This window comes from Argopecten irradians, chromosome 3, assembly GCF_041381155.1.
Source record: "Argopecten irradians isolate NY chromosome 3, Ai_NY, whole genome shotgun sequence".
In the NCBI taxonomy this organism is placed as follows: Eukaryota; Metazoa; Mollusca; class Bivalvia; order Pectinida; family Pectinidae; genus Argopecten; species Argopecten irradians.
This window is the reverse complement of record NC_091136.1, coordinates 13160375-13232463: the sequence shown is the minus strand read 5'-3', so window position 1 is coordinate 13232463 and position 72089 is coordinate 13160375. Positions and strand designations below refer to the sequence as shown.

At 35.5% G+C, this 72089-nt stretch overlaps 3 protein-coding genes across 3 annotated transcripts in view; 1 reads left to right on the top strand and 2 right to left on the bottom strand.

Moving 5' to 3' along the window:
* The window catches only part of LOC138317595 (calmodulin), a 6611-nt gene extending 827 nt beyond the window's left edge, over positions 1–5784 (bottom strand). The window contains exons 1-4 of the mRNA XM_069259372.1: positions 5643–5784; positions 3217–3247; positions 1662–1805; positions 495–737 (exon numbers count right to left, since the gene is read on the bottom strand). Coding sequence (XP_069115473.1) covers positions 495–737; positions 1662–1805; positions 3217–3247; positions 5643–5645 — 421 coding nt within the window. The 5' untranslated portion in view covers positions 5646–5784. The remainder of the gene's footprint in view (positions 1–494; positions 738–1661; positions 1806–3216; positions 3248–5642) is intronic.
* A 9971-nt stretch (positions 5785–15755) lies between these two features.
* On the bottom strand, positions 15756–45776 carry LOC138317594 (protein O-mannosyl-transferase 2-like). The gene is made up of 20 exons (XM_069259371.1): positions 45305–45776; positions 43564–43648; positions 41984–42091; positions 41116–41224; positions 40259–40367; positions 38261–38326; positions 37878–37971; positions 36784–36890; positions 34975–35057; positions 32345–32454; positions 30424–30551; positions 29884–29962; positions 28954–29105; positions 27834–27922; positions 27173–27249; positions 26796–26867; positions 24157–24313; positions 23692–23832; positions 22061–22172; positions 15756–21693 (listed from the first exon to the last, which is right to left on the bottom strand). The coding sequence occupies exons 1-20, from the start codon at positions 45661–45663 to the stop codon at positions 21588–21590; spliced, it is 2343 nt and encodes a 780-aa protein (XP_069115472.1). The 5' UTR covers positions 45664–45776; the 3' UTR covers positions 15756–21587.
* A 4206-nt stretch (positions 45777–49982) lies between these two features.
* Positions 49983–69737, top strand: LOC138317593 (uncharacterized). The gene is made up of 9 exons (XM_069259369.1): positions 49983–50409; positions 53051–53164; positions 54138–54272; positions 58244–58441; positions 59024–59167; positions 59936–61513; positions 64706–64758; positions 65554–65608; positions 66112–69737. The coding sequence occupies exons 1-9, from the start codon at positions 50400–50402 to the stop codon at positions 66495–66497; spliced, it is 2673 nt and encodes an 890-aa protein (XP_069115470.1). The 5' UTR covers positions 49983–50399; the 3' UTR covers positions 66498–69737.
* The last annotated feature ends 2352 nt before the right edge of the window (positions 69738–72089 follow it).

Here is a 72089-nt window from a genome sequence, read left to right as displayed (position 1 = left end):
TTTACTAAATCTAAAAATAAAAGAAGTTGTTTTACAGTACTTTTTCGTCAAAATGAAGATTCAAATCCCCCTATATTTCGTCAAACTTTTCCCCCTATTTTGAAAAAAGGGTAGTTTCCCCCAAACCTAGATTGATCCCTGCTGGCCAAATTTGGTTACAATCCATGAGGATCACTACGACTAGTTGTGATTTAAGGAAATGTTGACGGACGGACGAAGGATGCTGAGCCATGACATAAGCTCACGGCCCCTTTGTGCCAGGTAGGCAGAGCTAAAAACCACAAAATCTTCAAATGACTCTTCGTGAAGTTGTTGAAGGCCTAGAGACCAAATATTAGGCCTGTAGGATGCGGACATAAATGGCTACTAAGTTTGTTATAACGAATGACCTTGTGAGTATGAAAATTAAAGCACATATAAAGTCTACTCTTGGATCTGGCGTGCAAAAAAATATAATTTTTCTTTATGATTGAAATATCATTTAGTAGGCATACCTTCATAATTGACTTGTCCATCACCATCAATGTCAGCCTCTCGGATCATTTCATCAACTTCCTCGTCTGTAAGTTTTTCTCCTAAATTTGTCATCACATGTCGTAATTCAGCTGCACTGATAAAGCCGTTACCATCTTTATCAAATACACGGAATGCCTCACGGATTTCTTCTTCACTGTCTGTATCCTTCATTTTCCGTGCCATCATTGTGAGGAATTCTGGGAAGTCTATTGTCCCATTACCTGTAAAAGATCAAAGTACTAAAAGCATTAAAGTAGGCATTATTGAAATAAATGAAAAATACATGAAATTGCAATTTCAAAACATTATAATTTTTTTAAACCTTACTTAGGCTGCTGCAATGGTTATATGGCTCTCACTGCAGCGTTTAATAAAATCTAGTGAAATAATTATGAATAATACAAGCTAAGAGACCCAAGGGCCTCAATGTTCACTTGTTGATCTGATATCAGGGCCCGGCACCATAAAACTTTCTCAGACAGATTTTTTACTCAAGCCTATGTAAAATCATATACTTGAGTAAAAAATCTGTCTGAGAATAGTTTTATGGTGCCGGGCCCTGGTCAAATTAATATAAGTTATTCTTAAGAAGTTATTTAAAGATTTCAGCAGATTTAATTCATGAGACCATGAATGGCTCACTTGCTTACCATTCCATAAAATCTATAGATCACAATCGCGGCGGTTACCATCAATTATGACTAATAGTATCTTTAACTCATAACATGGGTTGTAAAATCAAAGTCCCCAGTATCGGCATGGTCAGAAATTCAACCTGATGTGATCTGTATACCTACCAGGCTTAGACACTAACTTTATTTGCTTAGGAGACCTCCGGGCTCCTTTGATAATAAAAGTGGGGGCTGATGTGATCTGTATACCTACAGGTTTTTGATTTTTTTTCGCTTTTCATTCTAATCACAAGATCATCACCTGTTCTTACGAGTTTGATCCTAGGATAATTGATCAATATATTCTAAGATCCATCATACCCCTGCCCTCCCAAAATTTTCTGGCTGGATTGGAATCTTCAAATCTGTGGATTTGTGTGTTTTTGTGTAAGAATCTAATGCCGTGTAATTAGTGATCAAAACATGAGATAATGCCTTGCAGACAATATCAGATTTAACTTCAAGCATAATTACCATCAGCATCAACTTCATTGATCATGTCTTGTAATTCAGCCTCTGTTGGATTTTGACCTAGAGATCTCATTACTGTTCCCAACTCTTTTGTTGTGATAGTACCATCTCCATCCTTGTCAAATAAGCTGAAAGCTTCTTTGAATTCTGAATAGAAAAGATGTAATGCATAATAAATTGAAAACAAGAACTTTACATTATCAAAATAGTTTTGTTTTTTTCTTCATTTTTTTTTTAAACTAGAGATCCTGGAGAAAATTTGACAGTCATAATTGACAGATCTACATCTGTCAGTCAAATAAAGATCACTTTTCTGCTTTTATTTAAGGGGGTAACAATACATCTGAGTATCAATATATTGCAATTGTATGCCTCTCAACTCTATCAATCGATGGCAATTTCAAAAAGTTGATAACAATCGCCGATAGTAAGCCAAACTATCAATAATTTCAATAGTCAGATATATTTTTCTGTAACTTATAAGTCTAAAATCATGTACTCACAGAGGTTTGTACAGTAACAGACTAACAGTCACAATAAAATGTCCCTTTTCTATGCTTTTCAATCAAAACGCAAACATCAACAATGTTCTCAATCACAATCTTCATTGCGTTTGAGTTGGTACTGACGCTAGCAGGTAAAGGGAAGTAACTCTAAACCAATACTGCACTAGATGTACGTCATGGCAGTCAATTCATGATTGACTGGATTGTAATCCAATTCAGGTCAATACTATCATAATAATAATATTACAACTGTAGTCTACAATATTAAAACTATCGCAATAGTGTTTCCCTCGATAGCAATAGTATTGCAATAGTTAAAATTGAAGGCGATAGTCATCCCTACTTTTATTCACCCCACTATTTTTACTTTTTCATTAACAAGAGCCAAGACGGCTTGTATATCAAACCTAGTCCTAGGCTTAATCATGGTCAGTGCAGTATATATATTTGAAAGTACGTATATTCAGAGAGGTTAGCTGCGCATGTGCATATAGCACTATGACCAATGCATAAATATATGGCATCCAGCTGCAGAAACACTTTCGTTTTCACTTTTCGGCGAGTGTATCAGTATGTCACATGCACCAGTCATAAAGTACACAGAAACAATTAAATCCGACTCAAGTTCCAATGTTTTTGAGATAACAATAAGAAATACACTATCAGGAATATACTACCTAAATCAAGATGCACTTGTAACCAAACTTGTTTGATACCACGAATGTCAATGTGATTGTCTGATGCAGTCATTTCTTAAAATATTTTTTAATTTATTTATTATGTAAACGTGTACGTCTTCCCTTCATTCAAGTTGTTGTTTACTAATCAAAAATAACATTTTTCAGGGATTTCCCTCCCGGTTTTAACTTTGGCATTACCAGGGACCCCTAGGTTTGAAGTTTTGAAGTACCCAAAAATCGATATTGAAACCCTGACCCTTTTGTTACAAAGGGTATTTATTACTGGACGTTAGAAATCAGACAGTTTGAAATAAATCATTATGAAATTGTTTTTTCAATATTAATAATTGACGTTGTTTGTGCTTAACGTACCTGCTATTTGTTCTTCTGTTAGTTGATCTGCCTGAAATACGAAAAAAAAAGCAGTTACTTCCAAGTACTTCCTGCAAATGGTTACACTGCACTTCTGCACATCACACTCACTGCAGTGCATGCACTAATTCACAAAAATTACAATTTTTTCTAATTTCTTCACTCGCCCGTTACCCAATAACGCAGACGTGTAAGAGAAACAATAGGCAAGATGTAGTAGACTATGTTTAATATTAATGACAGATCGGCAGCTAATGTAACTTACATTTGTCTGTATGTGCTTTTCAATTGTTACATTAATTTATATATTAAATACATTATTTAAGGCTTCCAAGTGATGTTTTTTCATTAAGAAATGCAACAAATGCATAATTTGCTAAAGAGGGAAAAAACACTTTTGCAACTTTTGCTAATTATAGGCAAACTGGAAAATTAGCTACAAATTTTGAAATCTTGAATAACATTATTTAATGTTGCTGAATAAAATATAATTAATTTAATCTTGTGACTTTAATGTGCAAGAATAAATTAGATTGTTATATTTACAGTCCTGCATTTGAGTAACCATTTAGTTACATATAATTACCCAAATTCAGGATTCTGTGAAATGAAAACGCACAAAGTTGTTTTAAAGCGTTAAAGACATCATAATTTTTTACATGGCACCATCACTAATACAATTTACCATGGCCTGGAAAATTTTTTAAATGTACTTGCCCGTTAAGACATTTTCACTTGCCCTCGATATTTTCCAGATAATTAAGCATATGTGACAAAATTTTATGTTGTTATAGCTGTATATATTCAGTTGAACGTCGCCAATATATTGAGCGATTAAAGAGACATACATTGAATAATATCTTTTAAGGTCCAGGTCATCAAGAATTTTTGGCTCATCTGACTGACAATTGATCATAAGCTGTCAACATTGTCCGAAGACCAATCCACGGTCTGGGTGAGCGGACGAGTAGTACATTTCATCAGCTCTGTAAATTACTAACTACCTCTCATATTACTGAAATGGGGACAAATTTCGTTGTCTAAATTTTCGTTAAAGTCACAAACAAAATCACCGCTATTGTTTACTATGCCAGGGGCTAAAAATAGAATACAGGTAAAATTCAATCAACCATGCCATTTTGACTGAATTTCCATGATGGCTATTCACTGTACTAGTAGTCATTCATTATCTTTCAGGAGAGGCGGTACAATTGCAATTTCAGGGGATACTTTTCTATACCATCTGTATGCTATCTAATGAAATTTTGCCCAAATCAGGCGGTACCACAGCCAGGTTCAACTGGCAAAAAGTACCGGGTACCACCTGATATTGAAACCCCTGTTATGATAAAGTGAGACAGAAGAATTCAGTAACTCGTACACAAAAACATACTGCTTAAATCAGTTATATGCCAATATGAAAATTATGACAATTTTTGATACAAAAATTAAAATAGTAAGTGTTACTCAAATGCAGGAATATCCTGCATATGTGTGAGTGTGCCCAACCTGAATAACAGTGATAAATCGAACAGATGTGTGAGGTCCAGGCTAGTATGATTCCATAAATAACACATGTCCAATAAAAATTTCAGAATTTTACATTGTTTTGAACAAATCAGCTGAAATTGTCCGATAGTTTTCAAAACGTAGATTTTGCACTGGTATACAACTCTAGTTTGCATATAAATAATCCCTTCCATTTAGTGGTTTTCCCCTAGTTACATGATTAACTACAATAGACTACTAGACATGCACTGTACCAAACTTATGGAAATATTAATCCTGACACTATTCTTGAGTTACCTCCCCTTCATACTTTTTTGAGATATTAATTTTTATAACGTTTTCATTTCTTTTAACCTTGTAGAAATATTACATCATTTTAGTTTAAATGTTCATAAAAATTATTGTGATATCATTTTTTATAATCCAGGAAACGACAATATCCTCATTTACATCACGAGAGTTTTAATGTATTTAAAATACTTAAATTACAGGGACTATAAATTGGCTGATTAGTAAGCATTCTCGGATAAAGCAACTAACTTTATTATTATTTCAAAGAAATGATGATTGAGCATTGTTAACTTATTATAAAAATTAAAAACATGCAACAATACAACCGTATTAGCATGATGGGATGAATGTTTCTGGATCTAAATGTAGCAAGCGAAATTATTATAACCATAGCAATGATAGCATATCGGCTATATGCTAAACCAATTTACATGTTTAGGAAAAACACTTATAATAATAACATAATTCAGAATCCATTTTAAACTCTGATCAATACTCCATCTCAAGTCTAAAGTCGATGATAACGTTACAAAATCCAAAAATACACATACAGTAAATTTAGAAATAATATTGGCTTGGGTTTAAAGTCAAAAATTTGAGTTGATGTTTGTCAAAATTGAACTTACCATTGTGGATTTTAAATAAGCTTTCGGCTGTGTTCAGCTGCTGTAAATATCCCCCGTGTTTATTACACCGGTACTAGTAGTAGCCCTGCTGTTATATTCGTCCGCTGTCTTAAATTTGTATATATCCAAATGACCTGCTTTGTCCGTATACCAAGCAAATGTGTCCACAAATAGTGTATAATTTCTTAGCAGAAAAAGTACGTTTTAACTAGGAATTGTTGTATTAAGAATGGACTATTTTCAGTTCAGCCTCCATCAACATCGCGGAAATGGCTCGTATCTCGCCCTAAATTACTACGGAAACGTTTGTAACGGTAACGCTCATTGGTTCGGTTACACCTGCAATGCGACAACGCGCACTGCGGCAGATGGATGTTTATTTTGTGAGAAGAGTTCCGGAGTGGCAGTATACTCACTTGTCGCACGGGATACTTCATAATATTTCATATTAATTTGAGGATAAAACCTAGTCTTACCAACTACAAAATATGTGAATATTTGTTTATTATTATTGTTTAACTTATAAATTACTGTCTAGTAGAATGATTGTTAGGGGAACTAGAATGAACTCCATACGACTTCAAATGTGCTGAGTAAATCAATATTAGGCCATCGCACATATGTAGGCCACGACAAGCCGGTTAAACCTATTTCGGATCTCAAAACAGTTAATTTATATTAATCCATATATGGATAAGAGTTACAGGGGGTAAATCTCGATATTCGCTTTACGGCTTAAATAACTCACTAACAGACTCAGTAAATGGTTTTATGCTAATTGTATTTTAATATTATTCTTTGTAAAAAGCAAATAAGTTGAAATACTTAATGCAAATAAAATAATTTGAATTTGAAAAATGGCTTAATTACGTCAGAGCCAAAATAAGTTACGTCGCGGATCGGCTTACGACAAAAAAATTTTCAAGGACATTTTGTAATGTTTTGCTTAGTAAGCATACTCACTGAAATAATATCTAACAACTTATTTTGCCAAAGTTCTCAAACACCTTTTGTCTGTATACATGTAAACGACACTGCACGATAGCGAGCTGCGAGTGATATATATATATATAATAAATTAAATCAAACACTTATTGTATATGGCGGAAACTGACACACTTTACTGACATATGGCCTTCATAATTTATTTATATGGATAAATTATAGATCTATTTTTTTAATTTACATATTTCTTTTTGCTTAGAAAATACATGTACGTGCATGATGTGAACCTCAAAGGTGAGCAGCACAATATTAAGTCATTAACATGAGAACGAATTTATACAAATACAAAAGTCAACTTATCAATAAATCTTTGACAAGATTAAATGTTGACAGAGGGTTGGAAAGGTTTTTTTAAGTTGTACTGCACGTGCAGATGTGGTTCGCTTTTACGGTTTCAAGAAATGACAATTTAATTTGAACTTCAGATAAGAGAATTAGGCCTATGACAATTCGTTTTCTTCAAATCAATACAGCGTCAGGATGGAATATACTGTATAACAGGGGCCAAACTTTATCCGGTGACCGCCTTATATCCCTACGGCCCAATAGTCCGAAGGCCCATTAGTCCTAAGGCCCGTTAGTCCGAAGGCCCAATAGTCCGAATGCCCAATAGTCCGAAAACAGATAATATAATTGGGTTTGTAAGCGAACAGTACTTGAAATGAAACAAACGTTTGTTACAGTTTTCGATGCAAAAGATATGTTGTAAATTTGCTAAGGTATACTTACATGTATGTGACTATAGAATTAGACGGAAAATGATATAAAACAACGAAATGTAGCGTATTTCCAAAAAAAGCATTATCTTAAAATACATAAACGTATAGGATATAAAGAGTATTATTTTTTGTGTACAATGCAATCCTGTTTAATATTTCTCCCAAAAATATCATTATGCGCACCATTTCCATCATTTTGGGTAGAATAAATAATTCAAAGAATGGGGAAGCAAAAATAAGTCGTTAAATACATGTATATATTGTACAATATAACGACGTTTACAGGTATAATAAAAGTCATTTTTCGGTAAGATTTGATTATATACATCATTTATTCATGAAGCAATGTTTATCCTAATGCAATACAGTGTACAAAAGGCTAACAATCGGACATTTTAAAGTTTGCATGTTTGTAAGATAATCCATAGAATGTATGCTTGTGACTAGCCTATAAAATGTAAGATGTTATTTTTATTATTTTTTCTTTAATTTTTATATTTTATTTTGATGTAATTTTGAACTGGCATTGCTCCATGAAGAAATGACAACTTGTTGTCCATAGAAATTGTCAGATCAGCAGTGCCGAAAAATGTTTTCGTCAAAATACGTTTATTATAACAACTCTATAACTTGCAATATTTACTAATTTTCGGACTAACGGGCCTTCGGACTATTGGACCTTCGGACTAACGGGCCTTCGGACTATTGGGCCTTCGGACTATTGGGCCTTCGGACTAACGGGCCTTCGGACTATTCGGCCGTAGGAATATAAGGGTGTCATTTTCTATCTATGACCTTGAAAACCCATACCTTTTTTAAAAAAAAAGGTTCATTCAATATATTTTCGAAAAATCAGCACTGTACATACAAATTTCGTCGATTTTTGCCAGATTTCCTATATCATCGCCATTTTGAATGATATGAACTTGAAATTTGTCATTCTGTGTGCCCGAGAGCAGAGACAAAGATTGTTATCTAAATCTCTGCTGAGAGCATGCTCTCCATATCCACTCTTCAGAACATTTGTATCAGAAATTTCACAAATTACGGTGAAATTTACGTTAAAAAATGAACGAAACCATATTCGCAGGGCTATATTTCCGCCATTTTGAAAGTTTTGACTTTGAAATTGAAACTCTTTGTAGAATGTATGTTCTAAAGTCCATATCAACGATAAATCGATACCCTACATCAAATGATAAAGGCGCTTGGAGCTCACAAGTTATGGAAAAACGAAAGAATCACCATATTATCCATATATGACCTCGAAAACCCATAACATTTGCAGACAAAATGTTCAAACAATACATGTGTAATTTCATGATTTATCATAAGTCAAAAGTCGGCAAAGCAAATATAACGATAAAATGTTTTTCACGATAATATGTCACCAACCAGTTAACTGTTAGGCTTACGAAGACTTGCTAAAGTCCGATACATTACATGAAGTTTTCTTGAAGTTAACGACTAGAGTTCTTGTGAATTTAAAAGAAATCCGAGTGATAAACGTATTGAAATAATGTACCTCTTATTTGGCAAACGTATCTGACAATGATTTATTAGTCAAAAGTCGTCAAAGCAACCCATGTTAGTTTTCTAAAAACTTCTTGATTGAATGAACGAACGAACGGACAGGAAAGAAGTAATTAACTGTCGAATGAACAAAAGATAAAAGAAAAATGAACGAACGATACAAAGAACGATCGGACGAATAAAATGATGCTTATCTGCTGTATATCCAGCTTAGTCCGCTAAACCTGCCTATACTATTAGGTTTTTTAAATTTTTTTTGCCTAATATATATTAGGCAAAAAAAAAAAATTAAAAAAAAAAAGCCTAATAATATAGGCAGGTTTAGCGGACTACATCCAGCTGCAAACGCTCTTATCTGTCCGTTTGTCAGTGCAGACGTCCTTACAGACACTGAAGCGAGACATGAACATATTTTTTATATATATAGTATATATGAAATCAATATCAACAAGCTACAATATCAAAATCTCTGGTTAAAGAATACATAAAAATGTGTTTCTCAACAACGTTACTAAATTCACCATACTGGAAAAAAATTCGCAAATCATTTGCCATTGTTGGTTGACGTTGCACATCCGGTCACGTGCGGGATCAGAACATTCTAAATGAAATGTGTACTTTAGTTGATATAAAGTGTCTATGCATCCGTCCTAACCTTACATATTACTGTTGACTTTTATATTGTTGTGTTGTTTGTAAATTTTGGCAAAATATGCAAAATTGTACATTTTAGGTCATCATGCATCATCCGTCGTCGTGCGCCGTCCGCCGTTGGTTAACTTTTCATTCAAACGACTTCTTCTCAATAACCGAAATGATATTTCGCCTGTAGCATGTTAGGATGAAGGGTTACCAAGTTTGTCCAAATGAAGGACCTTGATCTTCATTCAAGGTTAGAGGAGTCAAAAAGGCAAAATTGCTTTAAACGTCTTCTTATCAGAACCAAAAGGCCCAGGGTACTCATTTTGGGCCTGTGACATAATGGGATAAAGGGCTTCCAAGTTGGTTTAAATGAATGGCCTTGGCCTTCTTTCAAGGTGACGGGGTCAAATTTAATAGGCTTAAATCTTTATACGAATTCTTCTAAAGAACCAAAAGGCCCAGGGTACTCATATTGGCTGCGGCATGCTAGGATGAAGGGCCACCATATTTGTTCAAATTAATGACCTTGGCTTTCATTCAAGGTCTCAAGGGTCAAATAGGCTAAAAATTTTAAACGACTTCTTGTGAATACTAAGAGGCCTAGAGACCTAATACAGGGCATGTGGCATGCTGGGATAAAAGGCTAACACGTTTGGTCAAATGAAGGACCTTGGCCTTCATTCAAGTCACAGGTGTCAAATAGGCTAAAATATTTAAACGACTTCTTCTCAAGAACCAATAGACCGAGAGTACTCATATTGGGCCTGCGGCATGCTGGGATTAAGGGCTACCCAGTTTGTTCAAACGAATTACATTGACTTTTATTCAAGGTCAAAGTGGTCAAATAGGCTCAAATTTCAAAGGACTTCTCGTGAATAATTCAGAGGCTTACATACCTGATATTGGGCCTATGACATGCTCAGATGAAGGGCTACCAAGATTGTTCAAATAAAAAAACCATTCAAGGTCACATAGGTGAAATAGGCCTAAATCTTTAAACTGCTTCTTGTGAATACCCAAGATGTCTACAAACTTTATATTTGGCCTGTTAAATGCTGGGATGAAGGGCTACCAAGGTGTTACAAATTGTTTAAAGTCAAGGGGTTCAAATAGGCTAAAATCTTTAAACGACTTCCTGCTAATAACTAAGAGGCCTAGACAACTGATATTTGGCCTGTGACATGCTGGGATAAAGGGCTATCAAGTTTGTGCAAATGAAAGACCTTGACTTTCATTCAAGGTCACAGGAGTCAAATAGGCTAAAATCTTTAAACAATTTTCTCGTATAGCTAAGAGGCCTAGAGACCTGATATTGGACTTGTAGCATACTGGGATCAAGGGCTACTATATTTATTAATATGAATGGCTTCAACTTCATTCAATGTCTTATTCATCAAATATATCAGAACATGATTTGAAAGAGTTCTTTGTATTGCCCTTTTTGTTTGCCTCTACTATATTCTTTGAAATGTTGTATAGTGCCAATAGTCATATGACCGTTAAGGCCCATGGGCCTCTTGTTTTTTGTTGTTGTTGTTTTTGTTTGTTTTGTTTTGGGTTTTTTTAACGAAACGTATACGCCTTCCATTATGCTGTCGCTTTGTTTCTTATGATCACCGGAATCTATTCTTTGGGAATCCTATAGGCAATCTTCGTAATTACGGGAGATAACTTTCCACTGTGTATTAGAACATAGGTTTTGTGTTGTACAGAAATCAAGAACTGTCAGGGGTTCGCCACATTTGATGTTCTACACAAACTTATACCTGTCTTATTAATCTCCAAATCTATCAATGGCTCAAAGAAAGATTCTCAAACAATATTTGACTCGATACTATCGACTTGGAAAGAGTTATTTCATGTACAGTTGGTAGAAGCTGCAATATCGTAGCTCAAAAGACTTTTGGACAGAAAATGGTGTCGTCTTTACAGCTACAATTGGTGCCTATTACTGCTAATGGAGCAAAGAAATAATTATGCAAACCATTATAAAACGTTTGTTGGTATTTATCGTACTTGTTTGATATCGCCATCCTTTTAGGCAACCAAACTGAACCACATAAAATATCAAATTCTCATCGAAGCATTATTTTTTTTACATAGTACATATGGAGGTTTTTCTGAGGGGTATTTATACGGCAAGTCCACAAATTGTGAAATTGACTACTTGTGAACGGTACGGTAGACATTAAGAATGGTTGTTATGTTTCTTTTGGACAAAAATAATATATACATGCATGTATACGCATGAAATAATTGGAAACCTACAAAAAAGTATAGAAAACTGTGCCCGAGTGATTTTCGGAGGCAGTGCTCCACTACGACACATAGGGACCAATTCGTACCCGGCCGAAAGGTATAGTAGGCCGGGTACGTATATTCGTTCTAAGTTGGTAGTAGACCAAAAGTTACACCCTTGTGTGCTCGGAGTACACTGCGTTTAGACAAAAGGTAGACACGGAATGCACAATATTTAGACTACAGGTAGACACGGAGAGCACTACATGTGAACACGGTGTCCACTACAATCAGACCTAGACAGACAAGATGATGTATTACAGCTAGAGATGAGGGGGAGGGGGATAATGAATTATTCACTTCGAAATGATATATAATTTTGATCTTGAGTATTTATTTTTGAATTGCAACATTTGCAATTCAGTGTACATTATAATGGGGAACTATATAATATTTTTAGTAATGTTTACATCTCTGCTATATAAAGTACCAAAGATTGATGTATATATGTCTATTTTATTATATATCATTACTTTCCTATTCAAATCTAGAGTATATTACGTTTTCGAAAGTTCATATATATAGGATCTTAAATCAGTGTTCATTTTATGTTTTATGAAACTTATGAAACAAGTCAAAGAAGTATTTATATTTGCGAGCCTTATAAAATTCGAGACGAGTTTCATAAAATCTCATATGAAATGAATAAAAATTTAAGATACTTTTTATCAAATATCTACAAATACCTACATAAAGAATTTAAACGTCAAATTGTATTTCGAAAATCCAGTAGAGACCGCCATTTTGTCCCACCGTCCTCTCAATCCTGACGTCACGTCATTTTTCCTGACGTCATTTTATTGTTACTGTCTGACGTCACAATGAAAATCGCTCCAGGTCATATCAGAGTATACAGTTGTTGACTGGGATTGAGGGCACAGATGATTTGTTGGACCCGAAGACAAAACTATTGCCCGACCCGAGGCCTAAGACTTCAGCCAACAGTTTGTTTGAGGGTCCAATCATCATCTGTTGGAAAACCCAGTCGATAATGTTTTGTTATATCCATTGACTCAGAAACATGCATTGACGTCACGAATTGTAGGTGTGTCACTCCAGTTCCAGTTCAGTCCACTCTGATGAAAAAATATCAGTTATCATATATTGGGTATATAGCATAGCCATCACTTAACGTTAACGTTTTTTTATGTAAATTGACTTCTTTCTTTTATATATAATCTTTTATATTATTTTTCTTTGCTAAAGGGCCACTACCTTTCTGAAACGGCTTTTAATTTTTAAAATAGGAATGTGAAACGAGATCAATAATTTTGTAGAGTCGCAGAAGTTATTAACTATACGTTTACTAGCACACTTATCACCACCTTCAGAACTGTTTAATTAGAATAAATAAAATGTTAATTTTCATAACGCGGGTCGTTTTATGTTTCCCGCCGTCGTCCTAAATGCCGCGCGGTAGTTGACTATCACTGCGCCAGACGGCAAAACAGCGAAATGAATTTCCACTGTTATCGTACATTAGACAGGAAATCTTGCATATGTTTGGTGTTGTAACCTCATCTTAAGCCATCGATATAATATTTTATAAAATAATTATTCACCTTTGCTTTTGTTAATTATTTTTCATATTTAACTTGTTTTTAATGTGTAATGTGAGTAAATTTGTAACGAAAAATACAATGCGTCCGTTTTGATAGGAAAATCAAGCATCTTATTTAAAAACCTATAAATTTTGCTCCGGAAAGGTAGTGGCCCTTTAAAATTAAGTGCCTAACCACAGATTTTATAGTTAGTCTTTAAAGTAAATCTCAGGTTTAAAGTACCTTCGTAATAACATTGTTTACGGGTACGAGTGACGTCATAGCATATGTAATTATGCAATCTGTTGGCTCCGCCCATTCCCAGAAAAGGGACACTGTGCATCCAGGCACTTGCGAGAGGTCCAATGTCAATATTGGTCAACGCAGGATAAAGACCAATGGAGTGACACCCTTATATCCCTACGGCCTAATAGTCCGAAGGCCCTTTAGCCCGAAGGCCCTATAGTCCGAAGTCCCTTTAGTCCTAAAGCCCTATTGTCCGAAGGCTGCAAATCCGAAAATTAGTAAATATTGCAAGTTATAGAATTGTTATAATTAACGTATATTGACGAAAAAAAAATCGGCAATGCTGATCTGCCAATTTCTATGGACGGCAAGTTGTCATTTCTTCATGGAGCATTGCAAGGTCAAAATTACATCAAAATTAAAAATATAAATAAATAATAATTTAACAAATAATACCTTACATTTTATAGGATATCTCTCAAGCATACATTCTATGAATTATCTTACAAACATACAAGCTTTAAGATGTCCGATTGTTAGCCTTTTGTACACTGTATTGCATTAGGATTAACATAGCTGCATGAATAGATGATGTATATAATCAAATCTTACCGAAAAAAGACCTTTATTATACCTGTAAACATGGTTATATTGTACAATATATACATGTATTTAACGACTTATTTTTACTTCCCCTTCTTTGACTTGTTTATTCTACCCTTAATGACGGAAATGGTCCGCAAAATTATATTTTGGGGGAAATTATTAAACAGGATTGCATTGTACATATAAAAAACAATACTCTTTAATATCAGATACTACAATTATCAATGTAATATCACATACATGTAAGTATACCTTAGCAAGTTTACAACAAGAGCCCCAGAGGGCCTGTATCGCTCACCTGGTTTGTAATGCCAAGTAATGTTCTGAATATAAGTTCATTGTTTCTTTTCTGAAGGAATTCGAGTATTTACCTCTAATTCCCCTATTGGGCCCCACTTTTTCTGCTCCAGGGGGTCAAAGCCAAAATTTATACGAATTCTGTTAACCTCAAGGATGTTTCTGGCCAAATTTGGTTACAACCCATGCAGAACTCTAGGACGAGTAGCGATTTATAGGATTTACCTTTATTTCCCCTATTGGGCCCCGCCCCTCCTTTGCCCCAGGGGGGTCAGGGTCACCATTTATGCAAAATCTGATCCCCTTTCCCTAAGAAAGTTTCTGGTCAAATTTGGTTACAATCCATCCAGAACTCTAGGACAAGTAGGGATTCATAGGATTTACCTCTATTAACCCTATTGGGCCCCGCCCCTCCTGCCCCAGGGGGGTCAGGGTCACCATTTATGCAAAATCTGATCCCCTTTCCCTAAGAAAGTTTCTGGCCAAATTTGGTTGCAATCCATGCAGAACTCTAGGACAAGTAGCGATTTATAGGATTTACCTCTATTACCCCTATTGGGCCCGCCCCAGGAGGGTCAGGGTCACCATTTATGCAAAATCTGATCCCCTTCCCCTAAGGAAGTTTCTGGCCAAATTTGGTTACAATCCATGCAGAACTCTAGGACAAGTAGCGATTTATAGGATTTACCTCTATTACCCCTATTGGGCCCCGCCCCTCCTGCCCCAGGGGGGTCAGGGTCACCATTTATGCAAAATCTGATCCCCTTGCCCTAAGGAAGTTTCCGGCCAAATTTGGTTGCAATCCATGCAGAACTCTAGGACAATAGCGATTTATAGGATTTACCTCTATTACCCCTATTGGGCCCCGCCCCTCCTGCCCAGGGGGGGTCAGGGTCACCATTTATGCAAAATCTGATCCCCTTCCCCTAAGAAAGTTTCTTGCCAAATTTGGTTGCAATCCATCCAGAACTGTAGGACAAGTAGCGATTTATAGGACTTTACCTCTATTACCCCTATTGGGCCCGCCCCTCCTGTCCCAGGGGGGTCAGGGTCACCATTTATGCAAAATCTGATCCCCTTCCCCTAAGGAAGTTTCTGACCAAATTTTGTTAAAATCCATGCAGTACTTTATGACAAGTAGCGATTTAAAGGAAATGTTGACAGACTGACAGACGACGGACGGGCGACGGACAGACGGCGGACGCCACGCCAAATAGCTCACTGGCAGACGGCGGACGCCACGCCAAATTGTTTTGCTTCGAACACTGTAACATTTCAAGTGCTGTTTGCATATAAATTCCAGTTATATTATCTGTCTTTGGACAATCGGGCCTTTGGACTCTTGGGGCCTTCGGACTATAGGGCATTCGGCCTACTGGGCCTTCGGACTAACTGGCCTTAGGACTATTTGGCCTTCGGACTATTGGGCCTTCGGACTAACTGGCCTTCGGACTAATGGGCCGCAGGGATATAAGGCTGTCACCGAAAAGGGCAGAGCCAAAATTTATACAACCTCTGTTCCCTTCCCCAAAGGATGTTTCTGATCAAATTTGGTTACATTCCATGCAGAACTCTATGACTAGTAGCGTTTTAAAGGAAATGTTGATGGATGGACGGATGGACAGACATCGCGCCATGACATAAGCTCACCGGCTCTTTGGGCCAGGTGAGCTAAAGAAGTTTTCAAGTCCTTTCATTCATCGCTGATTTTATTTAAAGTAGGTCATCTCACACAACTGTTAAATAAAAATATTAAAGTTACTATTTTGCTACACTTTAGGTACAATCTCAATTATCTTCCCGTTCAGAAACAGACTTAGAAAAATTCAAAATGTCTTTAGTCTTTTCACATTTTACATCAATATATGTATTGCCAAACCCATACATGAAACATTTGAAACCGATGCAGATGAATATCGAATCAGCAGGCTCCAAAACATTCACCTCGTTATGAAAAATACCCCAAAGTACATCTCAGTATATTTCATAACTGGTAGTTTAAGAGATTTATATATATATACCTCATATCAATATAAAACATGGCATCAATACATCAAAAATTTCCATTCACCAGACTCTCATCAGACTACTTGCGTACGAAACTCTTACTGATTGGTTGAATAAATTACGCAAGACCTTAAGCGTGTGCATTGGCAGATTAACATACAGTATGAAAAGCACTTGGATACCCATGTGCAATTGGATATATATAATCCACATTTTACTATTACATTTGTTCATTTTTTCTTTTGTTCATTCGCTCTTTCGTCTGCTCTTCATTTCTATCTTTCGTGCATGCTTTTGTTCGTTCTCCTGTTGAATATCATATCTATTATTATTACCTAGGTGGATTTTTAATGTTTTGCTCACGATCAAATCTAGTTGGTGATTTCCATTTTGGATGGCAATCCCTATTTATATTGTTCTGTTCGGTGTTTTCTTATTTTTTTATATATTTTTTTCCTTATCTAAAGTCATATAGCCCTTCAAAATTCTACCGCAATAGATGAAATTTACCATAGAAATGTTTTGAAGATGGGATATGAAAGAGCATACTCTAAGGTACTCCTACACGTGTATGAGGTCTTCTTCCAACCTGATTACATTGGTTGGATAGCGACACACGACGTAATGATCAAAAGTATCTCGTCGTGATAACCTCTAACATTGTTAGAGTAGCTCTCAGCAATGATGTATACTTATAAATACTTGCTCTCAGGTACATAAAATCACCAATGTCATGGTCATTTAATTCAAAATGGATATTTTAAAAGAGATATACATTGTAGGATACCGAAATTCGCTAATTTTATTTTTTTGTCCCCATTGCAGAATTTTTCAGTGTCTTTAAAACTAGACATAGTGCTGATTTTCCCACATTTGTTAGAACTTTTGTCTACAACAGTATATTCAAGGGGAGGTAACTGATGATCTTATATTGTAAGCGTGTATTGAAACCCTCGGTGTAATATATATATAGTGACCCTCAACGATATTAGTAGGTCTCGTGCTGCATCCAAGATCTTCTCGAGAATTTTTATCTGTCTATTATTATTATCATTATTATTATTTTTATATTCAGCTGTTTTATTTCTGCATGTGTCTAGACTTTATATATCCTAATAGATATAGTGACAAATGCTTAGGTTCCTTAAAATGTGGTAAGTTTTAATTATTTGTCTGAAATGCTCCAAAGTGTTAATGATCCTCCTCATCTGTGTAACACTACACTAAATATGTCACCTTGACCTTGACCTTTTACTGATCTCCCATAATGTATCCAGTAATTAGGAGAAAAGGTTCCAGAATGGCTGCCATGACGACAGGCCTGTGTGCCTTGCATTTTAAAGTACATAGTACTAAGGTTTTTTTTTTCCAGGTTAGGTACATATACCTGTATCCCCATGTACATCAGTATGCATATATGTCTGTGACAGACTTTTATACCAATGACATTGGGTATATCCAACACAACAACTACATGTACATATACACATATGCAATAATGATATAAGTGTAATATCTACATTTACTGGTTGAAAATGAAAATAACAATTGATTTATATTTAAATGACAAAAATGATTGAATTTTCTGGGTACATGTTTGTGAAAACACAAAACACTAAAACAGATATATAATTATATATGACACTCCATATGATTAAAATGTACATGTCGTCACTTAAAGTGTTTATCTTCAAAAACATGTACACAACCTTTCCTTCATCTTATGTTTATATATATATCACCCAAAATAACTATATGTATACAATGAAGAAATATAAATACATGTATATATCAATCAAAATGTAATACAGTATTAAGATGTAATATCACAAATATGTGTAGACTTATATGTTTAAACTGAGATTAAGTCCCCGGTTTAAATATCACTAAAATGACTAGTGCATGCAAATTAGACTCATCGTTTACACTGCCCTACACAAGTTCTGTTAAATATGTTAAATTGCCTACAATTTATCTCGGAGAAAACGCTTGAAAAATTTAAATGAATGAGTTAGAGAATATAAATAAGCTGATAAATGATATATACTGATGCATGTATGAACAAGGTTTACATATCTCTATATTTTACCACTGGTATGCTTATTGTGAATGTTCATGTGTAACATAACTTTTGGAGAGCAGTGTATTTTCAAAGCGATTGTTCATACTATGTTGATTAATGCTAATCTAATTAAATCTTTTAATTTCATCAAAGTAATTAACAACAGAGAATTCAATATTGAAATCTCGAGTAAAAACTTCACTATAAATCCTACATATAAATATTGCACAAAATCTTAATAATGTATGAAAATAAAATTAGACACAGTTGATAAATTAGACTTACTGAAAAGCAATGGTTACTGTCACATTCGAATTTACAGATGGATAAATTTTATACACATTTCAAAAACTTGAATTATGCAGAGATTTACAATGCCTATAAGTATATTTGGAGAGTCAGACATGCAATTAAGAGCTGATGAAGTATCTGATAGCTAAGAAAAACAAGAGGCCCCATAGGCCTTAATGGTCATCTAACTGTTTATACAATATTATATACAATAGTATGAAATACACAGAAGTTGTATGTTTAAATTTAGTAGCATATTTGACCCAGTGACCATGAATGAAAATTAAGGTCATTCATTTGAACAAAGTTGATAGCCCTAAATCCAAGCATGCTATATAGGCCTACTATCAGCATCCTGGGTCTCTTAGTTATTCACTAGAGTTGTTTAATGATTTTAGCCTGTTGAAACCCTGTTACCTTGAATGAAAATTAAGGTCATTCATTCATACAAAATCTATAGCCCATCATACCAGCATGCCACAGGCCCATTATCAAAAGGTCAGGATCATTTCAGGCAAGTTTTAGCTAAATTGCACTGGTAAAACTTAGAAAGATCAAAATGCGTTTTCAATTTGGCGGCCATCTCACGGATCAACCTGAAATGAACCATGCCACGTAGTTGGGACTATTTCACCCAAGTTTCAGCTCAATTCCACTGGTGGAATTTAATGAAAAGTTTAAAAGTGAAAAGTTTACACAAGGCATAAATGGTGGACGACTGAGAGATGTAAACTTAAACAGCTTCATCAAATTTACACTTCTGACTAATATTAATATTTTGTTTACTCGATTCATCATCAATTAAAAATACATGTAGCTTACAAATATATACTATAAACCAATAATGGAAATCAGTATAAAGCTCTCCAAATTTAAGATGAGCAGTTGAGTAGTAGTTAAATTCTGACTTTTAAACAAGAATTTTAATAAGAGCACATTAAGTCTATGATTTAAACAAATGCTATGAAATAAATTCCAAATAAAAAATGGAATGATAAATTGATATTAATTGGAATGCAATCAGGCTCTCTTTAAATGATAAAATAATTGATAGAAAAATTAAGAATTTTCAATGGAGAGAAGTTTTCATGATCAGAATTTTAAAGATGCTCCACCACTGACAAATGGTATTTTTTTCACTATTAAAAACATGAGCAGACAAGTTAGTATTTTTCTTCAGTTGCAAAAGTTAACACCATTGAAAAGTTTGAGCTTTTCCTTCAGGTTAAAAATTAAAAAAACAATTAATTGCATCCCGAAAAATTTCTCTACCACTATATCCTATATGGAATTAAGTACTGATTGTGCATGCACCAAAGGCAAATAAATTATTTTATTTTACTTTTTGTTTGTGTTTATTAGACTTATATATGCATGATTAAACACCAACTATTGTTCAAATGATGACTATCATTTATGATCTGTCGGCAGTGGAGTATCTTTAATGACTGCAACTGAAATCAATGCAAAAATCAAATGGTCTATGTAATCTATGTGAAACCAAGGAACAAACACAATATCACCTCTTTAGCAAGTGTATTTTTAACGTGTCAATTTGGAACAAAATGGAAAAATTAATTAAAGATTCCATTGAAACAAGCAATATTATTGAACATAATTATATATTAATCTATATGATAAAGAAAGAATTTTTAGAATCTCCATGTACAAGAATAATGTAAATAAATGATGCAATTTTGTAATATTGAACATCAAATGAATAGCAAGGAATCAAAAGAAATTTGAAAATAAAGAACAAAATGCAGATTCTGTAGTATGTGAGATAAAAAAACTACTTAAAATTAAAGCAGATAATTTACTGACATGTACAAATGATATTAAAAATCATGTAATCATTGTTTTAGTAGAGGCTTAAAAATTACATATATGTATATCTTAATTAGCTACTGAAATATGGCACCTTAAATGTCAATCGTGTTTTTGAAATTTTAGACTGTTGTATGTAAATTAGAAATAATGATGTGTGTGGTTAAATAGAAACATTACTTAAGGAATGAAAGAATAATGGATTGATGAATGATATTTTTTTTTTAATTGTGTTTAATATTTGTCCATGATTAAATCAGTCAATGCTATTTCAATGAGTGAAAGGGTAAGATACCAAAATGTAATATCTATACAAATCATGATCAATAATTACATAATTATGAGAGAATGCAATAAGACTGTTGCATATCTGTTTGTATTTGCTAATTATTGAATAAAAATATATTTAGAAATAAAAAAAAAAAATGCAAAAAAAACGAAAGCACTATATGTAAAGGTAGAGTGTGAAGCTTAGCCCAGCTTTGACCAAGGGGGAGACTTGACCCAGCTAGTATATGTTTGCTCAAAGTGTGACATGACACCCAAATTAGAAGCACTTACACAATTTACCTGGCTAGCAAGATTTTCAACACTAAATTTTGTTACTTTATAAAGTTTTTACAATTCTTCAATTCCTACTTTGATTAAAATCTTTTAATAAGTTCATCGCCAATTCTGAGTGAGTGGTTCTGATGACCGTTAGCCTAGCCATCCGAAACATGTAAACGCAAAAAAAATTATTTGTACGGAATCCTTGGTGTTGATTCTCGGTTTTTTTCCATTTATAATTCTTTGTACAGTATAGGATCATGAAACTTGCTGCAGTCTGCTCACGTTATTCAATGAAATAAAATAGCACAACTAGTGTTGTTTATAAGTCCCAGGAGCTCAGCCATCGCAGCCCATGCATCTGACTGCCTTCCTCTGTGGCCATTGGACCAGACATTCCATAGACCATGGGATGAAATAGGTAAAAACTGTAACAAATGTAAAACAAAGTCAAATACTGAAATGATATACAAGAGGCCCAGAGGGCCTGTATCACTATATGTGGATTATTTTTAATTTATCAAAGAGAATTTATCAAAGAGACTTGTGAAGGGGAGATAACTCTTGAATTGATTTCATTAGGTTAGGAAATAGTATCCCAGTTTTAAGTCATTTAAAGACTTTAGTCTCCTAATCTCCTAATCCAGAGACTAGATGTGTAATGGGAATTGGGGGAACTCCTAATCCAGAAATTATACGTGTAGTGGGAGTTAGGGAACCTCCTACAATATCTAGAGACTAGATGTGTTATGGGAATTAGTGGAACTCCAAATCGAGAGACTTGGTCTAACTTGCCTATAAAGTATTGATGATAACACAAGTCCAAAACACGTGTGGAAGATGGTGACAGTCAAACTCTCTGGTACAGACACACATAACAAAGTGATCAGGAAGTCCAAAGTTACACCTGAAAGTAGAAACATAATCTACTGTTACACCTGTAAGTAGAAACAATCTTGTTTGTCAATTGAAAGTATTCCTATTTTCATGTCTTATATAGTTTGTTAATGATCATCAGCGTTCGAAATTAACGTCTGTCCGTCTGCCCGTGACCGGCAACTTTATAGTCGGGCAGACATTTTTTACCATGTAGCTGGTCCTTTGACCGGGAACTTTTAGTATTCTGGTTTTAGGTCAACTTTGTTAAAAGCCTACGATACTAATCCGGATATGCAGATATATTTTGTTAGTAAAACTATTACTTTGCTAGTAATTATATATTAAACTACAAGAATGAATTGTAACTTCGTAAGTACCAGTAACTTTCAGTCAAGACCGGTAACTTTTAGGGTCAGCCAGTCCTTAGGACCAGCAGAAAAAAATCCTTTAGGGAGAACACTGATGATCATACTTTTTCTGAAATAGGGTAGTATTGTACGATTGGCCGAGTAATAGACCTTGACACAGTATCACACAGATATAGAGAAAAATATTTATAGAGTCAAAAGCCTGTGATGCAATCGTCCATTTAGCTACTAATGAAGGAGATGAGCATGGATTGTGACCAAAGGACAAAGTCCAGTATGGGCCAACTACAGATATTACTACAAGAGGCTCATCGGCCTTAACAGTCATCTGACTATTGACACAATTCAATACTGTTAAAGAATACAGTAGTGTCAAACAATCAAGGCTATACAAGGAACTCTTTAGTAGAAGTAAGTTTTCTAAGATTCAGTTGAACAAATTTCGTAGCCCTTCATGCTAGAATGTCACAATTTTAGCCTTTTTGATTCCTATGACCTTAAATGACAGTCAAGGTCATTCATTTGAAGAAACTTGTTAGCCCTTCATGCCAGCTTTCTACTGGCCCATTTTTACAAGAAGTCGTTCAATTATTTTAGCCTATTTCACATCCATGACCTTGAATGAATGTCAAGGTCATTCATTTGAACAAACTTGGTAGCCATTCATGCATGCATGCTACAAGCCTAATATCAGGTCCCAAGGCCCCTTTGTTATTCTCAAGAAATTGTTTAAAGATTTTAACCTTTTCGACCTCATGACCTTAAATGAAGGTCAAGGTTATTTAATTAAAAAAAACTTGGTTGTCCAACATCCAAAATGCTACAGGCCCAATATCAGGTCTCTAATGGCTCTTATTTTTTCACAAGAAGTTGTTTGAAGATTTTAACCTTTTTGACCCCTGTAACCTTGAATGAAGGTCAAGGTCATTCATTTGTAAAAACATGGTAGCCCTTCACATGTATCAGGCCTTATATGAGTACCCTGCACCTTTTGGTTATTAAGATGAAAATGTGTGAAATGTTTATGGAATGTTCATGGCAGATGGCGCACAGCGGACGAAGGCAGACAAAGCATGAGGGCTACAAAGTAAAAAGGCTTTTTCTATTAAAATCTATTTTTTTTCAGTGGCAAGGTCTCAGTTAAAATGACAACTCCATCAGTAAAACCATTAGACTCACCTGTCATCATTGCAGAGAAGAGAAGTGCTGGAAAGTAATGATGGAAGTACAGGATACGTGTCATCGGCCAGAAGGGGAGATAATGCATTGCCCAACCCAACATTAACCACCAACATGCCACAAACATCCTGTCTTGGTAATCTGAAGATAAAAATGTTAGCAATGCAGTTATAGAATAGATGAATCAAAGCACTTAAAGCTTAACTCTTAATATATAATTTTTCAACAAGAGGCCCAGAGGGTAGACGGACAACCTAATTCCAGTATACATCCCTTACTATGTGGCTGAGGGTATAAATGGGAGTCAGATGATGAACAGAATCCGTCACTCATTTCCTACTTATTAGATTTAGGATATTTATATCTATTTGTTTCATTTTTTTTACATTTGCATGCCATATCATATATATAATATAAAAGGAAATGAAAAGCAGATCCTTTATGCATATTACAGTAAGCAAATACCTCTCCAGACTTCTGTGTATCTCACACCTCTCTGTCTTCTCACTGATGCTACGAGGTACACCACCAGAAAAAGTCCCGTCGCTGCCAGACAAACCCAGAATATTACTGGGTTCCCCAAGAGGTAGACGCGGTGAGTCTTTCCAGAGAAAATCTGACCCTGTCAAACAAAAACAACCAACATGGTAATTGGAGATAAAAAGACGTGTATTATTTATAAGTAAATCATACCAAAAGTACTTGTCATAGGAAATAGCTCTCCAATGGGTAGATGACTCTTTTTGTTGGTTTTGATGGTCAGAGCGAAAAGTGTATAAAAGTGTATATTAAAGTGCATACCTGGTAGATTTTATCTTTGAAAAAGCAAAAGACTAATCTACCCATCAGAAATGAAATTGAGGTCTAAAAAAGGGAAGGTGCGTCTATTGGGTCGAACAGGGTATTACTCATCTCTACCCCTATCTTTTGCTAGTGTTGTAATTAGAATAGTACCACAAAAAAGGTGATGTATAGGTATGTAAACCTGTTTTATTTGAGAATAACCATGTATTTTTTATTTTTTACATATGTACCTTAAAAAAAATTAGGTTATACTTTGTTCTCTTTGTTCTAAGATGGGTAGGCCTAGGGTTACTGAAAAATTTTTGGCCTCCTCTCAGCAGCACTATAAATTCATTTTCAGGGTAATAGATTTCTTTTGGTTTATTAAACATCTATTCATCATACTTTGATTATAATATAACTTTGAATCATTCTCATGTTCAAGAGTCATTAGTTACTATCTGTAACTTACCTTGTAGTCTATTGGCCACTGCCAAGGCTGGGAGCTGATCTGTAACTTACCTTGTAGTCTATCGGTCACTGCCAAGGCTTGGAGCTGATCTGTAACTTACCTTGTAGTCTATCGGCCACTGCCAAGGCTGGGAGCTGATCTGTAACTTACCTTGTAGTCTATCGACCACTGCCAAGGCTGGGAGCTGATCTGTAACTTATCTTGTAGTCTATAGGCCACTGCCAAGGCTGGGAGCTGATCTGTAACTTACCTTGTAGTCTATAGGCCACTGCCAAGGCTGGGAGCTGATCTGTAACTTACCTTGTAGTCTATTGGCCACTGCCAAGGCTGGGAGCTGATCTGTAACTTATCTTGTAGTCTATCGGCCACTGCCAAGGCTGGGAGCTGATCTGTAACTTACCTTGTAGTCTATCGGTCACTGCCAAGGCTTGGAGCTGATCTGTAACTTACGATGTAGTCTATTGGCCACTGCCAAGGCTGGGAGCTGATCTGTAACTTATCTTGTAGTCTATAGGCCACTGCCAAGGCTGGGAGCTGATCTGTAACTTACCTTGTAGTCTATAGGCCACTGCCAAGGCTGGGAGCTGATCTGTAACTTACCTTGTAGTCTATTGGCCACTGCCAAGGCTGGGAGCTGATCTGTAACTTACCTTGTAGTCTATCGGCCACTGCCAAGGCTGGGAGCTGATCTGTAACTTACCTTGTAGTCTATCGGCCACTGCCAAGGCTGGGAGCTGATCTGTGACTTACCTTGTAGTCTATCGACCACTGCCAAGGCTGGGAGCTGATCTGTAACTTATCTTGTAGTATATCGACCACTGCCAAGGCTGGGAGCTGATCTGTAACTTACCTTGTAGTATATCGACCACTGCCAAGGCTGGGAGCTGATCTGTAACTTACCTTGTAGTCTATCGACCACTGCCAAGGCTGGGAGCTGATCTGTAACTTACCTTGTAGTCTATCGACCACTGCCAAGGCTGGGAGCTGATCTGTAACTTATCTTGTAGTCTATAGGCCACTGCCAAGGCTGGGAGCTGATCTGTAACTTACCTTGTAGTCTATCGGTCACTGCCGAGGCTTGGAGCTGATCTGTAACTTACGATGTAGTCTATTGGCCACTGCCAAGGCTGGGAACTGATCTGTAATTTACCATGTAAACTATTGGCCACTGCCATGGCTGGGAACTGATCTGTAACTTACCTTGTAGTCTATCGACCACTGCCAGGCTGGAAACTGATCTGTAACTTACCTTGTAGTCTATTGGCCACTGCCAAGGCTGGGAGCTGATCTGTAACTTACCTTGTAGTCTATCGGCCACTGCCAAGGCTGGGAGCTGATCTGTAACTTACCTTGTAGTCTATTGGTCACTGCCAAGGCTTGGAGCTGATCTGTAACTTACGATGTAGTCTATTGGCCACTGCCAAGGCTGGGAGCTGATCTGTAACTTACCTTGTAGTCTATTGGTCACTGCCAAGGCTTGGAGCTGATCTGTAACTTACGATGTAGTCTATTGGCCACTGCCAAGGCTTGGAGCTGATCTGTAACTTACCTTGTAGTCTATCGGTCACTGCCAAGGCTTGGAGCTGATCTGTAACTTACGATGTAGTCTATTGGCCACTGCCAAGGCTTGGAGCTGATCTGTAACTTACGATGTAGTCTATTGGCCACTGCCAAGGCTTGGAGCTGATCTGTAACTTACCTTGTAGTCTATCGGTCACTGCCGAGTCTTGGAGCTGATCTGTAACTTACCTTGTAGTCTATCGACCACTGCCAAGGCTGGGAGCTGATCTGTAACTTACCTTGTAGTCTATCGGTCACTGCCGAGTCTTGGAGCTGATCTGTAACTTACCTTGTAGTCTATCGGCCACTGCCAAGGCTGGGAGCTGATCTCACCTTGTTTAGGTTTCAGATTACTATTTCCCTGGTGAAAACAAAAGAGAGATAACAAACTGATTTATCTTGTAAACAAAAGGCCCATGAGGCCTTGACAGTCACCTGAGTGCTGATACAGGGTATTAATTTATCAATGAAGATCATTCGATTCGATAAGCTACAAGACAAACTAAGAAGTGGATTTCAAGAAGAAGTCGATTTTGCGATTGGTTGATGGAAAACATATGACAGGCACTACAGTATGGCATAAGGTCACCTTTGTCCACCTGACCAGGTGAGCTATTTTTCATATTAATTATATGTTTCCTATTATTGCAGGATGATTGTTCTAACCTGTGTCATAACAGCGTGACTCTCTAAAAATTTCTCCCAGAAGGACGGTGAGTATAACTCAAAACTGGAATTTGGCACTGCAAAAATAAATATTATATGTACATTGTTATATATGACACTACATTATCAAGTAAGGGAGATAACTCCTGTAGTCTTACAATCAATATTCCTTCAGTCATCCATAGTCAATTTAGGTCAATGCAATAACTCCTGTAGTCTTACAATCAATATTCCTTCAGTCATCCATAGTCAATTTAGGTCAATGCTTGTAAACATTTTACTTATTTACTTGAATGAAATCAACACAAATATTAATTCATAAATGTACAATGCACGTATTTATATGTCATAATACAATTTTTTTAATATGAAAATAGACTACAAGGAGGTGTTAATTATAATAATGATTCTCTTCATCAACAGTCATTTTGAATCCATTATTAGGCAACAAGTTTTCTGTACTTATATAGTTGTATTTATAAATATTGGCCAATTAAGGAAATCTAGGGATCGCATATATATAGAATTAGCATCTACAGGATCGCATTAGATACAGTCAAAATGCATATAATCAACTGAAAACCTACCATTGTATTGATTGTCCACCTCTTTGGTGGTAGCAATATCCTGTGTACAGGTATACACAGTGTAGCCTACTTACTTCTGCTGTCCTCCACTTCTTCAACACTATACAGGGTATTAGTGTCCTTTAGGTTAGGGTTACAGGTCGCCTCTAACTGCTCCCAGCCCCTAAATTTGAAAATCAAAGTACTGTAAGTACTGAAGGAGGCAGATTCATTTAAACAAAGGTCCTAGGGATTTAAAGTTACCTAGGGTACATGTGCCATATTTATTATCTGAATGGGGAAAAATTTGACAAATTATTTTTTAATCATTAATCTATTGAAAATCATAAGGTTTGTTGAATCAAGCTGTGGAAATCATTCAAATGGACCAAAGACAATCACGTAGGATGCCTTATAAACATTAGTTACAACACAGAATTTATGCACTTTAATATTCTTGTTTTTATGCTTTATGTTTATTTACATGGAAACATAACTGCAGAAATTACTTTATAATTCCTAGTAACACTGTAAAAATGTGAAATGAAATTGTAAACAACATCTTGGCTTCATATGGTCTGACTGTATACATATAGAGTGAAACTTGGTTGGTACAAACTCAAATAATTTGATGTTTTAAAATAATGTTTCAGTTTACATTTACAATACAGTGTATAAGATGTACCAAAACATGTTAGTGGCCTGTGGTTTGGGCACATATCCGATCAGGAATTGGGTCAAGGTTTTCCAGTTTACATAAACGAAACTGTACTACAGTAAAAAATTAAGGATTCTGACATAGTTAGCGAATAGAAGTAGTATGGCAGTTTTATGCTGTGGACATAGAAATATAAATGCTGAAAATTGTTTGTTATTCATTGAGTTATTACTTTGTATGAATTACTTGTTAAGATGCAAAGAGTGATTGAAATAATGTACAAGTGCATCATGTCACGATCATGAAATTCATGCTTCCATATGAGTTTCTTGATGAGGCGACAAAAAACAAACTTCATTTCAAGCATTTACTGGGCTGTGATTACAATAAGAAATGTGAATTTCTTTTTGTTGTTTTTTTCTTGCTCAGATATTTATCAAACTTTTTTAAAATATTTGCTTTTCATTGTATGGGAGTTAAAAAACTCTATAATTAAAAATTTATTTCTATCTATGGATGAAAATCAACTTGTATATCATTGTTAATTAAACACTTACCACTTTGGAAGTTTCTTGTCTCCAGAACATACGGCACAGCGGACATAGTAGTGTATCAGGCGAAACTTAGATTTGGCTGTTCGTATGGGTGTGCCGACTGGTGAACCTGGGATGTCTATGACCCAGATGTCATTCGAGTCCCCTGTCCCATTCTGTGGTTTATAAACAACATGCGAAACAATTGTTCAAAGATGTTGATAATATTGTGACAGTAAAATAATAAAATTCTATACAGGATAATGGAATTTTATTGTCAAAGACAAACAACTACTCTTCATTTAAAAGTAAAATACTATCTTTATTATTTCTTAAACAAGGAGCCCATGCCATTGGGCCTTAACTGTCACTTGATCATGACATATCGATAATGGAAAGCTATCGTCAGGATGTTTCAAACTTTTGGTAATTTACTAACAAACTATTTCCATTTTCAAACTTTTCATTGACATTATAGATGTTAGGCAACATACAGACTCATTGAGCATTAGTGAATGGCGACTCATGTTATTGTGGTGACAATGTAAAACAAATGTTTAATGATACAAAGGGGAATAACTCTGTAGGTTACTATCAAACAATTTCCATGTTAAAGATTCTTACAAGATATTAGACTACCAACGAAGTGTCATTAAACTCTGTATTAATATATCTAATTAGAGTATTCACATGATCTAATAGTGTTTATCATTGCAAAGGGCAATATAAATTGAAAATTAGTCAAATAATTCTGGTTTTCAATCATGTTTGTAATCTCACTACTTTTCCTTCCCCCAAGGATGTTTAAATATCTGGCCAAATTTAGTTACAATCCATGCAGACGTCAATGACTAGTAGCAATTTATAGGAAATGTTGAGGGACAGACAGACGGATGGATGAACGGACACCGACCATAGCATTTTTAATTTCCAGAGTAGTACCCCATCACATACCGATCCGTATGCTGATAACTGAAAATGATGTTTTGTAAGTGGTGCAGGTTCCCTGTGACTGTGAAGATTTCTTCTCGTTCTACAACAGCAAACAAAAAATGTCAGCCAAAACCAAAATGAAAGTTTAGTAAAGGACATGTTTCTACTGTATGCTTGGTGCTGTGTTTGTACAAATGTATAATATAAAGCGTATTTGTAACTTTGAATGAAAGTCAAGGTAATTCATTTGAACAAACTTGGTAGCCCAAGCATGCTACATGTCCAATATCAGGCCTCTAGGCCTGTTACTAAATCATTAGATGATATTTAAAGGTTTTAGCATATTTAACATATTTGACCTTGAATAAAGGTCAAGATCGTTTATTTTAAAATAAATTAGTAGTCCTTCATCCTGGCATGCTACAAGCCTTATATAAGGTGTTTATGCCTCGGGGACTGATGACAAATGAAGATCAAAGACAACAGGTTATCCTGACCTTAGAGTCTGATGCCCTAAAAATAACTGAAATACCTGGTTTACATTTATATAGCAGTACTCACCCAATATGTTCCAGCCTGACAAGATCACCACTGCGAACAATCTGTGGTTCCTCCCCCTCCATTACATCATGGTCCGAAGGCTTCACCCTCCATTTGTTATTCTCATCTTTGTGTGTATATGAGGTAATCTGAAATAAGGAAACAATCATTGTTAACTCATTTTAGTCTAAGTTATATAGAAACAAATCATTTAGACATGTTAACCTCCTTTAAACAATACAAAAGGCCCAAGGGGCTGAATGGTCATTTGATATAACCTTTGCTTCAGTTGAAAAAGGGAAAAGAATTTTTTAAAAAAAATTCAATATGATGACTTTTGTGTCCATCTTGCATTTTGGACTGAGCAATATTTTATCTAAAAAATGATTATAATTCATGTGCTAGCTGCCCTTCATTCAAATAAATTGTTTGTACAATAATAGTCATGTACATTCTACATACGGTAAACCTTTGGTTAGCTCGAACAAAATTAAATAAATATTGATAGACCAGTTCGAATTATCCTAAATTAAGCTTCAGGAAAAAATCTAAAGGGAAAGTATTTACTTTCCTGAAGATAATATATTCAATCATTTTCCCGTAAACATGAGCATTTAATTTGTGAATTTATAATTAATTGCGTAGCAGAAGCTGCATGCATATATGTGCATATGGACAAGGCCCCAAACAGCACTGTTCACGATCGTGGCCTAGAATTTACATGGACATCCCTTAACTGAGATAGAAACTTTATTTAAACCACAGGAAATCTAGTTAGATCTTTGTTATATTTCGTAACAAACGTAAATTTATTTATTTACTTTTTTAGTTAAAGAAAGTCCGGCTGCATTTACGAAACTGTTGTTGAAAATATCTGTTTACATTCAGTTCGTAAAATTAGGTCACAAACGCACTGTGAATGTCAGATTGTCCAAAACCCGATTGCATATTGTCTGCTTCTAAAATTACGTAACTAGTTTTAACCTGATGAAAAGCTATGTATCTATTGTTTCATTACCCAACACGTGGATTGTTTTGGCTGGAGCTGAATATGTAATCACACTCACTTGCTTTGACCCAGCGGCTTGCTTTTGATGCTCGCTGTGACTCGTAACTCGCCTGTCCAAGCCAGCATGAGGCACATGTTTACAGATAATTTAACACCTTGATCGGCTGATTTAAGATAGATTGAATGCATATTTTAAAGTTGACTTAAACTGATATCCGTATCTAGATTGGACTTAACAAACATTGGCTTCCACGTGTTTCCATCGGGTACCGCAAATTTAAATATACATTGTCGGGGCCTAAGATTAAACATTTGGCCTTGCTGCTTTGTGCAAGATATATCAGCATAAATAATTTTTATTTATGGCTAAAAATGTTCATTACTTAACGTTATCTGTCGTATGGTCATTATAATGATCATTTATACAATCTTTATTCCAAACATTAAAACTGTTGCAATATACAAAATATATCTCCATTTTTGGGGACCCCATTGCGCCATCTTACTTTTATGTTCATAATTTGACGTGTTCGAACTATCCGAAATAGGATTAATTATAAAAAGTCAGTGTTCGAACTATAACTAGTTAAAAAATTACTGTTTTTCTAGAAAAAATTGCGTGTTCGAACTATCCGGCGGTTCGAATTAACCGAAAGTTTACCGTATGCAAATTTGGAGAATTGAATATCAAAACAATAAGTGTAGAATGTTGGCTATTAATGGTCATCATACAAAAATAAAAGTCATGTAATTTTTTATAATATACATTTCATGCATTTTGACAGACAAATATTTGACATTTCATTTGATAACCATGGCAACCAAAAATCATTCTCTTTGATATTCATTTAAATCCCTATATGATAGCTATATTTTTAGTTGAATAGGACAATATCTAAATTTTGACCAAACAATGCACCATTCAGTTTTTACCTGTTGTTGTCGTGGCGGATGCTCCTCTGGGTACAGGTGCCAGTGAGAATGAAGGTATGCTCCACCTGTCCGCCTCTGTTTCAGAGTTACTACACTTCCAAATGCTACACCTGTTAAATCATTAAAATCCATATCAATTCATTTGATATTCTAGGGGAAGCAGTGTTTCTCACCAGAGAGTTTTACACATTTTTGGAAGGGTAAAGATCAATACAATCTTAAATGGGCCTGTCAGGTGGACAAGAATATCTCAACCCAAATAAAACATTTTGGTTTGTCAACGCAAGGCTTGCAGAGGGTTGGTAGATTAAGTCTTTCATATCCCTGTCTATCTGAAAGACCCATGTTTGATTATTTTTTCCCCATACGTTAACAGAAACATTATGAAAATGAAGTCATATGGAAACATTTCCAAAGCTCCGCCATCATAGGAACGCTGCAATGCGTCAAAATTATAGACGTCGTCAACAATAGTCACCGCATGTATCAGTGATGTCATTTTCTAGTGCGTGTAAGCTGTCTTTTTCCTACAACAGCAAGACAACCCTGTCAAGTACGGGAGAATAATGCTTTTAGGATAAGGTAAACATAAAATAAATGGCTATAAGTCTAAATAATGTGGTAAAAATATGGTTTTAACCCAAAATAATTATAAATCAAATATTTATATGTTATTCACACATATTTTGAGGCTTTAATGGTTATTTGACTATAGGCACAATACAATTAACATGGTTAAAGAATATAGCAGTGGGGAAAATCTTTGTTACAATTAACCCTTTAAAGATGCCCCATCACCCACAGACCATAAACGATATTTATCAACTGAACAATAATGGATGTTTAATTGCCTATATTTCAATATGCTTGGAAACCTTACCAGTCAAAAAGGGAATTTATTAGATCATAATTCTTCCATAAATCCCGTTGGTCATTCATTTGAATGAACTTGATAGCCCTTCATCCCAGTATGTCACAAGCTCATCATCATGTTTCTAGGCCTCTTGGTTATTGAAAAGAAATTCTTTTAACATTTTCCCCTATTTGACCCCTGTGACCTTAAGCAAATGTCAAGGGCATTCATTTGAACAAACTTCGTAGCCCTTCATCCCAGCATATCACACGCCCAATATCAGATCTCTAGGGCTCTTGGTTAATAGCAAAAAGTTCTTTAAAGATTTTAGCCTATTTGACCCCAGTGACCTTGAATGAAGGCCAAGGTCATTCATTTGAACAAACTTGGCAGCCCTTTATCCCAGCATGTCATAGGTCTTCACGCCTCTTGGTTATTAAAGGTAGGTTTCGCCAAACCAAATAAATATTTTTTTGTGAAATTCGATAAGTGGAAGAAAAGATGAAAAAACATATTAAAATTTCTCAATTTAATTTCTTTATGTGTTTGAGATTGAACAAATGTGTCTTGAATCCAAAATTGAAGGAAATCCTTGATTTATTACGGTGTCCGTCAGACAAAATAATATGCAAATGAAACTGCGATGGATTATGTTGTTGAAGTTTGGCGCATGCGCATTGTCACACATTTAAAGTAAACAAAATGGCTGAACGAAAGTGTGTGAGATGAAAAAAATATATCTGAATCGGCAACAAAGTGGAGGAAATTATAATGGATTCGGTAGCACCCTAGGATATCTATAGGGAATTGAATTCAGAGATGGCATGTAGCAATAGAAGAAACAGAAGCCACATCTCGAGCGGAACTTGCCGGGATCTGTTGGGACTCGTGTAACGGCATTGCACGTGGTGAGTTAAATTTCAACACATATGCCAGCGCACAAACAACCGCAGACTAACTACATGTATATTTGGTGTACAAAGTTAGCGAGCGTATGTAAGTAACATAAAGTGCTTTAGATTATATGATATGTATAAACAGTCCCTCGCACTTCGATTTGTTGTTGTTGTTTTTTAACTAAACATACCGTGGCAAGACTGTCACTTCTATTTGACATTTTGTTGCACGCTTCCGTTTGTTGCTGCGCGCGGCCTCGTTTTGGAAAAAATACGTCATGTTCTATGTAAAGCTTGACTTCGCTCTATTTTTAGAGGAGTATTTTCCTGGTCAAGCTAGGTAACTGACCACCCTATTGTTCGCTGTATGCATTGAAAATGATCTGAAGATTATATCTATGTATAGGATAAATTTCAATTTCGTAGTCTTTATATTTCATTGGGCGAAACCTACCTTTAACAAAAAGTAATTTAAAGATTTTAGCCCATTTAGCCATCTTACATACTTTCGTCGACAATGACCCGATTGATGGTAAAAGAAAGATAACTCTTGTAACAGCTTTTTAGTAATTATACACATTGATTTCCTTTTCACAAAGAATACTCAGTCGATCATGGCTAGAAAAGGTTCACAGGAAATGTTCCTGGATGATGGCCAGATGGACAAACAAATGATACAGATTGTGGACTCGTATACAGACAGATGGATGACAAACACTGTGCCATGACAAAAGCTCATAAGCCATTTGGGCCAGGTAAGCTATAAAATGTTTCTGAAAACTTTAAAATGATGAGCAATTTATCTAAGAAATGATGTTATCAATGTTCAATGGAAGATTTTGTTATTCATTACAACTACCATGTAAATTTTCAAATCTTACTTGCTGGCATGCTGACATTGTAAAGTTTGTTTCCCTTCAGTTGAGATTGAAACGCAGAACTGTAAAATCCATCTCCATTACCACTAAAACAGACAAAACATAAAACTCATGTGTGTATTACAAACCACTAAAACAGACAAAACATAAAACTCATATGTGTATTACAAACTTATCTTAACATTCGTTCTGACAACACTAGGCACCCATTATTATCTCCCCTGACAACCATCCCCCTTGGGAGAAAGAAATCTGTACATGGGACCTTTTTTTTCAAAATTAGTTTTATTTCCATTTTCATTTTTATTTGTCTATATTCTCCCTTTCTTTAAAGATGCTCTACCACTGACAAATAGTAATTTTTTCTCTTACAAAAACAGGAGCAGACGATTTTATATTTTTCTTCAGTTACAAAAGTTACTCACTTTACACCATTACCACCATTGAAAAGTTTGACCTTCTAATTTTACTTAAAGATGACAATATCAAAAATAATTAACTGCATCCCGAAAAAATTCCGTGGCACTATGTCCTATATGGAATGCAGTACTGATTGTGCATGCACGAAAGCAAAATAAATTATTTTAAATTACTTATTGTGTAAATTAGACATGTATATACGATTAAACACAAATTATTGCTCAAATGATGGGTATCATCTTTAACATCTGCTCTGTAATTTGCAACAATTTGCATTATCAGCTTGAAAATAACCTTCACAATGATAGATTTCAGAACACACATACTAAAATTTGGATTTTAAATCATAATTTTTTAATGAGCATGCTGAAACAGAATTTGTGACATCATTAATCTAATTATCAAATCGATATTGACAGGCTGTGTGGAACAAAACATAAGGGTCTCAGTGGGCGTTTAGAGGGTGTATGAATGTGTCAAAATTACACAGGCATGGTTCATACAAAAACTTAAAAAAAAATTCAAGGACTTTTTAGGACCTTTCAAGGCCTTTTTTGTCATTTTCAAGGCCCTACTTGAAATCAAAATTAGATTCAATCAAAACAAAAATCAAATGTTCTGTCGGATGCAACTTCTAAAACTAAAGCTGAATTAATTGTTTACCATGACTGATGATTATAAATGAAGAAAAAGTCCAATAAATCAAGTTTTAGGACGTATCTAAATCAGAAAGACAACACAGTCCAGAGTCCGGAATTAAAAATCAGAATTTCAGGTTGATTCACCAACAACACTTCAGCAAGTTTGATCAAAGGACTATATGCACTATTGGCCATATCTGGCCCCACCAAAATGTGATTTTTCATCCTTGATGCCATATTCACTTTCGAGAATAAAAATAATAAAGACAACTGTAAGTTTGTTGTAGTGTGTTTTTTTGTTGCCTAGTGTCGTATTAACTGGGCGATAAACATTTTTTTCCCCAATTATTTCGCCATTTTGGACACTTTACACTAAAACTGCACTTTCTTTTCCATTATTAAGTATGAACGCACAATAACACCGCTATAAAATTTTTTAAATAAATCGTATATGCTATAAAGTTCACACTGTTAAAATATTTTGATGGTGTTATGCTGCGTTCTATGTTTAAAACGAAAAAATAGGTTGTTCATTTTAGGCTACAATACAAATTTTGAATGAGGAATCAAATGTCATTTTAGAACAAGTGTATATGGACTTTTCAAGGGCAAACTCTTTATCTAAGGACTTTCGAGGCCAACACATGAATTCAAGGACTTTTCAAGGCCTGTACCTACCATGACAATATCTCACTACTGCTATTCAAAAGATATTACATACAAAATAGGTGAAGATGAGATGGATTCCTACCTTTCATTGAGCACTATAAAGTGGATGAAGAAGATTACCATATACATAACCACTGGTAATCCTATAAGGCACATTGCTCTGGCCAGAAAATGCTTGGCAAGATCCACCTGAAACAGAGCAGCAATCATCTCCATAGCAACAAATGTAAACAGCACAATAACTCAACTGAAATATGTTTACATAGATTTCAAAATTCTTTACAAATTTGGATGTATTCATTTTCTAGCTAATTAACAGCCAAAGCAAATAAGAGATTTATCAAACAAGAGTGAAGGGCTTGTGGTACAATATATATATATTGCTGCCTCGGGAACAGCAAAGAGGTGAAGAGACTTTGGTAGGATATTTAAGACAGCTTAATAACTTAGATACAGTGAACTAAAGGTAGAAAGGTAGTGATTAAATAATTGAGCCCCAGATGTCCTGTATAATCAGACAAAACACTTACAGACTTGTTATAATTAAGGAATGATTGTTATTGTTTGTTGTTTACTGGTGTGTAACCTGCATTTTTTGTACAGATATTTAAATGGCGCACGTTAGCGCATCATGTTGAAATATCTGTACAAAAAATGCAGTTTACAAACAAATAAACAACAAGCAATAAAAATAATTCCTTATATTTACATTTCCACCGACCATTTCCCATTTCATTTAAATCAAGTGTTCAAATTAAATAAAACTATGTTTTTTCAATGTTATACGATTGTTGGAACAGCCGGTCAATTGATGGAATCCTGGAACAGCTGGCTTCAATTTGGCAGGAAATGTCGTCAAATTCAGAGAGTACACAATATATAGTTCCACATTAACTTTTTTCATCCCATATGCACAAAATTTGATAATTTTTTTATTTGCTGATAAATAATTTAAGATTAACATTACATTCATACATGCAATATATTGAAGATTTTTCATAAAGATACAATTGGCCTAATCTGATACGCATTCGCACTACTTGCAGAAGTCAGTGTTCTGGTGTGTGTATTCTTGCACTGCAACCACTGCTTTTACGCAAGTGTAAACAATTTCACAGTTGGTAAGGTTATATAGCAAAGAGAAAACAGAAATGTAAATATATGTACATAACTTACCATTGTGTTGGATTTAATACCTAGTAACCTCCAGAGATCGAGTATGGTTGTAACGCCTACAAGTAGTATTACAAACAGGCCTACAAACTTCACACTGCAAACAAACAAAGTATACATGTAGACCTGTGAGTGACCTTAAAATGACAAATAAAACAATCTGTAAAAAAACACACACAAAAATGAGATCACCAAAGAATGATCTATGTTTGACATTGGAAAGAGGGATCTTTTCTCTACTTTTCAACTTTAACTATCAAAATTCAAGATGCATATGGCTCATCAGTCTCAAATTGCAAAAAAAATAAAATGTGATTTGAATAGCTCACCATCATAGGATGGTGGGCTAAAAACAACTAATAAGGTGAGGAAATCCATTGACCTACCCTATAGCAGCTGATAAAGACATCCCGGTCAAACATAGCCAGCAGGCCCACTGCAAACTGAAAGGACTGCAACAGATAAAAGTTTAAATCAAAGGATATATCAAATACTATTACCTAAATACACTATCATGGTATAACGAATATCCATTAGTGGCCAAAAGTATCAGCATTATCAATCATTGGTAACTTCCTGTAAACTATCTTTCTTTTGCTGCTACTAAATTTTGTGATTTCCATGCATGTCAGAGCTAGTTCAGGAAGATTAACTTAAGTGGTTATAAAGACTAAATTGGAATTTGTATCGATATAAGTGAAGTACATATAAACATAGGGCAAAGAAGTAATTCTGACAGTGGGGACAAAGGATTGTCAAATTTTCGAGGCAATCTGCCCCCCTTATCAAGACACAAGAAGAACAAATAAAATTACATGTTAAAGCTGACAATGCAAGTTAAAAACCATGCATTTGAAATTTAAAACAAAAATTAAATTGTTTCTGAGATATTCCCCAGTTATGACAGTATCGTATCCAAGGAAGTGGCAGCCATTTTTCTTTTTTTTTTCTGCTTAGTTATTTACCTTCACTGACCAAACCCCCTATATAAAGCACAGGACTTGACACATGTGCGTCATTCCAAACATAGCTTGTCTCGGATACACATGCCCCGATATTGCAAATAACAATGTCAAACTGTAAATAAACACTGCACTCACCTGACAAGGTTTCATTGAAATAATGCGTGAATGTGTTGTCAGCTAAATCCAAAAATATATCCAAAACGAGCCAATGAAACACTTTAATTTACACTAGGATTTACACGTACACTGACACGTGTGTGTCCTTGGTACAGTAGTTGTCGCTTGTTCGGGACAGGTAGTCACATGCACATGGCCAGTCAAGTACATCAGTTACTATCATATACATGGAGATATGTGGACGGTTTATCGTTTGGATTTCTATTCACTTGTGTTGAAATTTTATTTTGAAAAAATGACAGCTTAGAGGAGTTGACGTATGATGTTGGCAATACAAGCCCCATATACCTTTATAGGTAAGTGTTTTGTTTACGTAATAGTAGGTGATACGCAGTGGACAACTGCTAAGTGTGTATGTACGTGTATAGACTGAGCACACGTGTGTCGATTCACACGCTTTATATAGGGCTCGGTGAGAGCACCGGATACAGACAGAGCCAGAAACAAAAATGGTTGACTGTGATAGGGGGTTGTCTCATAAACGATTCTTGGAATACAAGTGTGGGTTTTTTTCTTTGTTTTTTTTTTAAACCTCAATTAAAAACTTTTTAACTTGCATTGTCAGCTTTAATGACCGTCATGGACGTACACAAAAACATAAACATTGAACAGGTAAGTACATATAAATGTGCAGAGATTAACTTTCTCAACTTTACTTGAATCAAGAAATTCGCGAAAATAAATCCCACAGGAAAAAAAGTTGGATGACAAGTATTTTCATAAGAAAGTATAGCTGCTCATTCTCACTTTTATATTTGTAAATACTTTCAATACCATAGGAGTTGTTACTCTGGTACAACAGGCCCAGAGGGCGGTCAGCCCAGTATTTGTACAATATGAATCCCAACACCATAAGGATGGTACCAATCCAGCTGTTTTTGCAGAGTAAGACATTCAGGACTGCAAGATGCATTTCAAACCATATGAGTAAGTTTGTATAATGGATTATTGTAACTGAAAAAAATAATAACATTTTTATATGAAGGCTGACCAGACCTAGGTCCCCAACCTTGTAATAATTGTATGTGTGATGGTGGGCTAACAGAGTAACTTAATCAAAATCTAATTTAATTGGATGTGATTGACTTTGTCAAAAGTGCCTTCTTAGTCTCATAAACTGTCAAAGGTGTGAAAAATTATGTAGATAAACCAGAAAAAAAGGAAGGAACCATTCTTAACTCATACCAGACACAATATGATAGTAAACTAGCAACTTGTGACTACCAACAACCGAATACTTACTCGTCTTTGTAGGACAGAAACTTCAACACAGAGTAGGTAGACAGCATTATAAAGAATAGCAATATAGGATCCAACAAGATGTGTCGAGACAAGGCCAGAGTCCCAGTTTCTGTAAAGAAACAATATTCAAATTTAGTATTTACAGCATTCTTATCCGACTCTCTATAAATGTTTAGCTACCACACTCGCATCAAAGTGGGGTACCCGTTTTTCAAATTTCTGGTTGATCCCAGAAGTATCTTGGTGCCCATGCCATCAAAGAATCATCTATGTCTGACAATGGACAGAGGGATATTTTCTCTGCTTTTTAAGATTTACCTTTCAAAATCCAAGATGTCAGTCTGTCGGCCTTCTTGGTCCCAAATTGCAATACAGGGTTTTAGCCAGCTATTATTTTGGGAAAAGTATCCTAAGCAAACATTGGGGAAATATCATCAGCAGCACTTTAATAAAATTTTCTTCACAATTTTGTTAAATAAGATCAAAGTGGGGAAGTAAAAATAACAAAGAAGGCTTAGCTTTTTCTGGCATTGATATTTTTATAATCTTCCAATTCTAAAATACTGGCTAAATTTGGGAATATACAGTACTATTTTAACGGTAATCTGACTACCTGGACAGTTGTATACAAAATTAATTAGATATGGTGGTCATTTTTAAGTTAAGATCAACCTGAAACACTTTGTTGAGACCATGCCAGGATTCATTTCAGGCAAGTTTCAGCTAAGTTGCTTTAGATCTTGTATAACTGATGAAGATGTTCAAAAGTGAAAAGTTTACGCACAGACGAAACATGATGACTATACTACAGGTCAGAGGACCAAAAACCATAGCTGGTTATCATTATTATATCTTACCAAGTAAAACTAACAATCCACTAAAGAAGGCAGCTAAAGTTGACTGGGAGAGCAGCCAAGTAGACATGTAACAGAGAGGCACCAAAGCAGCTCCAAGCAGGCCACAAAACTGTTACAGGAGAAATTACATCAAATTACAACCAATTACATGAGTGTTTACATTAAATTACAACCAATCACATGATCGAGTGTTTACATCAAATTACAACCAATCACAAGAGTGTTTACATCAAATTACACTGAATTTAAAACATTAAATATAAACCAATCAAAAAGCTATGTAGAATTCATACACTGAGCTAAAACTCAATAGGCAGTATAGTTTGGAAGCTGTATAGCTTTTCCAGTAACGTTTAGTATGTGAAAGTCAGTATTTCTAATGTAGTCATGTAGTTCTATATATTTTCTATATAATAAGAAAGAAGATAAAGTGATCTGTAATTTGCAACCTTTATATTGGTTGTGTTATAAATTGTGTCTTTGGAAGAATAAGTTAAAATTGTGTGAGAAACACAGACTAGGCCTGTCAGGCAAAACCTAGAGATCCTTAGGGAGTCTAATTTGGGTGTCTTCTACCAGGTGTGAGAGAAACTCTAAGAGCCCAAATTGAATTTAGAAGAAAAGTCTTAAGAAGTCTGATATATTCTCTACAGTGCACCTTTAAATTTATACCACTGAAAAATACTGTCATGTGCACTCAAAAGTTGCATTCAAATGGAAGTTAACGTATATATATGGAGTATGTGTGATGTGTGAACTGTGAATTATTATGGAACACTGTTTAGCCAATGAATAAAAATGAGATACTGTTTAAATGTCAACTGTAATCATGACATAACACACAGTATTCATTGCACTGTTCACTTACAATTCTCATGCCCACATAGTTGACATCATCACCATATTCATCACCAGGTTTTTCAAATGGATACATTCCATCATACCCAGTCAGGTAACCTGCTAGACCGATCAGCATCTGAAAAAGTCCAGAAATCCATAAAAGTTTTGTATCGGTTTTCATAGATCTTATTACATATGGAGTAACTATATTAATATAATCTGTATTGCTCTTGGTGATTGACTGACCACGAAACGACCATTTAGCCACGACCTTTTTTTAATTCCTCCTTAACAACGGTGAACCTTCATCTCAGCATGATACAGATCCAATATCAGGTCTTTGGGCCTGATTATTGGCTAGAAGTCATTTAAAGCATTTAGTCTATTTGACTTGTGACCTTGAATAAAGGTCAAGGTCATTCATTTGAGTAAATTTGGTAGCCCTTTATCCCAGCATGCTAGACTATATGAGTTATCTAGACAAAGAGAAATTTGCATATGTTTTTGGTATAGATTTCAGATTTTACTTCTTGTCGTAGGTAAAAATCATAGAGTATTCTCAGCCATCCAAATGATTTTAAGATTCAATTTTCTCCTTGTTCTCGCCGAATTAGAATGATTCCAAGCCAGTGAGTTTTCAATTCAATGCTAGCTCCATTGCAGGAAACACTTATATTTCCGGTCATGCACATACATTATCACTCAGTAGCATTTATAAGATTGGGAGGTGGTAACTTTGATTTCTATGTGGATTGCAAACAACCATAAATTAAATTAACTTTAAGATATTTATAACTTTATATCTCAAAACTGTCTAGACTTGTTTTGTAATCTAAGGAAAGTTCCAAAATGTTTGGAGCGATGGGAATAATTAATGTATCATGACTACATGTACCTGATAAAGTTTGTGCAGGACTATTGTTTCTATTGGTAATGGAATAACGTCAATAGATGATTATATTGATATCCAGCGCTAATGTCATTTCAGCGGGAAGATTACAAAAAGTTATAATTAATTTTTCTTTGTTTTCATACCAAATCAGCTTTCTGATTGGCCAATAATTTTTTTGCATACCACTATGAAAAAAAATAATCTGAGAATGGCGCGAAACCCCGACGTTATCGTGACATCATAATAGAGACATTGATGTTGTGTATTGATTTGGAAAAAAGAATCCCTAGAAAAACCACTATAATGTTACATTCAAACATACTTCATTTTATCAAATTAAAATTTTATAAGTATTGATGTCACTATTTTTTAATTTTATCGGGTTATGAAAAAAAAATTGTTTGCAAATTTTTGTGAGGAATCCGCTAAGCGGATTCACACAGTTTGCAAACAATTTTTTTTTCATACCCCGATAAAATTAAAAAATAGTGACATCAATATGCTTAAATGTTCCATAACCAAAGGAGATACAAGTCCTGCACAAACGTTATTGGATATCGCATGGTACGTGAATTAGTCCCATTATACCATATTTTGTCATTCTTTGTTTTACAGACCCTGAAAGATTCAGATTATACAGCTATTAATTGGGTTATGATTTATTCTATTACTATAGATCAGAGAGACTAAAATGTATGTATTTGAGATTTTTTTACCTTGCCTAGAGGTGGATGAACATCAAAGAAAAATGTCCTCCTTATGTACCAGCTTCCCATCTTTCCAAAATGTGTTTCATCCCAGCTAAAAAACAAAAGTAAGAATAATACATATAAGGATTTTATATTTAAACATAGTCTGTTCACAAGAGTTTATTTAGTTAGTATAAGAATATATACAGAAAACAACCTGACAGACTTAGTCTTGTGGAAATATATTGATGATATTTTCTTCATTTGGCCACATGCAAGAGGGGACCCGAACTTACATATACCTCCTTCTGTAATGCTAGGAACTCTTACCACCAGACAATGCCATATATAATGTTGATATTGTTTTGTATTTGTTTTTGTATTGTATTTTATATGTAGATAATTCATGGGCTGATTAAGAAATAAATATCCATTTATACAAAAGGAACTCTGAAATATGGAAAAGGACTGTAATTTAAGAATCCATGATGAAACTGTTAGAGTTGTACATGTTTATATTTATCAGTCAAATAGCATGTGACATAACGTTAATTGTATGGCGTAACAAGTGTCTAACACACCATGTGATGTCACTTGTGTGATGTCACAAGTAACAATTAAAAAGGCCCCACATTTTTAGTACTTCAGGGGTAAGAAATTATTTCATGAAAAATTGTCCTGAAGAAGCCCACATGTTCGGGCAAAACCTGTAGACGTACAGAAAATAAAGATCACCAACAATCCTGAGCTTATTGCAATTGAATATGAACTTTTGATATTACTCACTGTCTCAATTTGCCTGCATACTCATGAGGTATCCAAGCCCGGATAACGGAACCTACAGAATCTCAACTATAAAGGACAGCGTTTGCTCTATGTTTCTAATTTTTATTTCAAATACAGATATCTTCGATTCATCTACAATGAAATGCAGATATCTCTAATTGAAATAAAGATATCTTCAATTGAATTAGAGATATCTGTATCTGAATAACAGATATCTCTATTTTGTGTTTAATTAGATATATCTGTTTTTTAAATAGATATATCTCTAATTCAAACAGAGATATCTCTAATTCAAACAGAGATATCTCTAATTCAAATAGAGATATATCTCTAATTCAATTAAAAATATCTCTAATTTAATTAATGATATCTCAATTTGAATTGAAGATATCTATAATTTTCATCAGGTTGAGGAAAACCACTAACTTGAGCATTATACACAAACTAGAGTATTAAACCCCAATTGGGATGTGGATTTGTTACTAAAAATAGCCTGAACCACTGAAATCTCAACTTTTGTTATACTTTTCAAAAATCGTATTAATACATGCCAAGATATAGTGCAATTTACTAACATTTGTGCATTAGTATTGATATTGTTAGTTACTTTGGAACTTGATGCAACTTTTCTCAAAGTATTGCATCTATTTTCAATACTTTTTGACATGCAAATGAATCTAATTTTTGCATTTGTGTACTGTTTCGTCGTTAAATAAATGGGATTTGTGAAACTATTTGGGAAAAGTTAAAATTTTAATCATTTTTCTCTATTTTAAGTAACAAATCCATAATCCAATTGGGGTATAATATTGTACTCCAGTTTGGGTATAATAAGCATATTAGTGGCTCAACCCCCCCCCCCCCACTCCCCCCACCTGTTTATAATAATATCTTTATTTTGAATACATATATCTTCATTTCAATAGGTAAAAAGCCAAATTGCCATAAACTGCCATAACCTAGTAGCCTTTTCAATAATTACCAAACGTGTTTAGGCAACTGTATATTGTGAAGTCGTGTGACAAGCGACAAGATCGTCAAAAGTAACAAAGCAGCCCAGTAAGTTCTGGTGTTTGAAGGATTCCTTAATGTCGTTTCTTGGCATTCAAACTTCTTAGTTCTCGTTCCTTCTTTTAATTTTGTCCCGTTTTTGAAATCTCCATCCTTGGAAAGTTCGTTTTTCATCTCTGAATCGACCTCCTCACTCCTATCGAATTCAACTCCATTTCGGACCCCCACATTTTCTTTGGTCAAACAACTCAGATCTTCTACTGGTTTCACATTGTCATCGTCTACTACAGTTTTAAACGCTTTACCATGTTTAAAATACTTTTTATCCATGTTGCTTCACGGCATTCAACACATAATCCACAGGTAGGCATTTAAAAATCGATGTTGATGCTAGGTAAAGAATTTTACCTTCATGACAGGAGAGTCATATTTAATAAAAATGTAGCCTGAGGTCAAGGTTGTCAATGTTGGTACGACTGTTTCGTCAGGTTAGGTGATTTCCCTTTGGAATTCCCTAAATATAAAAGGCACACTTGATTCACCGATTTGGCCGTGCGAGAAGAGAGTATACATGTGTCTAAAAGTTTGTTTTTTACGAGATCATCTATAAGCTTAACTTAGACCAAGGATTTATAAGTGATATATACACGTAATTTAACGTTATAAACGTCCTTGCTTAGGCTAGTCCACTAAACCCCTGCCTAACGTTATATTATTTAGTTTTTTTGCTTAATATATTATACCATACGAAAGCCGATTGGGCTCATTTGGTAGGTTCACTTCAGCACTTTCTGAGAAATTGCGGCAACAAACTTCAATTGTCAAAATTCAAGATGGCGTCCTGTCGGCCATCTTGTTCACTGATCGGTCCAAAAATACAATATGTACAACTAGGGCCCTAGGGAAACATGCATGTGAAATTTGGAACAGATCCCTCAGCACTTTCTGAGAAATAGCGGCGACAAGAATTGTTAACGGACGGACGGATGGACCACGGACCACGGACGAAAGGCGATTTGAATGGCACAGCATCTGGTATGATGGTGTGGCGGGTTATTTCGATCCAACATGCTTTGTGCACTAAATCAACCCGAGTCTGTTAAAAAAAACTGTTACAACCACGAGATGCTTTCTCAGATAGACTCTTGTAGCCTTATTCATGACACTGACGTATCAAATGGGATCTAAAATACAATCACACATGCACGGTCGAAACGTCGGATTTTTTTCCCCGAAGTGGCAATCAAAATTGCAGTCGAAATTTCTGACAGTCGACAAAAGGTATGCTATTATTTTGAGACAACTCGTACCTTACACTGTGCTGCAAACATATATACATGATGTATATATAGTGCCTATTCCATCAATCTGATAAAGAAAAAAACAGATTCCCAATATCATTATATCTGATAAGAGGATTCGAGAAAATTCCACTAGGAGCCACGTCCATGTGACCCTTGAAAAGGACCAGTCCACGTAACCCTTGGAAAAACCTTGACTGTGACGTAGTCATCTCGGCCCAAAACACAACATAACTAACCGTATTTATACCCTGGGACGAAGTGTCGTTTCCACTTGCTACAGTAATGTGCAGAACATGCATGTGAACCCACATACACGTGGTATAAAGGTTTATCTTAACATGACCTCCCCCCTCCCTTTCTTGGATGTTGTCAGATCCCATATTAAATGGAGTGGTTATAAGAATCTGCACTTTAATCAGATTGCCTATCACATATTACTATTCACAGCCATGGTTCCTTACTGACCACCAATCTCTTATATAAAAAAAATATATTAGTCTAAATCATTTTTTTTGTTGTAAACTTTAGAACATCCTCGATACTCCAGAGGTTACTTTATATCCACCCCTAGCTGGACTATCTCATAATAATGAAAACTGGAGGCAACAGAAAAGAACATGTAATTTGATCGTTTGATGTACATCAAAAGAGCCGTATAAAACGGTACACTGTGGTTGACTGTGTGGCTTTGATGTTGGGCGTCGCTCTCTTTGTAGTCTTCAAAGGAAATCTTTACATATGTTAGAACGACACCGCTTATTATTTAGCAAAACTTGTAACGGTAAATAGTTTGGATCCCTTTGATCTCCCACTCTGATCGGCTACGATCAGTTTGCAAAACTTGGTTGGCCAACCAATCAGGGAACAGTATCGGCGTGAGTGTAACACTTTGATTGGCTAAAAGTTGGTCCAGTTTAAAATGCGTTTTGCAAACTGAAATTTGTAACCAAACAGGAACGATATACATATACACGGCCCAGATATCACATATTTGGAATTTAGCATGCTGACATAAATGGCTATCAAATGTGTTTATATAATTGACCTTGACCTATATTCAAATAAGGTTACACGGACAAAATTCTTAAATCGTTAAAGTACTTCTTGTCAAGTTATGAAAGGCCTAGAGACGTGGAATTGGACATGTACAGTAGCATGTTGAGATAAAGGGCTACGTTTGTAAATATGAATGACCTTGACAGAAATTCCATTTTAGTGAAAAAACCCGTCAAATTGTCCAATGACAATTTTTAGTATTAACTTTAGTATGTTATATATTGGTTTGTCAATTTTTTTTTCAAATACATTTGTATTGGTGAAAAGACCTATTGTGGTTTTTGTTTTGTTTTTTGTTTTTGTTTTTCTTTCGGTTTTTTTTTTTTTTTTTTTTTTTTTTCATTATTCTACAAAGGATCCCCTAATGGTAAGATAATTGATGGTGGTCTTTTGACATATACACCACATTGGAACTATTGAAGGTGTGACAGCAGCATTTTCATGTTGGTCAAAATCCAATATGACCGCTTTGGCCTTACTTCCGGTTTTAATCTATGTCATTATCTCGTTAACGGCTTGGCGAATTTCTTTCTGTTTTGTATATAATATGTAGCATCAAAATTGGAGCAAATACCTAATGTAACATTTTTCTGTAAAATGTCAACTTCCTGTTGGAAATCTAAACGGATCAAAGTTCAAACGTACTATTTTTCATTCAAGGTCACATGGGCCAAAAATTATCAAAAAAAAATAATGGCTTACTGTGAAGTTCTGGAAGGCATAGCGACCTAATACTCGGCCTGTAGCATGCTGACATAAATGGCTACCTAGTTTGTTAATATATATGATTGACATTGTCCTATATTCAAGGTAACAGGGGCCAAAAACCTGAAATCTTCAAATGAAGTTCTAGAAGGCTTAGAGACCTAACCTGAAGCGTGCACATATAAGTGACTACCAAGTTTGTTAATATAAATGTCCTTGACCTTCATTCAAGGTCACGCGGACCAAAAATCCTAAAATGTTCATATGTTTTCATAGCATGCCGACATCAATGACTATAGAGTTTGTTAATGTGACCAAAAATCCTAAAATATTTAAACTACTTTATGTCACGTTCTGAAAGGTCTAGACCTGAAATTGTAGCATGTTTAGATAAAGGGTACCAAGTTTGCAAAATATAAATGACCTTGTCTGAAATTCCTTGTTAACGAATTAAAAACCCGTCAAATTGTCTAATAAGAATTTCTAGTATTAAACATTACATGTTATAAAGGGGTGGCATATTATGTACACCCAATTCAGTTTGTTTTTCTATAAATTATATTGACTGTTCTTTTGTCTCATATTTGACTCTCGCATACGTTTCGTGTACACTAATGGTATGTATGGTCGACATCATCCTCGATACTCCAGGGGTTCCGATCACTTACGATCTCTACACCCCTGGACTATCTCACTATAAAACTGGAGGCAACAGAACAGAACAGGTAATTTAGTCCTTTGATGTACATCAAAAGAGCCGTAATAACGGTACATTGTGGTTGACTATGTGGCTTTGAAGTTGGGAGTCGCTCTCTCTGTCTGTAGTCTTCAAAGGAAATCTTCGCTGGTCTGTGATTGGTCAAATATTTTCAGCTGAGCTGCCTTCCTCTCAATTTCACTATGAGATAGTCCAGGGGTGTAGAGATCGTAAGTGATCGGAACCCCTGGAGTATAGAGGATGTTTTGTCCCATACACTAATGGTACTAATGGTATGTATGGTCGACATATACATCTTACTGTTATGTTTGTTGTTCAGAGGTGACGCTTAATTTATTAGCCGAAAATTGTGAATATTCTAAAAAAAAAATAACTTTGAATAACCTATTCGGCCATCCATAGATTTATGAGGATATGCGGAGGGAAGCGAAAAAAAATTATTTGGAATAAATGTGGTTGTTAAGAAATTGAAGTAGGGCGAGTGTGTACACGCGTACGTAAAAATGAGCGGCGCGTGTTTAAAACAAAACTCGAGTTACGTAATTTGAACTTTGACCTTTATCCGTGTACCAGTTTAGATCATCCTTGACCGTTTACGATTATACGTTTTGATAGCTGGTTGGACCAAGTTGTTCGTTTATGAATAAAGGACCTGCAGTAGCTGGTGTTTTTTGTTTTCAGACGAACTTTGACAAAGCCCTCACAGGCCTGTATTAAAACTGATGACCCGTCAGGATTTATACATTAAATAATGACATTAACAAACGGTCGAACCGGTTGTTCCGAATAAACGAAAACGGCCCAGGTATTACTCACGACCGGGAGTAACGCGTTTTGTTCACGACTCTCGAATTAGAGTATATAAATAGAATAGGACGTCTCTCAACTCAATCCGCGAATTTGACGTGAACTCGGCCATAGAGTTAACCAGTTTTTAAAACAACTGTATGTATATGATCTGCAAGTCCCGCGTCTATGAAGATAATGAATTCTTGAGATTTCATACATAAATGTCATCAATTGTAGATATAAGCATTGAACCGCATTTAGTTGACAATGCGCGCACGGGATCATGTCGGTTAAAACGAGTTGACCCAAGATTATCGGTATACACGGAATAATAACGCAGAATATCACCCACCTAAAGTTAGATCGTCGTATATAGCGATGTGAACAGGACCGACGACAGCGTTTGAAAGTGACAAATCATAATATCTGATGATTGAAAATAGTTCAGCGCTACACTGTAGATCAACAACAAATTGCATCAAAAGGGATTGAAGATGAATTTCCGTAAGTGTCTAAGTCTAAAACATGCTGAATATTACAGTTGTATGACATTATTTTACATGTATGTGAAGTTCACAAATGATAATTTACACATAGTCACCATCCTCGATACTCCAGGGGTTCCGCGATCACTTGCAATCTCTATACCCCTGGACTATCTCATAGTAAAACTGGTGGCAACAGAACAGGTAATTTTGTCCTTTGATGTACCTCAAAGAGTCGTATAACGGTACACTGTGGTTGACTGTGTGGCTTTGAAGTTGGGCGTCGTCTCTCTGCAGTCTTCAAAGGAAATTGTTGCTGGTCTATGATTGGTTCAGACGTTTTCCTTTGAGCTGCCTTGAATTTTATTATGAGATAGTTCAGGGGTATAGAGATTGTAAGTGATCGGAACCCCTGGAGTATCGAGGATGATATTTCACTAGTAGCCATTATTACGTTTAAACTACAGGTACAAATGTAAATTACAGTTGAGTGTAAGCTAACCTTTACACCCTAGTGCACTCGGAGTGTACTTCATTTTAAACTACAGGTGAACTAGTGGGCCTAGTGCACTACATTTAAAGTACAGGTAAGCTTAAACTAGTAGTGCACTGCGTCCAGTCAGGTGTGACTATTAATTAAACACCTATATAGGTAATGGGCAGTGCCATTGAACACCTGTGTGAGATACATACCTGTACCTGACTACCTGTAGTATTTACATGTATCTATACTGATATATATCTTCCTTGTCTCCCCATAAGTAACAGTTGCTTTTTAGTCTTATTTAATCAAATTTTACTCAAATTATGATTTTTTTTTGTCATAAATTATAATGATTTAGTGTGATATTTATATTTATTATACCTTAAGTGAGAATCCTGCATTTTGATTGGTCGAGAGATATTTGGTATTTTACACTATCACACGACAGGTAACATTAGAACAATGGGAAACAATAGACACGTTCGTAGCAACCCCCTAGCAACAGGTGATAGTGTATTTTTGACAGTGTAAAATATTAACTGCCCGAAAAAGACGCGCACTCGTTTCTTTTTTCGGGGCCATCTTTGTTTTTTGAAACGACGCGTCAAAATTTATCTGGAGCTCTTTCGCAATAGTTTTGCCAAATTAGTCTGTTTATCAGTATTTTTTTCATATTAACGACGGAGCTTTCCATTCATGCCTTTTCGCTTACCGTCAAAGCGCTATATGTTGTTTTTTATGAACCTGTTGGTGATTAGGTGAACGGAAGACATGCGATTTCAAGCGTCTTCGTGACGTTGCTAATGTTGTAAAAAGACGACGGGACGAAACCATAATTCATTGAGATTTATAAAAAAACGTTAAGATTTTAACAAACACAGGAGACAAGACAACAAAAATGTTCACCAAATGCTTATTGTGAGTATTCTTTTTTATAATGCAATGGTAGTTAGTGCTACTGAGTAGAAGCTGATATGCTTTTCTACTGCCGACGGTGACTGTTGGACTTTTGCTAAAATCAGTTAAAATGTTTCAATAGATTGCAAATACTTGAAAACTAGTTTTGTTTCTAGACTTTTGGTATAATAAAATAACTACTACCTGCATTAGAGGGTGACAGTGCCTAGTGTCACCCCTGGGAATATCACTGTCACCCTCGGCTTTGCCTCGGGTGACAGTGATATCCTCCAGATGACACTAGGCACTGTCACCCTCTAATGCAGGTAGTATTTATATAGTGTAAGAGTGATAATACAGTTACATGTATTTAAGCCATATAGACTTTATTGAATTCTCTGTTGTTAATTATACATGTACTTTAATAAATTTAAATGATTTAATGAGATTAACATTCATCATCATATATAATATGAACAATATGTAAAAATAAATGTTGTGGAGTCTAATTTACAAATGTACTTTCATTTGAATTTTTAGCGATATTTAAACCAGAGACTTAATCTCTGTTCAAACATATATTTCTACATATTATGTAATACATGTAGTGCTTTACAAAATTTGAAATATATTTTGATATATATAATTAAATATATTTAATTTTGATTTATTCATTGTATTGTTAGTTTGAGTGATATATATTGATATATAAACATTAGATCTATATTGAAATCAAGAAAAAGTTGTGTACATTCATATTAGAAAATAGCTTAAAGTGATGACAAATACAAATCATGTGGAGTGTTAGGCCAATATAGTGTTTATATATCTTAATTTGTTTCATTCTGTATCTGAACTTAGGTGACCGTTATAGCCTGCCTATAGACTTTTTGTTAAATAGTATAAATATAAAGATATATCATACAGATGTTTCTGTGTAAATTAAGTTTTGCAATTTAATATGTTTGAGATTTCATACCTTTTTTTCGAGGGCCAAAACTGGATTTTGTTTGGGTGGAATAGTCTGTCCATACAATTTCTGTACCTCATGTACACGCATGCACCCTCCCTAGCTCCGGGGGTATTATGCCTTGAAGCATGTTTGGAATACACATTCTGTATGTATATATATTGGGACTGGACTATGCCATTAAGATTAAAATATCGAAAAAATTATATAACAAAATTTTTCAAAGAAACCCAGAAGGGGCGGTCTACCTTAATAGAATTTATTTTGATCAACTTTTAAAGATATGATAATTAAATGCTTAAATTTCAGGAATAGTTTGTTCTGGTGCAGATGACATAAGAAATGGTTTTGCTTTGAAACTAGCAAAGTTGCTGACTAGTCGAGAACCAAAGCCTGCTTTTTCTGGGATTCTGCCTGTGCAAGGTAACCAATCATTTTTTTTTTTTTTTCTTTAATCTGTTGTCACATTGTGGTCAATTTTGGCACTACCTGTACATTGTATACAAAATAATATGCTCATATTAGGCCAAAAAAATATCTGTTTAGGGTTACATTGGCAAAAAAAAAGGGTCGGTAGGTCGGGAGGATCTCTTTTTAGTGTCTTTCACTCTAAAATAATGGCCGGAACCTGAGTCTGAGATCGAAATCCTGACTTTTTAAAAAAAAATTCTTTGAAAAGTTGGGGAAAAAAATAGGGTTGGGGTAAAAAGTTAGGGTCGGTCGGGTAACCCTAAACAGACATTTTTTTTGGGCCTTATATAAGTGGTCCTGGCTGACTTAAAAAACCTGATGTGTGTAAAATGGGCCAATGCATATAGGGTTTATACATCTGTATCAGAATTCTCGAAACATTTATATATATATAATGTGGCAAAAGCACTCGCGTAACTAGTCAGTCCTTATTGATTTCATTTCTTATATATTTCGTCCGTAAGGATTTTTCTTGAAATTTATTATATATATATACTTACAATTAAACACCAATTATTGTTCAATTGATGTAAATCGTTTATGCTATGTCGGCGATGGAGCATCTTTAATCTAATGATGGTCATTAATTGACAACACAGTGATATTAAATGATATCGAGGAACATCAGCGGAAGTGACTAATTCACCATTTACGGGATCCTGTCTTTGTTGTGTATCAGGGATTCATTTCTTTATTAAGATAATTTTTTCACTTTACTTTTAAAACTACCCCCACACACCTGTATAGCTAGCAAGCTCTGTTTACTCTACGACAATGCCACAAACATCATGGCTGCTTTGGGTAGAATACACAGCCTGTGTATAGAATACACAACTCCATCTAGATCTACCTTACTTCCTGATTGTCTGTGTAAACATATGAAATGATAAATTTTGAATTTATTTCTTTCCCTTCTCATTTACAGGGATCAGTGATATACCACATGCTTGTACCTTTTTGGAGAGCGATTTTGGGGGAACTACAATATTCATTTTGGACTCCACACTAATATCATTGACTCAACACAGGAAAGCATTTAAGTTCTTTAGAAAAATAACAGGTGAGCTTATAAGAAGAGTGAAGAAATGGACCCTTGGACACTGTAACAAGATACTCAAACCAATAAGCTAGTGTACTTTGTGACCTGTGATTGACCTTCCACGACTGCTTCATCCTTCCCTCTCATTGTAGACCTCTGATAGTAATAGTATAAAGATAATAATTAGGCTTACTGGGTCTAGATATCTTAATCATAGGCTTACCGGATCTAGATATCTGAATGATACGCTTACAAGATCTAGATATCTGAATGATAGTCTTACTGAATCTAGATATCAGAATGACAGTCTTACTGGATCTAGATATCTGAATGACAGTCTTAGTCTTACTGGATCTAGATATCTGAATGATAGTCTTCTGGATCTAGATATTGAATGACAAGATTTATATATCTGAAATGACATCTTAGGATAGATATCTGAATGATAGTCTTACTGGATCTAGATATCAGAATGATAGTCATACAAGATTTAGATATCTGAATGATAGGCTTACTGGATCTAGATATCTGAATGATAGTCTTACAAGATCTAGATATCTGAAATGATAGGCTTACTGGATCTTGATATCTGAATGATAGTCATACATATAGATATCTGAATGACAGCTTACTGAAGATATCTGAATGATATCTGAATGATAGTCTTACTGGATCTAGATATCTGAATGATAGTCATACAAGATTTAGATATCTGAATGATAGGCTTACTGGATCTAGATATCTGAATGATAGGCTTACTGGATCTAGATATCTGAATGATAGTCATACAAGATTTAGATATCTGAATGATAGGCTTACCGGATCTAGATATCTGAATGATAGGCTTACAAGATCTAGATATCTGAATGATAGTCTTACTGGATCTAGATATATCTGAATGATAGTCTTACAAGATTTAGATATCTGAATGATAGGCTTACGGATCTAGATATCTGAATGATAGTCTTACTGGATCTAGATATCTGAATATAGTCTTACTGGATCTAGATATCTGAATGATAGTCTTACTGGATCTATTGATGATATCTGAATGAATATTGGCTTACTGGATATAGATATCTGAATAATAGGCTTACCAGATCTAGATATCTGAATGATAGGCTTACTGGATCTAGATATCTGAATGATAGTCTTACAAGATCTAGATATCTGAATGATAGGCTTACCGGATCTAGATATCTGAATGATAGTCTTACAAGATATAGATATCTGAATGATAGTCTTACAAGATCTAGATATCTGAATGATAGTCTTACAAGATCTAGATATCTGAATGATAGTCTTACCGGATCTAGATATCTGAATGATAGTCTTACCAGATCTAGATATCTGAATGATAGTCTTACTGGATCTAGATATCTGAATTGATAGTCTTACTGGATTTAGATATCTAAATGATAGGCTTACTAGATATAGATATCTGAATGAAAGTCTTACTGGATATAGATATCTGAATGATAGTCTTACCAGATCTAGATATCTGAATGAGATGGCTTATAGGATCTAGATATCTTAAAGATAGTCTTACAAGATTTAGATATCTGAATGATAGTCTTACAAGATCTAGATATCTGAATGAGATGGCTTAGCGGATCTAGACATCTGAGTAATAGTCTTAAAAGATCTAGATATCTGAATAATTATGAAGATAGGCTGACCAGATCTAGATATCTGAATGATAGTCTTACAAGATCTAGATATCTGAATGAGAAGGCTTACCTGATCTAGATATCTGAATAAAACTATTACCGGATTTAGATATCTGAGTGATAGGCTTACTAGATCTAGATATCTGAATAATAGGCATACCCTAGTTAGATATCTGGATGTAGATATCTGAATATAGTCTTACCGGATCTAGATATCTGATCTGAATGATAGTCTCACAAGATCTAAATATCTGAATCCTTCATTTGCTTTTGCGTTAATTCCGTTAGCAATCGTTATCGTTAGCAATCTTTTATTATTAATCATTATCGTTTGGGTTTATCATTAGTTCCATTTGCGATTGTTTGCATTAGAAATTGTTTGCATTAATCATTTGCAGGATCCACTCCCACTAACGTTGTCTACTGAGCCAATATATATGTTCGGTTCGGTTCCTATAGTAACATCGTCATGCAAAAACATAATTTTTCTTACAAAAATTGAAAAGATTGTTGTCGGAACTTTCTAAATATATGTGGGTTGTTTACCAAAATTGTTGATGCAAAAATGTGAAAAATAACTTTGAAATAAAAGTTTCATTTTCTTGAACTGTAAAAATTCTTGGGAGTTAAGGGGTAATGATGAAAAATTATAATATTGAGAATTTCAAAGATGCCAATTTTTATTTAAGCATTGAAGTCACTATTTTTTAACTTCATCTGGGTATGAAAGAAATTTTGTTTGCAAACTGTGTCTCACAAAAGTTTGCAAACAAAATTTATTTTACATTTTCTTGAACTGAAAAAATTCTTGGTGAGTTAAGGGGTAATGATGAAAAAAATACAGTATTGATTATTGAAAAATTTCAAAGAAATTTATGCCAGTTTTTCATTTAAGCATTGAAGTCACTATTTTTATTCAATTTCATCGGGGTATGAAAGAAATTTTGTTTGCAAACTGTGTGAATCCGCGTATCTCACAAAAGTTTGCAAACAAAATTTATTTCATACCAGCGATGAAATTAAAAAATAGTGACTTCAATACTCTTATAATTAATTTCCCAGGATCAACTTTATAAAATGAAATACATTTACACGTATGAAATTCCATTGATATTTTCCAAGGGATTATTATTTTTCCAAATGCAATGATGCACGTCAGTGTTTTCTTGATTGTGACGTCAGGAGTCACTTGAATTTCATTGCGCTTTCATCTTTCGGATTTTCTTCTCCTCAACGAAAAGAGGATTACACACATGTATAATACAATGGCATTATCTCTTTTCAGAATTTCTCTCACACGATATGGGAGTTTTCCCTATTTAAGATCAACAAGAGACGTACCTCCAGAGGACCTAGAGGAAATTCAAACAGGAATTTGACGAAAATTTATTGAACAGGTTTCATTGTTCAGTGTGCTGATCGTGAACTCGAAGAAATCGCAAACCATGCTGACAGACAGATAGCAACATGCCACAAAATGTGAAGGTAATCACCCTTTGATTGATATATTTAAATGTTAAATGAATATCATATGTGAGTAGTTAAACTATTATCTCGCCCATCTTGAAAGAGAGGGTCGGGGGTGGTAGGAGGTAATACATTTACCGACATATAGGTATAATTTTACATTTAATGACCCCAACATAACTGGCTGGGAAGTAGGCTTTTACATGAGATACAGATTCCAATCAGTAAATAGCACAGCATACCATCCAAACAGATATCCAGAAACTTTACAAGATACACATTTTTGAAAATATTGAAATATCCTAATTTTGAAAATCAGATCATTATTAATAATTAACACATTGATTTTTGCCTTGATTTTAATCAAATTATAGAGCATTAGGATTATTAAATAGTAAATGGTTTGCCTTAACATGCATCGCTAACATCCAAAAATGGAATCCAGACAAGTAATATGGGCATAAGGTATAATTTAGTTTCCAGAGGGCAAGTTTTATTGTTTTTAACGAAGAGAACACCAATGTCCACTGCCAACACAAAGAAGGTTTGGTCCCTGCCGAGCTCTGGAATCTGACAAATGGGAAGGCATGAGTACAACTTCTTTACAGGAGCCAGTGTAATGTCCACTATCTGAACCTTCCAAACTACCTAAGGCAACACCACTACCGGAGGTAGGGTTTCCACTCAATAGATTGTTTAATAATGGAAAACTTGACCTTGTCCATTATAGAGCTCCTTAGGTCCTAAAGGAGGTCAATTATACACTTGTATATTCATTGCCTTTCTCTTTCAGAATTTCTCTCCTCTCGTTATGGGAGTTTACACTCTTGTATATACATGGCCTTTCTCTTTCAGAATTTCTCTCCTCTCGTTATGGGAGTTTTCCTATTTTGATCAACAAAGACGTACCTCCAGAGGACCTAGAGGAATTCAAACAGGATTTTGACCTCCCAGAAAATTTTGAACAGGTTCTTGTTCAGTGTGCTGATCGTGAACTCGAAGATATCGCTAACCATGCCTACAGACTGATAGCACATGCCACAAAATGTGAAGGTAATCACCCTTTTGACATATTTTAATGTTAAATGAAATCATTTGTGAGGATTATAATATTAGCTCGCCTCTTGAAGAGAGGGGCGGGGGGGTAGGAGGTATCATAATTACCGACATATAGGTATAATTAGGGTTACATTATGACCCCAACATAACTTGGCTTCCAATTAGGCTTTACATGTAGATACACATGCCATTGTAAATAGATACACATTTGCATAACCCAACAGATTCCAAAACTTTACAAGATACACATTTGAAAATTTGAAATTCCTAATTTTAAAATTCAGATCATTATTATATTATACTACATTCGTCCCCATGTTATAAATTATATCAAAATGAACATTGTTTAACAATGTATAATAACATATAACTTACAACAAAATGTAGTGCAGCATAAACCACATTAGACTTTAAACAATTTTAATATTTTTTGTATTAGTTCATAGTAAAGGTTTGCCTTACATGCATCGCTAACATCCAAAAATGTAACATAAGCGTCCAGACTAGTAGTGATAGTGGCGGAATCCAAATAAGATGATAATAAAGTAAACATGACCTAATTTTGTTTTAACGAAGAGAACACCAGTGTCCCTGCCAATGAAGGTTGGCCCTGCCGAGCTCTGGAATCTGACAAATGGGGAAGGATGAGTACAACTTCATTACAGGAGTCCAGTGTTTGTCCACTACCTTCCTACTACCTAAGGCAGCCCTCACTACCAGGTAGAGTTCCACTCAATAGATTGTTTATAAAGGAAAAGTTGAAAAAGTCATTTATTGAGGGCCTTGGGGGAGCAAAAGGTGTCAATTTAGATATTTTCGTATAAAAGACTTCTTCTTTAAAGTTAGGCAATAGATCACACTGATATTGCAATAGTTGTAATCTTATAGGGTTAGGATTCAAAAGTGTACAAATGGTGTGGCTGACCCCTCAATCTGGCGATATCTATATAAATATCTTCTCTGAAACTCTCTTGCATTGATAGCAACCCTGTATATTAATGGGGATTCAAAATTAAACAATCTTGGGTCAATTTTGCTATTTCTAATTGTAAGAGATTTTGTGATAATTCATAAAAGACCCAGGTGAGTGATATCGTTCATCTGGGCCTTTTGTATGAACTTGTGACTGTTTCACGTGTGAATTTCAACATAATGTATCTTTCTGAAAGAAAGCATATGCATATTCACTTTGACAAATAATTGCGTCTTGAGTAAACAAAGAGTTGAAATATGACTTTTCTAGAGCTTGTACATGCATCTACATCTTACATTTGCATCCCTCAATAAGAGTCCCCGTTTTGTTACAAGTTTTAAGTGTCCTGGTCTCTAATTTCAGTAAGTATAAACATTTCTTCATGTTATTTAACATAAACATGTATATATATTAATAATAATAATAATATTGATGAAAACATGAACATTATCTACATTAGATTTCCTTAAATTTCTCGTAAAGAAAAATGGTACAATGTGTAACTTTGTTTTTAGATTCATCTTCAAGTAATGAGGATTTAAACAACTATCAAAGAAGAGCTACTGAACACCATTGTTCCATGTCCTCTACAGATTCAGTGAATGGAACACGCATGTCCCCCATTGGTAACTCCATGACAGCACCCTTCAAGGGTCAGGTAAGGTCAGTGCCAATGCCAAGATCACCAAAAATTCAACAGGAACCAGAATTCAAGTCTGAGCCTGCTGGATCACATTTGATGGGATATAACTTAGATCATGTGACATTAAGTAACAATGGTTCTCGAAGAGTTCCTGAACAGAATCAGGAAAACAGCTTTTCCTCAGAAGAGATGTTTATATCAAATCATCCACAGCAGCAGCTTATTCACCATGCAGCCATGAATACAAGTTTGAATGACAATGGAAGCTTGGGTCGAGGTCCAGGAGGGTTGCAGTTTCTCAGCGAGGAGCCACTTAGTCAGCAGTCAGATATTGTGTCATCATATGTCCTTGGTGACATGAATCATTTGTTGGATGACCTTGGAGAGAATGAGTTGTCTGAATCCATGTTTAATCCTCAGAGTCAAGGTCACTCTTTACCTCCAAGACTCAGTGTAAATTGTAACAAACCCAACGATGTATTGGCCGTTGAAAACAATGAAAATTTCATCGATGAACCTGTTGTTTCTTTTCCAACATTTGGTCCTACCGCAATGAGCAGGGTATGCGCTGATTGTGTTGAGAGAAGGAAGTCTGACAGCATTCCATCTATTGAATCGAATGAGGTCAATTCTATGATTATGAGTGATGCTAGTGGAAAGCTTGATAGAAGTGGCAATAGCTTCGGAAGCCATCAGCACCAAAAGTTTGGTCTTGGTCAGCAGTCACAGCAAAGACAGAGGTCACTTGCAGCACAAAGATTTCCTCAGCAAAGTGAAGGATTAGATATCAGTGAAAGGTCACAAGATGGTCAAGGATTAAAGCAGAGGCACGTACTACTAAATGAGAGGGTGAACCAGACGCAGGAACAGAGTTCACAAGAACAAAGTGCTCTTAATATCCAGATGAATCTAATTGCAACTGGAATGGCAAAGATCAGAGTTCCAGGAAACCAGATGTGGCAACAGGAATCACGTATGCCTAGTATACAGAAAATACCGCCAAAAGGTGGTACGCATAATAGAAATATGGCTGGAATGCAGAATATTGCCACAGGTTTAAATGTTGTCCCTAATTCCACACGGAGAATAACCTCTTCACCCCAGAAGATGACCTCTTCACCCCAGAGGATGGCCTCCCCACCCCAGAGGATGGCCTCCCCACCCCAGAGGATGACCTCTCCACCCCAGAGGATGACTTCTTTAGCCTTGAGGATGGCTTCCCCACCCCAGAGGTTGACCTCGCAAAGGCAATTCATTACCTCCACTGTGAGCTTGCCAAATCTGCAGCAGGAGACAGAAATTAATTTACTATCAAATGACGATGGGGCGTCACGAGGACTAAGGTCTCTTCCAGATAATATACAGTCACATACAGCAGGTTATCTTGAACCAAACATCAGACATGGATCCGGAGCTACAGATCACCATTCAACCATGCAGTCCTATACAGGTAAAAGAAATGTTTATTAATGATTAGTTGTGCTATTTTTATTACATTACAAAAGCAAAAGCTTTGGCATATTGTAAATCTAATACCCTTTCTCAATTTATTTCTGTCTCAAATTTTAAGCAAATAGATATGCTTCTCTTTTATCAAATGAACAAGTTACATCCTTTCATTGCCATTTGTTTGTTAGGTTGGTATTCCAACAGGAAAACGTTATTTGAATATTTGGAAATAAAAGTAAAAAGAGCATTTTTAAGCCCACCATCATCAGATGGTGGGCTATTCAAATCGCCCTGCGTCCGTCGTCCGCTGTCCGTCCGTAAACAATGCTTGTTATCAGTATTTCTTAAAAAGAACTACAGGGATTTTGTTCAAACTTCACATGGAGGTTACCCTTGGTCCCTAGTTGTGCCATACAGATTTTGAGCTGATCGGAAAAACAAGATGGCCGCCAGGCAGCCATCTTTGATTTTGGCAGTTGAAGTTTGTTATCAATATTTCTTGAGATCTACTGAAGGGATTTTGTTCAAACTTCACATGGAGGTTACCCTTGGTCCCTAGTTGTGCCATACAGATTTTGAACTGATCGGAAAAAACAAGATGGCCGCCAGACAGCCATCTTTGATTTTGGCAGTTGAAGTTTGTTATCGATAGTTCTTGAGAACTACTGAAGGGATTTTGTTCAAACTTCACATGGAGGTTACCCTTGGTCCCTAGTTGTGCCATACAGATTTTGAGCTGATCGGAAAAACAAGATGGCCACCAGACAGCCATCTTTGATTTTGGCAGTTGAAGTTTGTTATCAATATTTCTTGAGATCTACTGAAGGGATTTTGTTCAAACTTCACATGGAGGTTACCCTTGGTCCCTAGTTGTGCCATACAGATTTTGAGGCTGATAGGAAAAACAAGATGGCCGACAGGCGGCCATCTTGGAATTTGATAGTTAAGGTTTGATATCCCTATTTCTCAAAAAGTGCTGAAGGGATCTTTCTCTAAATTTAATATGTAGGTTCCCCTAGGGCCCTAGTTGTGCATATTGCATTTTTGGACCAATCGATGTGAACAAGATGGCCGCTAGGCCGCCATCTTGGATTCTGATGGTTAAAGTTTGTTATCGCTATTTCTCAGATAGTACTGAAGGGATCTGTCTCAAATTTCATATTTAGGTTCCCCTAGGGACCTAGTTGTGCATATTGCATTTTGGGACCGATCGGTCAACAAGATGGCCGCCAGGCAGCCATCTTGGATTTTGTTATTCAAAGTTTGTTATCGCTATTTCTGTTTTTTCTCAGAAAGTACTGCTGTGATCTGTCTCAAAATTCATATGTAGGTTCCTCTAGGGACCTAGTTGTGCATATTGTGATTTGGGACTGATCGGTCAACAAGATTGCTGCCAGGCAGCCATCTTGGATTTTGATATTCAAAGTTTGTTATCGCTATTTCTCAGAAAGTACTGAAGGGATCTGTCTCAAATTTCATATTTAGGTTCCCCTAGGGACCTAGTTGTGCATATTGCATTTTGGGACCGATTGATCAACAAGATGGCCGCCAAGGAGTCATCTTGGATTTTGATAGTTGGAAGTTTGTTACCGCTATTTCTCAAAAGGTACTGAAGCGATCTGTCTCAAATTTTATATGTAGTATGTTTGAAAAAGTTTAAAAAGTAGAGAAAAGATCCATCTTTCCTTTGTCAGATATAGATAATTCTTTGGTGGGCGCCAAGATCCCTCTGGGATCTCTTGTCAATTAAGACCATAGTAATCCGACAATATACCCTTTATGGAGTCCTTCGACAATCCTTCCCAAAATATAGTGTTGCTATATTTCGAGTAAATATAAAGGTGGTCACCATTAGGAAATTACATTTTAAAATTAGCTGAAACTTGACTGAAATGATTCTGACATGGTCCTTACCAAGTGTTGTTAATTTCGGGTTCTATCCGAATTCCACTATTGCCACCAAGGTTCCTACATGAGAACTCATTTTGAACTTCTCCTGTTTGACCACTAAAATTTAGTGAGAACTTGTCTGAAATCATTATGAAAGTGTTCAGACAAAGTGTGAACATGGCTGTCATGACCACCATCATGAAAGCACATTTTGCACTTCTTCTCAAGCTCCGCAATTGCGATTTGGATTCAACTTGTCTGATATATTCTCAACAGAGTCCCAACCAAGTGATGCTATTTTTCGAGTCAATCCCAATTTCAAGATAGCTTTCACAGCTACCATTTTGAAAACACATGTTGCACTTCTCAAATTCATTCAATGCAATTTAGCTGAAAACTGTCTTAAATGATCCTGACATAGTCCCCACCTAGTGTTGTAATTATTTTGTTCGATCTGAAATTCAAGATGGCCACTGACATGTTTCAGGCCGTTTTGGGCGGGTCCGTATAAGGCCATTAAAGTCATGTTTCAACATGACAGATGTTGTCATGTTGAAATATGACTTTAATAGCCTTGTTTCAAAATATATACAGGTGGTAAATATCCTTTAAAAATTACTGAGGCTTTTCAATAGCCAAAATGATTACATGCAAATGAGGATTTATATGTGTTAAAATGTTTTAGCCCACAATCATCAGTGTGCTATTCAAATCGTCTTTCGTCCGTCGTCAGTCCATCCTTCCGTCCAACTACTTTTCACATAAATTGGACTCAAGGTGTGCATATTGCATTTTGGGATCAGTCAGTCAACAAGGTGGTCGAAATAGTTGAAATTTTTTACCGCTATTTCTTAGAAAGTACTTAAAAGGTATTTCTCAAAGTTCATGCATAGGCTTCCCTACCACGCGTGAGCATATATTTTGGGACTGATTGAAAGTCAACACGATCTCGGTCCTTTTTTGAATGATCAGGAAACAGCATTGCTGATAAACTTTTGAACCGGTCAACTTTGATTTTGACACAATACTGACAAGGCCTTCCTCAGAACTGCTTAGTCTACTTGGTCCGTAGTCCTGGGGGCAAATCCAAACACATTACTAGTAGGTGAATATGGCTGTGAGTGGCCATATTGAATTTGGTAATATTGAAGTGTCTTTCTGCTATGTAGACTTTATCTGAAGGTTTTCTATGTGTATGCAAAGGAAAAGGACAGCAGAGATGAGATTCTTCCCATCGACTTACAAAGATCATACAACGGTGGGCACCAAACTCACTCAAGAATATCTTGTTTCATTTCAATAGGTAACAGATTTGGAGACTATCCATCGATTGAGCATACTGATCCACATCAAAGGGTAGGTACAAAAATAGTAAAAAAACAAACTGGGCTATACATATTTGTTTGGTTGTTCTTTTATAACTGTTACCAAATCGTAGAATATAGTTGTTATGAATGCAGTTAAGTTGACTGGTATACATGTATAAAGGATCTCTGTCAGCAAAAGAGTTATCTCCCCTGACTCATCAGACGATTGATCTCTTGCGGATGTCATATGTTTCGTTTTGCATTGCCTATGGTGTGTATTGACTTACTGCACTGTTGAAAATCTGGCATTGAATATATAATGAAACAAACGTATTGGTAGCATAGTTATTTCTACTTTCACTTTAAACAAAAATATGTAACTGCGGCTACACTATAACGTTATCTCAATGTCATTCTCTGTTGCCAAGCGGAAAATTCTGACGCGGTACAGTCACATAAACGGCTTTGAAGTTGAGATTTAAAACAAAATGTCAATGTAGCATTATGTCTATAACCTCTTTATGGGTTTATCTTTTATGAATGTTTTCTTTTTTATAATTTTTTTTTTTTTGAAATTTGTGATTTATTTTTTTTGTAATTTCATATGAGTTTGACTTGTGCAACACTGGATTTTGTTGTGGACCTGGGGGGCCGGCTCAAAAGGGGTCAATATGGTGACATTCATATAAACATCTTCTTCTCTAAAATTTAATTTTAGTGATACAGGCCTTCTGAACCCCTTATTGTTCATTATCTGAACGAAATGTTAGATTCTAGGTATTCTGGCCTATATGTTGTCATAAAGTTGTAAAGGATTTATATTGTGACTTGATTTGTTTTCCAGGAGAATAGGAGCACCATTGGTCGAGGAAATTCAAACACTCGTCGTGGGTGTGAAGGTTAGTTCTAATATATTTATATATATCATATATGCATCATTTATAATTGAATGGTCTGAAGGTTCTCGACACATTCGAATCTCATATCCTTGGTGCCTCAGAATGTCCCCCTGGGATGGGCTTGAGTTTGCAATGATTTACATCAGGAGCATTTCTTACATTTTAAGCTTCTAACTTCTAGCAGTGCGAGTTAGCTAAAACTTGCCTGGCGGACTATGTATTGTTATTACCCCCCCCTTAAACACACACACACACACACACACACACACACACACACACACACACACACACACACACACACAGACATTATTGGCATGTCTTTCCAAAATATGAGCTGGACGCATAATTAGCCATATTGAAAATATATATTACATTCTAATCCTATTGTTTTCTTATTCTTACTCCTATGCAATTGATCCTAAGATTGTCCGGTGATCATTTAATGCCCTTGGAGCTCTTGTTTAGATAAAACATCAATTATTACCTGTTTATCCGTGTTTTAGATGGAGCTTCTGGGGGTACAGACCCAACCAATGACGTCATGGCAGCTGAAAACCAAGTGGATATCCATGAACTTGCTTTCCCTATTGTTGAGTATATTCGCAACCAGCTGGACTGTTCTCAAATGAATAACTGGAAGAATCTGGCAGATTTACACCATCTCAATTATCGTCAGATACAGGAAATTGAACAACTGTGGAAGAATAAAAGGATTGAGAGTCCATTTGAGTATTTAATGCATACGTTCCAACGGTACACTGTGCAGCAACTTCGGCATGATCTGGAAAAAATCCCACGCTTTGACATACTCGACCGTCTTAGGAAAATGGAAATGGAAGGAAAGTTACCTATAGGCTGTGCCGGATTGTTTACTCATAGAACGGGTTGAGGATCCCCTTATGTCACCTGAGACAAAGTCTTAAATAATCAGAAACCATAATTAACACTATGTACAAGTCACACCGACAGCACCCGTTGGTCCTGACTTCAGTGAGCCAAAAGTGTTAATATATCTTTGTGGCTTTCTGTATCAGAACTCGTGTAACCGTTAAAGGTCTCTTGTTTGAAATGTTGCATTCTTTTACAAGGTAACAATGACTTGGATGTTGGCCATATAACTTCCATCAGTCTAAAGTTCGGTTAAGTTTTGTGATCTTTCCTTAATTTGAGATCATTTGTTGTAAAACTATGTGCCACCCGGAATATTGGACTTATCGTATATGGCTATCCATACCCGACTGAATCATTTTGGAAGTCAGAAAATGCGGAACTGATCTCCCGATAAGATATTTTGAGGGAGAATTGCTTGCAATTTTAGTGATACAAAGGGGAAATCGCTTTTAACCTTTAATAAACGTACATGGTTTTATGCATAGTTTCTACATATCAGACATGAAATCCATTTAGATAGTATCACATGATAAATAAAAGAGTATTATCATTTGGACAGAAAACAATCGGCTCCTTCGTTCTGACCAAAATGGTAAGAAATAAGTCCCATAGACTATGCAATGCAGCAAAGCCGCATGTGAATTAAAGTCACAGTGGTTTTGAACTGATGCGACACAATATTTATATACACATACATATATATATATATATGATTGTTATTTAATATGAAATATATTTCAATACTGTAATTGAATTCCTTGCTGTTAATTACTTTAATAAAATTAAGCATTTATCTTTTATGATATGAACAATCTGATAAGCTTTAAAGATAATTGTTTATGAGTCTAATTTGCATGTACTGTCATTTAAGAGATATATTTAACCGGACACTGACCGTGCGCTCCATTTGCGGATTCGTACCAGTTTGTACTAACATGATACAGCACCGCCAAATGGAATGCGTTTGGATTTTTCCATGATCGCGGCACCCATATGAAAGATATGCTGCGAATATAAAAGCCAAGTATTTTCGGTGTTAACAATAAAATGGATATAAATGTAAAACAAAGATAGTTTTGGAAAACATTGAAATAAATAATCCATGTAATTATTTCATCAGATATAAATAATTTCCGTCTTGTTTTCAACAAAGAAAACATGATTACAAATGAAAAAAAAAATCTGGTCCGCCATCTTGGAACCAAGTGGTATACTTCTGAAACTTTAGTTTTATTAGTTAAACGTCCTATTAACAGCCAGGGTCATGTAAGGACGTGGCCAGGTTTGTTGGTGGAGAAAAGTCGGAGTACCTGGTGAAAAACCACCGATCAGCGGTCAGTACCTGGCAACTGCCCCACTTGGGTTTCGGACCCACATCCCAGAGGTGGAGGGCTTGTGGTAATTTGTCGGGACATGTTAACCACTCGGCCACCGCGGCCCCCTTTTGAAAACGAACCACTTGTACCGGTACAGTTCTACTGGTACGGCGCGTTCCATTTGAGATACAACATATGCGTATATGGAACGCACAGTTAATCTATGTTTAAACATATATTTTGATTGATACATTTAATTTTGATTTATTTATTGTATTGTCATTTTGGGTTATTTGTATAAAACATAAGATGTATATTGAAACCAAGCAAAAGTTGTGTACATGTTGTACATATGTAGAAGATTAACTTAAAGTGATATGACATGTACCTTTAAATCACGTGGAGCACGTGTCATATATAAATCATATTGTCAAAAGACATTTTAATCATAGATCTGTTTTAGCATTTACATGTACACATGAAATAGATATTATTTTCATACACAGATTAATCATCTTGCATGAAAACACTTACTATCATCTTGCATGAAAACAAAACACACTTACTATCATCTTGCATGAAAACAAAACACACTTATTATCATCTTGCATGAAAACAAAACACACTTATTATCATCTTGCATGAAAACAAAACACACTTATTATCATCTTGCATGAAAACAAAACACACTTATTATCATCTTGCATGAAAACAAAACACACTTATTATCATCTTGCATGAAAACAAAACACACTTATTATCATCTTGCATGAAAACAAAACACACTTATTATCATCTTGCATGAAAACAAAACACACTTATTATCATCTTGCATGAAAACAAAACACACTTACGTATCATCTTGCATGAAAACAAAACACACTTACTATCATCTTGCATGAAAACAAAACACACTTACTATCATCTTGCATGAAAACAAAACATACTTACTATCATCTTGCATGAAAACAAAACACACTTATTATCATCTTGCATGAAAACAAAACACACTTACGTATCATCTTGCATGAAAACAAAAGCACTTACTTATCATATTGCATGAAAACAAAACACACTTATTATCATCTTGCATGAAAACAAAACACACTTACTACCATCTTGCTTGAAAACATAACACACTTACGTATCATCTTGCATGAAAACAAAAGCACTTACTTATCATATTGCATGAAAACAAAAACACACTTACTATCATTTTGCATGAAAACAAAAACACACTTACTATCATCTTGCTTGAAAACAAAACACACTTACGTATCATCTTGCATGAAAACAAAACACACTTACTATCATCTTGCATGAAAACAAAACACACTTACTATCATCTTGCATGAAAACAAAAACACACTTACTATCATTTTGCATGAAAACAAAAACACACTTACTATCATCTTGCTTGAAAACAAAACACACTTACGTATCATCTTGCATGAAAACAAAACACACTTACTATCATCTTGCTTGAAAACAAAACACACTTACTATCATCTTACATGAAAACAAAAACACACTTACTATCATCTTGCATGAAAACAAAACACACTTACTATCATCTTGCATGAAAACAAAACACACTTACTATCATCTTGCTTGAAAACAAAACACACTTACGTATCATCTTGCATGAAAACAAAACACACTTACTATCATCTTGCATGAAAACAAAACACACTTACGTATCATCTTGCATGAAAACAAAACACACTTACTATCATCTTGCATGAAAACAAAACACACTTACGTATCATCTTGCATGAAAACAAAACACACTTACGTATAATCTTACATGAAAACAAAACACTTTGTTTTTCATTTTGTAAAGTACATGTAAAATCGAATAAAATATCTAGGTGTAAAACAGACCTTTTTCAAACATTTCCTGAATAAATGCCATAACAGTTGTTCTCTTTTGTTCTTTTTTTAGATGACCTATAGTCGTCATGATTCGTCCGTCGTCGTCCGCCGTCCGTCGTGCGTAAACTTTTTCCTTTAAAACGCTACTCCTCCTTAACCGCTCAGCGGATTTCATCCATATTTGGTGTGAAACATTATTGGGGAAGGACAATCATATTTTATATAAATGAGCTTAATCCAACACCTAGGGGCTGAGGGGTGGGCCCCAAAATGGCAAATTCTCTTTATTTTAAGCTTTAAAATCCTACTCCTCCTTCATCCTTGAATGGATTTCATCCATATTTGGTGTGAAACATCATTTGGGACGGACAATCATATTTTAAATAAATGAGCCTGGTCCGACCCCTAGGGGCTGAGGGGTGGGGCCCCAAAATGGCAAATTCTCTTAATTTTAGCTTTAAAAACCTACCGGTACTCCTCCTTCATCCTTGGATGGATTTCATCCATATTTGGTGTAAACATCATTTGGGACGGGCAATCATATTTTATATAAATGAGCCTGGTCCGACCCCTAGGGGCTGAGGGGTGGGGCCCCAAAAAGGCAAATTTTCTTAATTTTAGCTTTAAAATCCTACTACTCCTTCATCCTTGGATGGATTTCATCCATATTTGGTGTGAAACATCATTGGGGACGGACAATCATATTTTATATAAACAAGAGGCCCATGGGCCTTTACGGTCATCTGACTCATGGCACAAAACAACAATGTTTGTTTAGTTTTACGTCCTATTAACAGCCAGGGTCATGTAAGGACGTGCCAGGTTTGTTGGTGGAGGAAAGCCGGAGTACCCGGAGAAAAACCACCAGACAGCGGTCAGTACCTGGCAACTGCCCCACATGGGATTCGAACCCGCATCCCAGAGGTGGAGGGCTTGTGGTAATATGTCGGGACATCTTAACCACTCGGCCACCGCGGCCCCAAAACAACAAAGTCACAGTATAAAGTAGTGGTTAACAATTAATGTAAATAATACAAGGAACTCCTTAGTTATATATGTAAGTTTCTGAAATAGGTAAATGCCATTTGTTGAACAAACTTGGTTGCCCTTCATCCATATATGGTTGTAATCCATTCAAGGATTAATATAAGGAGTCAGATTTTAAAGCCAAATTTCAGCTAAGCTCCCAGTTTGGACCTCCGCCATACTATCCCCATGGGTCTTAGCCTGGTCCTTTATAAAATATGATTGTCCTCACCTAAAGTTCCCCCTTCTGAATCAATTAAAACCCCTTTAGACCAATTTCCATTGAGATCTGAAATGAACCCGAACACAGGAAGTGGGCCAGCAGCCATCTTGAAATACCAAAATTTTGACGAAAATGTTTGCATGTTGTTCGGCATCAATTAAAACCCCTAATTTGCCCTTTTGGGGCCCCACCCCTCAGCCCCTAGGGGTCGGACCAGGCTCATTTATATAAAATATGATTGTCCTTCCCCAATGATGTTTAACACCAAATATAAATGAAATCCATCCAAGGATGAAGGAGGAGTAGGATTTTAAAGCTTAAAATAAGAAAGTTTGCCCTTTTGGGGCCCCATCCCTCAGCCCCTAGGGGTCGGACCAGGCTCATTTATATAAAATATGATTGTCCTTGCCCAATGATGTTTCACACTAAATATAAATGAAATCCATCCAAGGATGAAGGAGGAGTAGAATTTTAAAGCTTAAAATAAGATAATTTGCCCTTTTGGGGCCCCATCCCTCAGCCCCTAGGGGTCAGACCTATCTCAAATATATAAAATATGAATGTCCTTACCTAATGATGTTTCACACTAAATATGGATGAAATCCATCAAAGGATGAAGGAGGAGTAGGAATTTAAAGCTAAAATAAGAAAATTTGCCCTTTTGGGGCCCCACCCCTCAGCCCCTAGGGGTCGGACCAGGCTCATTTATATAAAATATGATTTTCCTTCCCCAATGATGTTTCAAACCAAATATGGATGAAATCCATCCAAGGATGAAGGAGGAGTAGGATTTTAAAGCTTAAAATAAGAAAATTTGCCCTTTTGGGGCCCCGCCCCTCTGACCCTAGGGGTCGGACCAGGCTCATTTATATAAAATATGATTGTCCTTCCCTAATGAAGTTTCACACCAAATATGGATGAAATCCATCCAAGGATGAAGGAGGAGTAGGATTTTAAAGCTAAAATTAAGAAAATTTGCCCTTTTGAGGCCCTGCCCCTCTGACCCTAGGGGTCGAACCAAGCTCATTTATATAAAATATGATTGTCCTTCCCTAATGAAGTTTCACACAAAATATGGGTGAAATCCATCAAAGGATGAAGGAGGAGTAGGAATGTAAAGCTAAAATAAGAAAATTTGCCCTTTTGGGGC

What these genes read in the sequence shown, in the direction of transcription:
- LOC138317594 (XM_069259371.1), bottom strand. Translation starts at nt 45,663, where the DNA reads ATGGATAAAAAGTATTTTAAACATGGTAAAGCGTTTAAAACTGTAGTA. An exon ending in CAATGTCAGCATGCCAGCAA is followed by an intron (nt 32,455 to 34,974) that starts GTAAGATTTGAA and finishes ATGATTTAACAG; the next exon opens with GTGTAGCATTTGGAAGTGTA. An exon ending in ATACACAGAAGTCTGGAGAG is followed by an intron (nt 23,833 to 24,156) that starts GTATTTGCTTAC and finishes TTTTATCTTCAG; the next exon opens with ATTACCAAGACAGGATGTTT.
- LOC138317593 (XM_069259369.1), top strand. An exon ending in TGGGATTCTGCCTGTGCAAG is followed by an intron (nt 53,165 to 54,137) that starts GTAACCAATCAT and finishes TCTCATTTACAG; the next exon opens with GGATCAGTGATATACCACAT. An exon ending in ACATGCCACAAAATGTGAAG is followed by an intron (nt 58,442 to 59,023) that starts GTAATCACCCTT and finishes GTTTTAACGAAG; the next exon opens with AGAACACCAGTGTCCCTGCC.